This window comes from Martes martes (assembly GCF_963455335.1).
Source record: "Martes martes genome assembly, chromosome: 2".
NCBI classification, from domain to species: Eukaryota; Metazoa; Chordata; class Mammalia; order Carnivora; family Mustelidae; genus Martes; species Martes martes.
The window spans coordinates 35,946,596-36,018,684 of NC_137889.1; the positions used below are offsets into that span (position 1 = coordinate 35,946,596).

At 41.4% G+C, this 72,089-nt stretch overlaps 1 protein-coding gene across 3 annotated transcripts; it reads left to right on the plus strand.

Annotated features, from left to right (window-relative positions):
- The first annotated feature begins 5,494 nt into the window (after nt 1-5,494).
- On the plus strand, nt 5,495-59,624 carry IDO2 (indoleamine 2,3-dioxygenase 2). Of its 3 annotated transcripts, XM_080796932.1 has the most exons (11): nt 5,585-5,723; nt 7,491-7,602; nt 19,588-19,683; nt 29,216-29,335; nt 31,654-31,772; nt 33,955-33,969; nt 35,212-35,311; nt 36,661-36,778; nt 50,482-50,533; nt 57,107-57,255; nt 58,455-59,624. In XM_080796932.1, the coding sequence occupies exons 3-11, from the start codon at nt 19,618-19,620 to the stop codon at nt 58,808-58,810; spliced, it is 1,095 nt and encodes a 364-aa protein (XP_080653058.1). In that variant the 5' UTR covers nt 5,585-5,723; nt 7,491-7,602; nt 19,588-19,617; the 3' UTR covers nt 58,811-59,624. The 3 variants fall into 3 exon arrangements, with proteins under 3 accessions (XP_080653056.1, XP_080653057.1, XP_080653058.1); XM_080796930.1 differs by lacking the exon at nt 7,491-7,602 and having other exon boundaries at nt 5,495-5,723; XM_080796931.1 differs by lacking the exons at nt 7,491-7,602; nt 19,588-19,683 and having other exon boundaries at nt 5,510-5,723.
- Nucleotides 59,625-72,089: the final 12,465 nt, after the last annotated feature.

Consider the following 72,089-nt stretch of genomic DNA (forward strand, 5'->3'; position numbering starts at 1 on the left):
TATTTGAGAACCGCTATTTTAGGCCATTTCCCAAACCCAAACCGAGCTGAAAAATTAACTTGTAGGGAAGTTTCTCTCAACTTTCTTCCCATAGAGTTTTAAAATTCTATTTTTGAACATGCCAGTTTTGCTCTTATATTGTGATTATGGCACTCTCTTTCTGTGGGGTGTGTGTGGGTGTGTATGATCTCAATTGCTAATTTACCAGTTTTCTATAGATAGGATCCATGGCTTTTTCACTCTTACATTATAGCACTTAGCAATGCATTTAAAATTTTGACTGCTAAGAGAAGAAATACACAAATGTGTACCGACTCAAGCATAATTTCATTAATGGTGTTAAATCTTATCCTATATACATCAGAACTTCTACCTAATTACTCATCTGTTCAGTAACTATTTAGTAGGCAAACATGGTTTGCTAGTCCCTAAGCTAGATAGTAGAGATGGAAAGATTAAGGACACTAACCTTACTTTAAGGAGCTCACTAGTGGGGAAAGGGACCAATGAATTAATTCAAAACAATGGGATGGAAGCTATGCAAATACAAACAGAGAGTGCCTTTGCCCCTGCCTTCACGAAAGTTAACTTAGGATATGTTCTATGCATTAAGATTTTCATAGGAAGCTTCCATGGGACAGTCAAGTGATGACATCTAATAGATGGCAGAAGAGATCCAACTAGAAACAAAATGTTGAGAATCATCAGTCTAGAGATGACAGCCAAAGTCTTTGAATGGATGAAATCGCCGAAGAGAGAACAAAGTAAGGAGAGGGAGGTTGGGATCTGAACTCTGGAGATCACCAACAGTAAACTGTAACTAGAATTAACAGGAGAGAATAACCAAAGCAGGGAGGCCCTGCCCCTAGTGGTGAGTAGTGGTGAGTTTATTTTATTTTATTTTTATTTATTTTTAATTTTTTTCTTCCCTCCGCCTCCCCTAGGAGAGGTGACTTTAAAGTCAGATTGTTTATGTCCCAGTCCTGACACCACTTATAAAACGTATCACCTTAGGCTTTTACTTAAGTTTTACAAGCTTCAGTTTCTTCAACTAAATTATGGGAATAAAAGGACCTAAGTCTCAGGGTGGTGGGAGGGTTAAATGAGATAATTCGTGGAAGAAGACTTGTCATAGGAGATAAATCACTGAGTATTAATTACTATTTTTTCCTTATTATTTTTAAGTACAATCAAACCAGAAAGAATAGATGTCCTAGAAAATGTCAAGAAGAGGAGAGTTAAAAAAAAAAAAAAAGGAGGGGGGATAAAGGGGGGAGAGAAGAAGAAAAGGCAAAATGCCAGATTCCCACATGGTTCATCAAAGAGGAATGAAAAGTCCCACTGAAATTACAAACAAAGAAGGGATTAATGAGCTATACAGGAATAGCCCCAGTGTACCAGCGCTATTTGGGTTGATTGTTTGCAACAAGTCAGATGAACTTAATCAATTTGAAACTGAGACTAAGTATATCTGAAATTGCCACAATTAAACATATAAATGATACCTTGGGGGTACCTGGGTGGCTCAGTCGGTTAAACCCACTCTTCATTTCAGCTCAGGTCATGATCTCAGGGTCGTGAGATTGAGTCCCACATCAAGCTCATGCTCAGCACAGTCTCTTTGTCCCTCTCCTCTGATCCTCCCCCTGCTTGTGGTCTCTCTCTCTCACTCAAATAAATAAATAAATAAATAAAATATCAAAAAATAAAATAAACATATAAATGATATCTTAAAAATTTCAGTTGTGAATGTTTTCCTTTTCTGAATTTCCCTCATTCCATTTCCAAAAGGCCCTAATACCCAGTGGAACAAAAGAACCCTTGTTGCACACAAATTCTCTTGTAATCTGTGGGAAAGCTAATTATAGAACCCAAGACTCTGAAATTCCAAAACTCTCTCTTAGGAGAGGAAGTTCCTGTTCTCAATTATATTTCACCAACTTCCTCTTAGTAAATAAGAAAGATGCCAGGCAGAGCTTCGTGGACTGTGTGGCCACTGTGTTCCTTAGGGCAGAGTAAGTCTCCAGGGCAGGGCCAGTACAAACTTCTACCTGGCATCAAGACACTGGTTCTAAAAATAAGGGGTCCACCATGAGACTTTGAGAGACCACTCACTTAACAAAGACTTCTTGAGCACCAGACATTGGACACATGCTGCTAAAGGAAGATGCAAAGTGGGTATGAATTCTTCAAGCAGCTTGCAGTCCTAACAGAAAAGATGAGATAAATGTGTTGGTAACTGTCAAACCAGGAAGAACTTGAATGGGATATGAAAGAAGTCCAAAGTGATTACTGAATTTTGCACAGCTAGAAAGATGATAAGGTGTCAGACAAGGAACATTATTGAATGCCAGATCAAGAAAACTTGAACTTTATTTAATTTACAGTGAGGAGCTCTTTTTAAAAAATTTTTATTTATTTATTTGAGAGAGACAGAGAGAGAGTGCACAGTGGAAGGGGCAGAGGGAGGGAGAATTTAGGCAGACTCCACACTGAGTGCAGAGTCCCATGTGGTGCTCGATCTCATGACCCTGCCCCTGAGATCAAAACCTGAGCTGAAACTAGGAGTTGGATGTTTAACCGAAGGCACCACCCAGGCCCCCCACAGGGAAGAACGCTTGAATGATTTTCTGGTAGGACCTGAGATGTTTACTGACCCACAAGTACCATAAGATCTAACTCTTGGGAGCCAGAAAGTTCAAGACTGAAAATGCAGAGTTAGGAAACTGGGCAGATAGAATTGATGGCTAAGATCAGATGGAAATGCATAAGCATACTGAAGTAGAAAATAGTTGTAATGAAACTACAAATATGTATACATTCAGGGCCAAAATTTAAAAAAAATAAAAGGAGTCAGTGATTGAAATAGAAGAGGATATAATTGGAATTTTTATAAGAGAGAAAACCAGAGAAACATATTAAAAAAGGATTTCCAGGATGAGATGAAAAGAAAATGAGGTAAACAGTATTTACTATAGTCTGATAAGTGCTTCACTGAATGGTTTCCCATTTATTTGTCCCAAAATGCCTCTGGGGTAAATATTACTGTTTCCTGCAGAGGTGGACAAGAAGGCTCTAGGCCACCTGTTGAAAAGCCTCATAGCAGTTAGGTGATAGAAATTCACACTCCTACTCACCAGGTAGGCCTCACTGAATCAACAGTAAGGAATTCTGGACTGAGAAGCAGCAGGTCAAAACCCCAGTCCAATTCTTATGTGCACTCCCAGGGTAACACGTGATAAGCCATTTCACGCCCATAAATTTCAGGCTTTTCATACATTTAGTGAGAGGTTGAACTAGATCATGTACTCTATAATGTTCCTTTTTAGTTCTGATATTTTATGATTCTACAGTTTTATCATTTTACAGTAAATTCTGGGGAGGATACAGAGGAAATGGATGCAAAATAACATGACTAGCATCAACAAAAACAACTGGGACTTCTTTTCATCTGAAAATGAGGGAGAGAACAAAATGAATAAACATATAAAGCTGGAGATATTGCACTTAGAAGGCATAGGAGACAATTTCAAGACTGGATGGATACTGGGCAGAGGGAAAGTAGACAACTAAAAACGGCTATCAGATGTTTGATGAACCATAAATCAATTGGGCTGCTTTTGACATACAACTTTTAAAGTTTAAACTTCCATGGGAACTGTTCAATGAATGATCAGAGAACTTTCGGCTTTTAGCATTTTTTAAAAAGATGCTATATACCTATTTATTTATTTGAGAGAGAGAGAGAGAGCATGTGTGATGGGTGGGGGGACCAACAGAGGGGGAGGGGGAGACTGGAGGAAAGAATCTCAAGCAGACTCCGCACTGGAGCCGGACTTGGGGCTCCATCCCACCACTCTGAGATCATGACCAGAGAAACCAAGAGTCCTGTGCTCAACCCTGTGCCACCCAGGCACACTTTAGCTTTTCTACTTCTCTTAGAGAAAGGGAAGAAGGGGAAGGTGTGTTTAGATAAATTAGCTTCCAAATAAACCTGTTTAAGGGGGGTGCACCTGGGTGGTTCAGTTGGTTAAGCGTCTGACATTGACTCAGGTCATATCTCTGCATGTTGGGTGTTGGGATCAAGTCCCATGTAGGGCTGCCTGCCTGGTGGGGAGTCTGCTTGTCCCTCTCCCTCTTCCTCCCCTCCTCCCTCAACTTCTGTACATGTGCTCTCTCTAACTCTCTCTCTCTCTCTCAAATAAAAAAATAAAATCTTTTAAAATACATCAAATAAATTTGTTTACAACTTTATGAACCAAGTTCAGGGTCCATTTGGAAAAAGGCAGAATCTTCACAATTTCCATAGTGCAGATCTATGGCCTGGAACTTATAACTGGGCTGCATAGTTAAGTGAATTCAGACTCTGATAGCACTTTGGAAAGACAGCCTGGTACCCTGATCTGGTGAACACAGCAAAGGCTTGGAAGTCAAGATACCTCAGCTCTAGTCCTCACTCTGCCAATAATTAGTGGAGTGACAATAGATAGAGTTATTCATATGTGTGTGCCCCAATTTATTAACCTGTAAAATCGTAAAATTAGTAGGTACTTCATAGGTAAAATCACCTATCTTAGTGGTAGGTTCTCAAAAGATGGTGGATAAAGGGAGCTGGTTAAGTCAAATCATCTGTTCAGGCTCTTAAGTTTGTTAATATCCACTACCTATTCATTCAACTTAAAAATATATATGCCTTGGGGCACCTGGGTGGCTCAATGGGTTAAGCCGCTGCCTTTGGCTCAGGTCATGATCTCCGGGTCCTGGGATCGAGCTCCTCATCGGGCTCCTTGCTCAGCGGGGAGCCTGCTTCCTCCTCTCTCTCTGCCTGCATCTCTGCCTGCTTGTGCTCTCTGTCTCTCTCTCTGTCAAATAAATAAATAAAAAAAATCTTAACAAATATATATATATATATATATATATATATATATGCCTTCCTTATTGTGCTTAATGATTTTGAAAAATGATTAAACATTATTTCTCAAAGAAAATCAAAGCAATTGTATGTTAGAGTATGTTGTTCAGTGTGTTGGAGTATGTTGTTCAGTGTTTTAGAGTATGTTGTTTGGAACCCTCGGAGGTTCTGACATGCATTTAGAGTCTTCCTCTCCTCGCCAGTCATCACCAGCCACTGAATTTATCTGTCTAAATGGAACTAACATCCAGTTTTAACAGTTTACTCCTTGGAGATAAAGACCCAGTGTGTCAAAAGTCTATACAGATAAGGTTACTGTCAGGGTGTGTGGGATCAGTCACAACCAAAGTTCTAGTTTAGTTTTCCTTTTCCAAAGGAAAACATACTTATGTCTGGATTCAAAACCAATCTTCTCATATACTACACCTTGGAGGAAAAAAAGAATAATTTTTTTTTCTGTTGTGGTTTTGTTTGCCTGTTTGTTTTTAATCAGCAGTCTCTAATTGTTTACTCAGGCTTGTGTCAGAGAAAGTTCACGGCCGTCTGGAATTCAACCTCAGACCAAGGTCCTTCTCCGTTGCTGAGGCACTTGCACAACTAACCTCAGAGGGAGGATGCTATTCTGAAGGCCACTTACCCCAGATCTTTGATATATGTGGGGGAGAGGGCACTCAGGAACTTAGGTTTTAATGTAGATACTTCAAACAAAATTATGGAGCCTCCAAGTCAGAATGTGAAGACAACACCATTATTATCTTTAGGAAGATTTCACATTTCTGAAGACTATGGCTTCCTTCTTCCAAATCCTCTGGTAAGTATAGAGCCTTGGACCAGGGCAGAATAGGTTTCTCAAGATGCCGACTTGTTCCTTCTTTTGTTTGCTTAATTTATGTGGTCATTGGGAGACAGGTGATCTAAATACCTGGACAAGATGCGACAACTCAACGTATAATTATAAACAAAAGAAAAGTGACAGTCCCGGCTCAGCATAGCACAGCTCAAACAGAATGTCTTAAGGCCAGCCGCTTTTAATAGATTGTCAGTCAGTCCAATAAATTTATGAGCAAATCTGTAGTTACCAAGGAAAAGTCGGAACTTATAGATCAATTAAAAGAACAAATCAGTTTTTCTTTGCTTGCTAGTGGGAGAGCAAAAAGAACTCTGGAGGTCGGGGTACTTTGGGCATTGGTGGGAGGAATCAGATATACACAGACGTTGCTGAGAAGAGGAAGTAACCCTTGAGAACTAACAATACTTATTTCTTAACTGTACTGAATTACAGTGTAATGCAATTCTTTCATTACTTAACTTTTAACAGCACTGCTTACTCTCTAGAATGTTAAGCTGTAAGAGTGCTTAGAAACCATCCTGTCCCAACTTCCTGCTTTTACATTTGGGCTACCTAAAGTTCAGAGGAAGTGACTTGCCAAAGTCATATAGTGTCAAAAGCAGAACTAGTACTCAGGGCTCTTAACACTTTTTTTTTCCTACTACATCATAGATAAGGTCCAAACTACTTGGTTGAGAACGAGGGGCCCAATATTGCAGTTATTGCAATAACTTAATAGATCCAACCCCCCCATAAGCCTAATTTGTCATTTAACTACGATTAAAGAATGGTCTAGAATTAATGAGCTTTTATTGAATACCTACTCTAATGCTCATTTACTTTCAACTGTTATTTGAGGAATACCGATAAAGATATCATCTATTCATTGGTCTCAAAAGCTGTCTGTAGAGCCGTTAGTTGAGAGAACAAGTCATAGAGCTACAAGTAACTTGAACATCAGAACTAATGACTTCAGCATGTTATGGAGAGTAGGGCTGTAGCCCAGAGTACAGATTGTATTCTCTGACTGCCACTGGGGTGACCAAGAATTTGCTTTTGCCAGGGACTTAAAGGAGTCCCAAGATGTGGGTCTTTCAGGGCTAAAGCAGGAAAATCCCAGGCAAACTAGAAGGGGTCAGTTGCCCTGACTTGTACTTACTAACTCTTGTAACCCTGTGTTTATCACAAGAATTGCCTGACCCTGTTTTCACATGGAGTGGATGGAGATCTAGTGCCCCTCCCACTAGACTGCTGTGGAATGAAACATTTTAAATAAATCCAGTGAAAGACTAGAAGCAGTCCTTCTGGCTTTCAGTCCAATGCTCATTACAAACTCCATTCTGTGTGTAAAACTTGATTCGGGAATATTCTCATCATCCCTGGTTCACAAGGAAGAAAAGGCCAATAGGCTAACACACTCTTATTGGGATTAAATGTGTACACTAAGCTGAGGAAAAATAATCTTATAAAGTATGTAACTTCATAACACCACAATGATTGAGCTCCATTATGTGTTTCCTTTTTGACAAATAAGAAAACTAGATAAGAAACAATAACTGGTATCCAGTGTTGTGATATCCGGAGCCAGATCATGTTTATCTTGTGACTTGGTTAATGGATAACCCCTTAGAAAAAATTTCCATTTCTGAGTTTACATATATATATAAAAAAAAAAAAATCCCTGGAAAACTGGGACTTCTTTAGGGTAGTCATATGTCAGATTTCTGAAAATGTGATTTTGTGTTTCAGTTTTAGTTTCCTTTGATTTGTGTGAAAATTTTAAACATCTCTGTTTCTGGGAAGAGGTTTGAGGAAGAAGTTCTAATCAGAATCTGACCCAGGTTGCTCCATCCATCAGAAGGTATTTTTGTCATCAGTGGTATCAGGCAGCTGGTGTCGAGAGAGGTGTTGAAATTGATCACAAATTAGGAAATGTCTCACATTGACTTTGCTAAGGGCACAAACAGGTCTTGCTTTCCTTTAGTTTAAAGGCAAGTGATGGGAGAGCTTTTCTGTCATGTCGACTAGCCCAAAGATACTCTTTTGGCAAGCTTGGATGCTTACTATGAAGATTTACTTCAATACTCTCTGAAGAAAACAGTCAAGCTAATGAATAAGCAAATATTGTGGCTTTAGGGAAGGAGGGCTGGCTCCAAGAGTATTAAATACTCTACCCCACTGTTTCTGTCCACTCTCAAATATTTCCTGGGGCTAATGTTTCAGTGTGGAAAATGTACACCTGTCAGGCTCCTATCCATAAATATGCTGCAAAAATCCTTTGCCAGATCATGTGTCCTGTGCCTCTGTATGTGTATTTGGGTGGAAGGAGGTGGGAAGTAATTTTTCTTTAGACAGAAAGAATACAAGGAAACCAGTCTGGCAGGAAAGGAGAGGCCTACAGTAGATTACAGCCATAGATTAGATGAGTACGGAACAGAGATCTCCAATGTTAGGCTCAGGAATCTGTATTTCACGCATCTGGCAACTCACATAACCCAGCTGGCGTTTGAATATTTTCCCAGCAGGATGTTAAGTGCAGGGTGAATTAGAGCAGCAGTTCCTGGACTGCACACCAAAATCATTTGGGGGGCTTTAAAAAATACTGATGCCAGAGCCCCACCCCAACAGTTAATTCAGAATCTCCAGGCTAAATGGCTTCGTGCTTGAAAGCTATGAAATGCCTTGAGGACAGTGCAGGTCCCGGTTGGAGACGAAGGCTGTAGAAATAAAGTTGTCATGGCTACAAGAAGCACTGAGTAGAGCTCAGAAGTAATTTCAATACAAAACCAAAGGATGCTTCTATGAACATAAACTTCTTGTCAACTATTATCTTTGATCTACTATTCTTACAAGGGCAGGAAAAACACTTGATTCTTTCCTTCCTTCCTTTCTTTTTTTTAAACAGTTCCAAGCTAAAGAGTTAGTTCCCAGGCATCATCCAGAAGTAACTCATAAGTGAAGAAGAAATGATGGAATTAGAATATCACTGTCTCTCCAAATGTACCAAATGTAGGCATAACTGTCACCAAAAAAAAAAAAAAAAAAAAAAAAGGCCACAGACAGCCCCGTTCTTCACTACACACTCCTGCTCCAAGTAACTTTTGAGTACTGTGGTGGGTGCTGGTGGGTGTGGGAGAAGTCCAGTCCTGCTCCTGCAGTTCTGGTCTGCCGGGGGTGTTTCTCTAATGGGGAGGACAGGATGGTCAGTGGAATCACAGACTATGCAGGAGGATTGACATTAGGGGAACCTCCTGAGAAAAGCTTTGCTGAGGAGTGAGTTAGGGGAAATTGGGTGGGGAGACAAACCATGAGAGACTGTGGACTCTGAGAAACAAATTGAGGGTTTTGGAAAGGAGGGGGGTGGGGGGTTGGGTGAGCCTGGAGGTTGGTATTAGGGAGGGCACTGTGTGGTGCATAAACAATGAATTCTGGAACACTGAAAAGAAATAAAATGAAAAAAAAATTTTTACTGAGCCCAGCCTGAAGGAGAAAGGCAGCTCTGGGTACCGGGAGGGGGGCGGTGGTTAAGAGTGGGAAGAAGACAAGAAATTCAGTTGTAAATCAGGTGTTGTCCCTGCTTCTAATCCTCTTTGGAATGCGGGCTGTGCTGTAGGTATCCGAGGAGGAAAAAGGTGTGATCTGACCAGCTCTTACTAAGAAGGTTCTGAAGGGGGGTGGTGGGGGTGGTGGGGGTGTTGGGGGGGAGGCACATCTGGAGGACAACGTCTGGCAGGTGTCAGGTACTGGAGAAGCAGCGACAGCCTGGAGGTAAAGGCACCAGCAGCAAAGGAAAGGAGGCAGGAGCATGAGGTCTTCCATCTGGAATGGCTGGGAGGGTGCTTTCTGTCAAAAAGATTCTAGTGCTGAATGGGACTTTAGCTGAAGGAGGAGGACTATAATGCTAAAGGGTCTACAGGATGACAATGGTAGAAAGGATTAAAGCTGCTCTGGTGAAGAGAAGCTTTAAGGAGTTCAGAGGTGATCCTGGTGCATACCAGAAGTGACGGGGAAAGCTTCCTGGAGAAGACAGAACTTGAAGCAAGTTTGCAAGGTTAACTGGCCGGTTTGGATAGACAGAGGGGACTCCCGCACATCATCTTACCTAGACATAGTTTTAATGTTCTTTCTATTGGTTTGTCATATTTTGTTTTCTTCTGGATTGCTTCGGTAGCATTACTAACCGTTTATTTGGGGTTTTTTTCTTAGTTTAATTTTGATCAAAATATTTATTAAATATATTTTATGTGGGAAAAAAAAGGAATATCACCATCTTACTAAACCCAGTGAAATAATGGATGGAGGAAAGAATCGTCAATGGCGGCTCAGAACCAGACACAATGCATCTCCTAAGAGAAGTGCACATTCCTCACTGTCTGTGAACTATTCTTGACAAAAATTCTGATGAGGATGGCGGTGCTTCTGATGGCTCAGCATTCTCAAAGATGATCTTTGTCCAGGGCTCAGAAGTTCTCACTGTTTGGCAATAAACCCATAACTGATCCTTTAGCACACACACACATACACACACACACAAAGGAAACAAACTGAGGATTGTTGGAGGGGACATGGGTGGGGAGTTGGGGTAACCGGGTGATGGGCATTAAGGAGGGCAGTTGATGTGATAAGTACTGGGTGTTATATGCAACTGATGAATCACTAAATTCTACCCCTAAAACTAATAATACACTATGTGTTAACTAAATTGAATTTAAATTTAAAAATTTTTTTAAAAAAAGGAAAAGGGGAATTTTAAGTGTGCCATGGAGCAGGAGAAAAGGACTGGTGCCAATAGTCTTAGGGATGTTGGGAACTTTATTCTTTTTTTGGACTTTTTTTTTCATTTTTTAATTTAAAATTTAGGTAATTAACATACAGTGCAATATTGGTTTCTGGAATAGAATTCAGTGATTCATCACTTACAAAGGACACCCAGTGCTCATCATAACAAGTGCCCTCCTTAATGCCCATCACCCATCTAGACCATTCCCCTGCCCACCTCCCTCCATCTCCCCTCAGTTTGTTCGCTATCATTAAGAGCCTCTTATGGCTTGTTTCCCTCTCTCCCTTTTCTCTTTTCCCCCATACCTGCGTTCATCTGCTTTCCTTCTTAAATTCCAGAAATGAGTGAAATCATATGATATTTGTCTTTCTCTGACTGACCTATTTCATTTAGCTTAATAAATCCTAGCTCCCTCCATGTCATTTCAAATGGCAAGATTTCATTTTTTGATGGAAGAGTAATATTCCATTGTATTTATATACCACATCTTCTTTATCCATTCATTAGTTGATGGACATTTGGGCTCTCTCCATAGTTCGTCTCTTGTTGACAATATTGCTATAAACATCTGGGCACTTTTCATTTCAAAAACTGCCTTTAGGTTTTGTTGTTTCCATCACTGTGAAGTCCCATTAGTTCACTGAACTTTATTCTTTTATACTGATCAAATAACTATTCGGGAAAAAGAGACACATATATACTGTCCTGTAGAAATTCACAATCCTTGATGGAACCCCAGATGCTTAGAAGGAGAAATAGAAAAATAATTACTGGGACGCCTGGGTGGCTCAGTTGGTTAGGCGACTGCCTTCGGCTCAGATCATGATCCCAGAGTCCTGGGATCGAGTCCCGCATCTGGCTCCTTGCTCAGTGGGGAGCCTGCTTCTCCCTCTGCCTCTGCCTGCCACTCTGTCTGCCTGTGCTCACTCTCTCTGACAAATAAATAAATAAAATCTTAAAAAAAAAATTGCTTCAGTACTATTTTGTAGCATTAGAGGCTATAGTTTTCAGAAAGAAGTTGTAGGTAGGAAATATTCAAATATTTTCTTGAGAAATTATTGCCAGCTCCCCTAGTTTCTGGGGCATGCCTGATCATGTTGAAGGGGGATTTGAGGTAGTGATGGCAATAAAGTAAAGGCAGAGCCCAAGAGATCAGATTTCATAATAGGTAATGCAGATCAATACGGAAAAAATGTGTTTGTGGGGAAGGGAGGTTGGATGGCGTATGGATTTCTGTACCAAAATTAAGGAATCAAGAAAGTTCGGGGCAGAAGTGTGGCTGGGTGGCTCAGTCAGTTAAGCAGCTGCCTTCAGCTCAGGTTACAATCCCGGAATCCTGGGATTGAGCCCCACATCAGGCTCCCTGCTCAGCAGGGAGTCTGCTTCTCTCTCTGCCCATCACTCCACTCTTATGCTTTCTCTCTCTCTCTCTCTCAAATAAATAAATAAAATCTCAAAAAATAAAAGATAAAAAAATAAAGGAACCAAGAAAGGTAAGTCAAGCCAAAGGGGAAATTGGCAGACAGAGATAAGCAAGTAGAAGCAGGGGTAGCTAAGACAGTCCTCTGAAAACTGGAATTTTAAACACTGATACCACTTAAAAGTTTTCTGGTGCAGGAAATCTCAGCTGCAGAGAAACATGTGATGGTAAGGGGAGGCAAACTGACCGATGCTAAGAAAGAATGAAAAAATTGGCCATAGGAAAATACAAATATGCTCTTTTCATTCAAAAGGAGGCTCAGGGCATTTATTTGTTGCCCTGGACTGCTGCGACAAAGTTATCACAGTTTGGTGGCTTAAAACAACAGAAATGTATGCTCACAGAATGCTGGAGAGCAAGTCTGAACTCAGGGTGTTGGCCAGACTAGTTTCCCTCCAGAAGCTCTGCAGGAGAATCCCTACTGGCCTCCTCTGTCTTCCCGGGGCTCCGGGTTTTCCACTTTCATGGCAGAAGAGCTCCATTCTCTGTGTCGATCTCCATGTGGCCTTCTTTGTGTCTCTATCTTCTTCCTCTTCACTGTCACTCTTCTGAGGACACTTGTCCTTGGAGCCACCTTAATCCAAGATGATCTCATCTTGCAATCATTAACTAAACTACACCTTTTCCCAGATAAGGTCACGTTCGCAGTTTCCAGGTGGGTCTAACTTTCTCTCTCTTTCTCTCTTATTTACTCTCTCTTTTCTCTCTCTTTCTCTCCTTCCTACCTTCCTCCTTTTGTGGAGGCACACATTCAATCCACCATGGGAGTGAGGTGAAAAGATAAAAGCATTCCAGGGAGAGAGGGGCCTGAGCAACCAGAACTACGATTGTCCTAAGATCTCGACCATACATGCCTGGGATGGTGAAGACAATGAAGCAGGTTCATGGCCAAGCAGAGAGGCAAATACGGGGCTGGATCCTAGGTCCCGGGGATCACGACCTGAGTCAAAGGCAGATACCTAACAACTGAGCCACCCAGGCATCCCTGGATCATTGTTATTATCAAGCCTAGTAATTTGATTTCAACATTCTTTTTTTAAAACTCTATAAATACCCAGTTTAACAAGTGCTTTTGAACCAACTTTTCCAACCTGCTAATTTCCTCATTAAGGAACCAAATGTATTTTGGACATACATTCTCTATTTGTGTCAGCAATTTTTTTAACTTTTTGGAAAAATTATACTTTGACAGAAGTGTAATAGGAAATCAGTTTTTATAAAGGAAAGAAAGCCAAAAATTGTATTATCTTTGCCCATCCCACCCCTGGATCTTCCAGTTATTGGAATGAGAGTAAGAAAAACACACAAGTTTCAGTTTCCTACCCAGTTACACCCATCTTCTATCCCCCTACATCCTCCATTCTCCCTGTGTTTACTCCGAGGTGGTCGGTATTAGTGCGCTGAACTCTTGAGTCAGAGTAGCTTGGGTAACCTCAGGAAAGCAGAAAGTCATCCAACATCCCTGGGCTCTATTTCAAGATGGAAATGAGGTAATATGTTCTTTTTTTATTATTTTATTTATTTGAAAGAGAGAAAGACAATGAGAGAGCATAAGTGAAGAGGGGAGGGAAAAGCAGGCTCCCCAAGGAGCAGGGAGCCCTATGTGGGGCTCCATCCCAGGACCCTGGGATCATGACCTGAGCCGAAGGCAGACACTTTGACAAAACCACCCAGGCGTCCTGAGATAATACGTCTAACCCATAACATGTTCAACACAAATGTAGACAGATTACAGACATAAGCATCAACAATTAAACTAGAAATAGCCTAAAAGAAATATTGTTGGGATGGGAAGAAGTTTCTAAAGCATAATGTAAAAACCCAATGGCATAAATGAAAATATTGGTTCATTTGACTATCCTGTTGTGAACAGCTGTTTCACGCACTATACAATATGTAATGATCAAAGCATATGAAAAGATATTCAATCTTGTTAATAACAACTGAATTATAAATGTATACGATAATATGATAGCATGTACAATTTCTGGAAAATTACACAAGAAACTTGCAAGTGTTGTTATTACTAGATGGGAGGATGAGAATTAGGGTACTTTTACTTTTCCGTTTTATAAATTTTGTGCTTTTGAAATGTTTTGCTATAAACATTGATTGCATTATTTTTAATTATCATTTCCAAAAGACATATATTTCTTGTGAAGTTATTTTAATAAGTTTATTAAACATTAAAATAATTATAGAACCTTAATGCATATGCTATCTTAAAAGCATAACAAAATGAAAAAAACGTTTGGTAATGCTCATGTCTAGAATCATTGCTAAGCGGCACTCCCATTATATATCACATACTATAACTACAATTACAAATTTATGTAATTTTTCTGTTAAAAAATCAAGAAGTGGTTTTCAACCTTTCCATGTGAAGAATCTTTAATCCGGCAAATCCACTTTCAGAAATTTGTCCTAATAATAAGAAAATATCCAGAAATATATGTATAAGGATGACTGTTTCAGATTTGTTAATAGTGAAAAATTAAAAACAATTGGTAATATTCATTAATAGAATACTGGAATACCACACAAGTTTTTAAAACAGATGTGATAGATATGTGTGAACTGACAGAAAAAAGGTGCTAGCTCATGAAAAACTCATTGGCTAATCCTGTCTCCTACCTTGTAATTAAAAATAAATCTGGCAATCAAAAAATAATGAACAATTCAATACTTTCTTCTGTCTCTAGAGGAAAAGCTAGAAAGAGACGCTACATTCTTAACAGATGATGAAATACCTTCAAAATCCTTTCTCCCCTTCTTGATCATTTTCAAGGTCCCCACATCAGTGGTTTTCAAACTTTGGAGCACATCAGCTTCACCTGCAGAGTGTGTTTTAGCAAACCCTGGGCCCCATCCCAGAGTCTGATTCAGTAGGCCTGGGGTGAGGCCTGAGAACATGCATTTCTAACAAGTTCCCATGCTGTTGGACTAGGGAACCACAATTTGAAAGCCCAGATGATCATGAAAGCATGGTTTTCTTGTGTTTGTGTGATGTGTGAAACACAAACATCAGAACTTTCCATTTTTTCTTTTTTTCTGATTTTTATTGAAATTCTATTTAGTTAACACACCGTGCACTGTTGGTTTCAGGAGCAGAATTCAATGATTCATCACTTGCGTATGACACTCAGGGCTCATCACACCAGTGCCCTCCTTGATATTCGTCACTGCCTAGTCTCTCCCCCACCCACCTCCCTCCATCACCCCTTGGCTTCGTCTATGTTTTTAAGGATCTCTCATGGTACGTTTCCCTCTTCCTAAAGAGGGGAGAGGAAAAATCAGGAGGAAGGCAGAGATTCCTCTAGGAATCTAAGGGGAAAAAGAAACATAAATACTCCACCTCAGCCTAGCTGAAGGCAGAAGGCAGTATGTATGGATTTCCATGCAGGTGAGAAAAGCAGAAATCCAGGATGCCTCCATTTAATTTTCAGAATAGGATCGCTAGCCTAGGGATCAAAGAAGGAAGGCCGAAGGTGATGATTTGGTTACAAGTTTCCTTCTTAAAACCTACTGTATTTTATTTTAAAGATTTTATTTATTTATTTGAGAGAGAGAGAGAGTGTGTGTGGTGGGGGGGAGGCAGGAACAGAGGGAGAGGGACAAGTAGACTCTGTGCAGAGCATGGAGCCCCACATGGGGCTCAATCCCCTGACCCTGAGATCAAGACCTGAGCCAGAATCAAGAGTCAAGACAGTCAACCAACTGAGCAATCCAAGTGCCCCTTAAAATCCACTTTAAAAGGACCCTCTGAATATTGTAACTCTGCATCTGTTTCTTTTATGCAGATTATATTCCATTGTCTCTGTAAAATTGCATTCAGTTTTTGTTCATAAAACATACGTGTTATACAAATGAGATGACAAACAAGTTGCCAGTTCAGAGTCTGTTTACCATAAATGTCTCTGCCTTTATTCCTGCTAATAGTCAACTCTGCGTCCTCTCTGTAATTCCCCAAACTTGTGTCAATGTAATGATCAGCCCGCTTCGACTCTGCACCCATCGCTGAGCATTGCTGGGGAAGAGTATACTACCATCCTTATAAACTTTTTCTCCCAGGGAGAAGAGCACAGAGCAAGGTAGACTCCTTCCCAGAAGCAGGGGTATTGTGTGAAGAACGTGTGAGGATGGGATTCCTGGGTGGCTCAGTTGGTTAAGCGTCTGCCTATAGCTCAGCTCATGATCCCAGAGTTGTGGGATTAAGTCTCAGATCTGGCTCCAGCAGGGAGCCTGCTTCTCACTCTGCCTCCCACTCCCTCAGATTGTGCTCTCTCCCTCTCTTTCTGACAAATAAATTAATAAAATTTTAAAGGAAAAAAAGACACTCTCCACCTGCGGAGGAGAGTGTGATGGAATTTTCTTTCCATGACATCTGAATCTACAGTAAAAATAAAACTAATATGATGCACCAGGGGTGCCTGGGTGGCTCAGTTGTTAAGCCTCTGCCTTCAGCTCAGGTCATGATCTCAGGGGCCCCGGATTGAGCCCTGTATCAAGCTCCCAGCTGAGTAGGACGCCTGCCTCTCCCTCTCCCACCCAGCCTGTTTGTGTCCCCCCACTCCCACCTCTCTCTCTCTATGTCAAATAAATAAATAAAATCTTTAAATAATAACAACATTATGATGATGACGGTATAATCTAATTTGTTGTGAAAACTAGTAGGGGATTCTCAGTTTGTCCTGAACTGATTCAGTTTTAAAGATAGCAAAGACAGGATTAAATAAAGTCTAATTTTCAGAGATCGTGGATTAGACGTTAGATTCGCCTAGGTTATGAATTAATTAGAAGTTTGAACCCAAATTTGTCTCACATTCTGAGAGACAGAAGACCACCTCCAACAAGTAATTTAGGGGTAGCTTATAGTTCCATACCTCTTCAAACTGTGCTGGGTCTTATATAGTACTATAATACAGTGTAATGCACATAATATAAGACGGTGTACTCTTTGTATTTCTATGTTTAATTTCCTGTTCCTTCTCCCATCTATAATTAATTTAACAGCGACCCCTTTCTTCAAGTCATAGAACCTGGGCTTCAGTCCCCTTTGGTGAGAAACTGAGTTCATAAAGAGCAAATTCCCTCAAACTCCAGACTTTCACCTTCTGTCACTTCAAAGCCAGGGGCTTCATGTGACTTTTTACTCCCCTGTCCCCCTGCTTCCCTGACACTTTGCATGTGATTACTCTTGTCTGTCCTTTATCTTCAAAATCGTCCTCTTTCAAGACTAAACTGCTCAATGTTCTCATTTTAAAACTGAGATAGCTCTCAAACCCACATGACATCTTGCTAAGGCCCAAGGCTCTCCGAAACATAGTAATTTACTCTTTCGGTCTCTGTGGTCTCACTTCCTCAACACACTAAAATTGAACCCTGCTCCCACGACCCTGACCTAAATGTGTATATAGAGAAAGACTGATACACACATGGGTACCTTCTTAATTTTTTTTTTTTCAAAGTGGACAGTCTTCCTTTAACTTTCCACGGGAACACCTGACCTTCTGATAAGTCCCTTCTTTGATGTCTTCTAATGTCTTCTAGCATCTTGACTTCCATAGGGTGATTCTCTCCTGGCCCACTGAACCTCTGTTTGATCTGTGCTGCTGGATTCACTTCCTCCACCTGCTTTGTCACTGTTCCCCAGTGTGTGCTGATCTGGGCCTTCTCCTTTCGCTTGGGAACTTCTCCTGAATGACTTCATACACTTTTGTGGTTTTAGCTCCAGGTGAAGTTTCTACCACAGGTATGCCTCCCAACCGTGCATTTCTAATACCAATTTTTTTCCTGAACCTCAAACTGCAAATGCACTTGTCCGGTATGTGGCCATATCCTGACATTCTAGGCTATAAATATTGAACAATAAACTCACTATTTTTATGCCTTCTCTTTGACTCTCCCTGCATTTCTGTCTCAATCTGTGTTCCCATCGATACATTCAGTAACCTATTTCCTAAACAGGGAAATCATCTGTACATGGCCTCTCCTTCTTACCTCACAGACACAACTTTCAATTGCAGTTTATACTCTGAAAAAAGGAGGTCCAGACCATAGGGATAGATCAGGAGTTGGCAAACTTTTTCTATAAAGGGTCAAATAGTAAATACCTGAAGTTTTGCATACCATATAGCTTTCTTGTTGCAACTCCCTGACTCTGGGGCTGTAATGTGAAAGCAGCCGCAGACAATATGTAAACACACGAGCGTAACTGTGTTCCAATATAAGTTTATTTACAGCAAAAGGTATAGTGTGCCATTTCCTGGGATGGAGCTAGGATTGCTGAAATTCCGCCTATGTTCTACTTGGCTAAACCTTGGGTCCAGCATAGTCAATGTTATTAGACTAGGAGTCATCTTGCCCTTAGTCCCTTTCTCTAAATTTAATCACTCATCATTTTAATTTTACTTTCCAAATATATCTTTTTTTAAATTTTATTTATTTATTTATTTATTTATTTGAAAGGGAGAGTGCAAGCTGGGAGAGGGGTGGAGGGAGAGAAACACAAGTATTCTTCCCCTAGCCTGAGATCATGACCCTGAGATCACCCTGAGCTTAAATCAAGAGTTGGACACTTAACCGACTGAGCCACCTAGGTGCCCCTTTCCAAATATTTCTTGAATATTTCCTTTCGAAATTCATTGTCATTGTCCAAATTTAGTCCTCAAGTAGTACTTCAAAGCTTTCCCAATCTGATTTTATATCTTCAAATCTTATCAACAAAATTATCATTCTAAAATTCAGATCGAACCATGTCACCAACCACATGAAAAGAAAATTCTTAGGCACTTTATAAAAAGCACATTTGATCTGATTTTCTGGTCTCATCATCGATCACCTTTTCTCTTGAGCTTCGTATTGCAGTAACACTGGGTCTCTTGAAGTCCCAGGAAGCACAGCTCTCTCCCATATCCACTAACTCTCCTGTTTTACTTCCTTCCCATTTTCAAATTTCCCCCAGCAAAGTCACTTTCAGACTCTAACACTGGCCCCCATTGTCATATTCCTACAAATACTTCCCTTTTATTTCCCACAACTTTTGACAGAATTAACAACTTCCTCTTCTTTGCAAGTTCTTAAGCTTGCCCACGTGTCAGTAACTGAAAATATTACACTGCACTGGGATATATCTGGCTACATTTTTTTCTGACTTACTAGACTGCCTGCTCCTTAAACCCAAGGACTGTATTTCAATCATCTGTGTGTTTGTAATGCTTAGCACAGGGCCCAGCATGGAGTGAATTTTCAATACTTGTTGAACTGAACGGACCTGAATTCTAATTTAAAACTGAAATATGAAAGCAGTTACTCCCCCAAAGCTGCTTCCCAGAAAGGTCTAAAATACTGAGATGGGGGCGCCTGGGTGGCTCAGTGGGTTGAAGCCTCTGCCTTTGGCTCAGGTCATGATCCCAGGGTCCTGGGATCGAGCCCCACATCGGGCTCTCTGCTCTGCGAGGAGCATGCTTCCTCCTCTCTCTCTGCCTGCCTCTCTGCCTACTTGTGATCTCTCTCTGTCAAATAAATGAATAAAATCTTAAAAAAAAAAAAAATAAAATACTGAGATGTTTCCATTTTGAATGCAGAAAGAACTTCCAGATCATTTTAGGCCTTGGATGGAAATTGCCAACGAACTCCCTCATTTGATTGAGAGTCAGCAGCTTCAAGCTCGAGTAAATAAGGTATATCTTTTTCATTCTTCTCTTTAAGTTCTTTTTTCTCTTTAAGTTTTCTCATCATCGTATTTTCATCCCCACACCACATTTCTTTCTCAGAATTATGAAAGTGGGTCAATGGACCCAGGGACACCAATGATTGCCATTGAGATTACCAAGAAAGCTATCTCACCTTTTCTAAAGAGTGGAATGAGTTGTTCCTCATATTAGACATGAATTTCCTTAAAATTTCCACAGCCTGCACAAAATCATTTCTGAAACACATTAGGCACTGAACAAATATTTGTTTACAGAATGAAGGCCATCTGGTTGGGAATTATAGGTAAGCTGATGGTTAAGATCTAGCTGGAGAAGGGTAAGCATTGAAATTCTCAGTGTCCTCCTTGTATGTCACATGTCACATGTCCTCTCCCCTGATTTTACCATCAGGGTCTTATAGAATAGTTGAGTCAAGAGAATTGCTGATTTATAAAGTCAGGTTGGTAGGTTCTGCAGAAACAGTTGATAAGAGGAGCATTATTTCCCAAGAATGAGTAAGAATCAGTGAAACTTCTTGGTCCCTGGAGCAGTGACAGTATCCCACAGTAATAAATAAGACGATGTAACAAGAAAACATGACTTTGATTCAGGAAGACCTGAGTTTGAATCTTGGCTTTATTATATAGTAGCTATCCAACTTGAAAACAAATTATTTCACCCCTGTAGTTCTACCTCCTTTTTTACAGAAGGGGAGAAGTTCTGGTCTCATGGAATTGTTATAGGGACTAAATCACTTCTTCTGTCCCTGCCATTCAGCAGCATTGAGTATATATTTATACTTCCCTCTGGTCTCTTCTCCAATTTGGAGCGCCATGAGATTTCAGAGATACAAGAAAGCTTTCCCATGCTCCCAAATTCTCCATCACTGACTTAAACGTATTTAATATCTATAAATACTAATGGATTTAAAAGTACTTACTAGATGCCTGCTAAGTGCAGGCACAAGATTGGAAATCCTGTAAGAGATGTAAGAGACTGACTTCGGTGTTTATGAAGATAGCAAACTAAGCCTAAGAATTTATTTTCCTCCTGCATAAAGTCTCATTAATAAGACCAAAGAAATAAAAGAAGAAGAAGAAAAATAAGAAAATATCTTTAAGTGCAGGGAACAAGAGAAAGTACCAAAGACGGATGAAACTTTAAGAATGTTTGTTTCATATTAAGCAAATTATATCAGAGTGTATTGTACCCACACAAAGCATACAACCGAAGCAAACTGAACCTCTGTAGCCTCCTTCTCCCAGTCCAGAGTAGCAAGACATAAAAGCAAGGTGGAGCCAAGAACGATTTGTAGAAGGACAGATTAAGGTTCTATTTGTGAACTACACAGTTCTCTGCACCAGGCTTTCCTTAGGCTTTATTTGATTACACTGTTAAGAGTGAAGTGAAGGATTCATTGAACTGGTGCTCCTCATATGTGAAATATCAGTGAGAAAAGGCCAGGAGTGTACAGCTAACTTCTGGCTACTGAAAACATGGAAGTTGGCAAAAGAGTTTAGCACAGCTGTAAAAATAATCCCCTGACACTTCTACTGGGTTGAATAGTGTCTCTCCAGAAATTGTCCACTTGGAACCTAGGACTGTGACCTTATTTGGAAATAGGATCTTTGCAGATGTAATCAAGGTAACTGAGGTCATATTGTATTAGGGTGCACTCTAATCCAGTGTGACTGGAGTCCTTATAAGAAGAAGGGAATGTGGACACAGACCCACATATACACAGGGAAGAAGACCATGTCAAGGTAGAGGCGAGAAAGAGAAGAGATGCATCATCTACGAGCCAAAGTGTGCCAAGAGTTGCTGGTAATCACCAGACACTGGGAAGGGAAGAGGGAACGGATGGTCTGTCCTTTAGAAATTCCAGAAGGAACGAACCTTATAAATATCTTAATTTCAGACATCTATTGCCCAGAATTGTGAGAGAATACAGTTCTACTGTTTTTAGCTTCTGAGTTGGTGTTTATTTGTTGAGGTGGCCCTAGGAAACTACTACAACACTTGTGGCCAGTCTCTACATTTCTAATTACGTATAAAACATCTAATTACATGAATCCACTTTTAAGACTTCACTGGGGTCCCTGGCAGGCTCATTCAGTACAGCATGCAACTCTTCATCTTGAGGACATAGGTTCAGGCCCCAAGTTAGGTGCTGCAATTATTTAAAAATTTAAAAAAAAAAAAATCTTAAAAAAAAAAAAAAGACATCACCAGCACAGGCTGAGACTGAATCATTTGGAAATCAGTCATGAAAAGCAAATATTATGGCTTCCAGGACCATACATGGAGCTTCAGACTAAAAAATTGTTCTCTTGAGCCTTTTAGTTGGCACAGACAACACAATAACTGGATTTACATTTTTGATCTTAAAGTACCTTCAGACCAGCCACCTTGCTCTTAGAAAGCCCCAGGAAACCTATCCATATTTGGTAAAAAACCAACCAACAAACAAAACTTGTTTATTTGTTTAGATACATCCATCTTATTCCAGAAAGAGTCCCCTTTCTCCACTCCACTGTCACAAAACACTACAGGCAAATGACTTGCTTCCAGAAGCTACACAAGAGGAGACTCAGCAGCATTCTGGAAACATGATTAAGGGATGCTTTAAAAGCTACTAGTTATGATAGAACTGACCACAGTCCCTGAACATGAATCAATAATAACAAATTACCATGTCATATGAAAAGAAGAAATAAGTCAAAACACAGTAGGAAGGGATTGGACATTCACAACTAATGGCTCTGATGAGATCAATGTTTTTGAAATTCGAATTAATCTCTCCAGTTTATTTACTTTGTAAAAATAAGTGAAGTTGTACATAAAAGTAACTATTGGGGAACAAAGAAATAAACAAGCAAAAAACTCAATATAAACTCAAATAAATCAGAGAAGCACTGGTTATAGAAAAAGGACACACTTTTCATAAAGTATAGAGCAAAAATTAAAGAAACATCAACTCTCAAAAAAATAAAGTATAGAAAAGGAGAAATGGATGACCCAAATTCTACAAAGTAGAGTTCCCCAAAGCAGAGTGGTATAGGTGGAGGAAAAGCAAAGCTTCAAGCACATAAGAAAAAGTTTTCAGATCTTAGAAAAGATTTGAGTATTTTATCAGAAGGATATTGGGGTTGGGGGGACACATATAGATATCCCCGTGAAATTTCAAATTTTTTAGAATAAGAAGAAAAATTTTCAAGTTTTATTCAAGAAACAATAAAAAACAAAAATGGTTTACTTATGGAGTAACAGGATTATTTATACTAATACGTGTTAAGAGGCAACTTAACACCTCTTTGAATAACTAAAATTAAAAAGGAAAATTCAGCATTATCAAGTGCTGATGAGGATATATACCAAAAGAGACACTCTTTCATGCTGCTGGTGGGAATGCAAAAAAAATAGTACAAGTACTTTGGAAGACGGTTTGGCAGATTCTCAGGAAGTTGAATATAGACTTTCCATATGACCCAGCAGTCACATTCCTAAGTATGTGAAAATTAATGTGCGTAGAGAAGCTTGCATGTGACTGTTTATAGCAGTTTGATTCATAATGCCCCAAACTGGAAATAACCAGCCTGTCTCTGAACAGGAGAATAGTCAAATTCTCAGAGTACATGGACTGAATGTAGATTTTCAACTCCTAGTCCCCAATATGATGGTATTAGAGGGTGGGGCTTTGAGGAGATGAATTAGTCAGGGTTCTCCAGAGAAACAGAAGCAAGAGGATATAGACATAGAGAAGAAGATTTATTCGGAGGGACAGGCCCACATGGCTATGGAGACTGCGACCTGCAAATCAGGGACCTAGGGAAGCTGAAGGCCAAGGAAGCCAAGAGTGTTAAGTCCCAGCCCGAGTCTGAAGGTCCGAGCACGGAGAGCACCGATGTTCCAAGCCAGGAGAAGATGGCTGTCTCAGCGCAAGCAGACGGAAAATTCATGCTTCGTCCACTTTTTTATCTTATCTGAGCTCTGATGGGATGAATGAAGCCCACCCGCATCGCTGAGCGTGATGTTCTTTACTCAGCCTACAGTTTAAATGCTACTCTCTTCCAAAAACACCCCCTCGAAGACACACCCAGAAATAACGTTTTACCAGTTACCTGGGCATCCCTTAGCCTGGTCAAGTCAGCACATTAAACTGACCGGCACAGAATGTAGCTAAAGTGGTTCCTGAGTGCTCTCTGGCCCTCCTCAGCTACAATGTGAAGATACACCAGAAAGACAGCAGCGCACAACCCAGAAGAGGACCCTCCCCAGAACCCAGTCACGCTGGGCCCCCAGCCTGATCTTGGGCTTCTAGCTTCAAAAATTGTAAGAATTAAACGAACAATGGTTATAAGCCACCTAGTCTGTGCTACTTTGTTATAGCTGTCCTGACTGGATGAGACACTGAATTAGAGCCACATAACAGAATGCTACTAGGTGTCAAATGTATCTTGCTAAATGAAACATGTCAGACCCAAAAGACTGTATGTATATTGTATGATCCCTTTCAAATGACTTTCTGGAAAAGACAAAACTGTAAGGACAGAAAACAGATCAGTGATTACCAAGGACTGAGGCGGAAGAAGTGGGTGGTTGGCTACTGCAGGAGGAGTTTTTGTTCCGTGGGGTATTCAGGCGTGGCAAAACCCATAGAATTGTATATCACGAAGAGTGAATTGTATGCAAATTTAAAAAGCCAATTAACCAGAACTGGGGGGAATCTTGGGGTGGAATGTAGACTACAACAAACGAGTATAACTGTGTTCCAGATGCATGACATCATTTCATGGGGGGGAGTTGGGGAGAAAGGAGCTGACCTAAGCCACAGTGGGAAATGATGCTGTGGCTAGAATCTGTATGGCCAGACTGAAGAGGAACTGCACAGTATCACTATACTCCAGTTGGGAAATTGGTTTTCCTGTGGGGGTATGGTTTAACAATTCTGAAACTGCTTTATATGTATATTAGGTTGAGCAGATAAACGGAGGGTGGATGATACTTTGCTGTCAGAGATAAAAGTTACAAATTGGCCAAAGGGGAATTTGAATCAACCTGCAGCACTGGATTAGAGTTGGAGACGAGTATAAAGTCATGTTTAGCTTACGTATGTGGGTAAATAGATAAATGTATGCGGATAAATCAACATTATATGGATATGGATATATATAATATGTGTGCACACCCACACATGTCCTAGCTTTGTCCCGTGAGGACGTAGGAACAGTGGGCACCCAGGAGGAATGGGCAAGCCCCGTGTGGGGACACTGTTCTCCAAAAAAGGAACAAGGGCTCCTTGGAGAAAGGGCTGATTATAAACTTGGGACAGGGCAAATACAAGGTGAACAATGTTACACTGCCAGGAAGTAAAGCAATGCTAACAAAGGGAATACCTGGGGCATGTCAAACAGGACACAAAAGCCAACCTGAAAGAGCCCCCAGTGGCCAATATGGAACAACATCGCATGCAAGTAAACAAAGTAGCATTGGGTTATAATCCAAAGTGTAAAATAAATATGTATCTGTCTATACTGATATTTTTTAAAGATACTGTATGAATATTAATAAGATTTTAGGAAAAGGTATTTAGAACCCAGATTTTATTAATCATCCATGAGAACGAAAAAAAATAAATTATCAATCAAATCAAGAAATAAGAAAATACACTATCCAAACACTTTGTCTCAAATGTTCAGAAATTATTCTAGCATCATGACTCCAAATCAGAATAAAGGACTCAGGAAAGACAAAAAAAAAAAAAAAAAGAGTATTTAAGAAAGACTGCCAAACAATGAAATTAATGAAATATATGGTCAATTTTCTTGGGGGCGGGTAATAGTTACTTCTTAGTAGTCGCTGCTAATGTGTCTGTGAAATAAGAAGGAATTTCTAAAATAGTTTGTGCGTGCATGTGTGTGTGTATGGACATAGTCTTTTGGCCAAAGTGCATTAATATGATGATGAAGTTAAAATTATATATTTATTTTTAACAAGATGTTAAAAAAACGTGGAAGTTGTGAAAGTAAAATAATGCTTAGTTCATCATGCATGTTACATAATAAATGAACAAATATATATGTATTTAACAACAACAAGGTGAGAAGATTTGCCTTATCAATTATCATGACATAATATAAAACTACAAAAATTAAGATCAGATGATATGGGGGGCATCAATAAACAGAGAGGACCACTGGATTGGCTATTTTTATCATAAAAATAAATTCATTCCAGATGTTAAGAATTTATATGTAAAAGACAAAAATTTAAATGTTATAGAAGAAAATTTAAAAGAATATATACTTGGACTAAGGAAGATTTCCTAATGACTAAAACTGGGATGTTTTTATGATAGACTTAATTTCATTAAAATAGAGCCTCCAGGGGCACCTGGGTGGCTCAGTGGGTTAAGCCTCTGCCTTCGGCTCAGGTCATGATCTCAGGGTCCTGGGATCGAGCCCCGCATCAGGCTCTCTGCTCAGCAGGGAGCCTGCTTCCCCCTCTCTCTGCCTGCCTCTCTGCCTACTTGTGATCTCTCTCTGTGTGTGAAATAAATTTTAAAAATCTTAAAAAAAAAAAAATAGAGCCTCCATTCATCAAAATAGACCATAAAGAAAATGAGAAGCCAAGCCATAAACTGAAAGATGATGTTATCACATATATAGCTAAGAAAAAGACTTGTATCCTGGATATACAAAGTCTTGGAAATAAAATAGAAAGACAAACAACTAAGTTAAAAAACTGTGCTGTAAACATGAACATTTTACAAAATAGCAAACATGAATGACCAAGTAACATATGGAAGATGCAAACATTTATTAACAATCAGGAAAATGAAAATTAGAACTGTAATGAGATTGCAATTTACAACTTCTGTATTTACATTCCATCTTATAATAAAACACAAATATGAAATCAAGTTCATTACTTTAAATTCAGGAAAACATAGTTTATGACTCATTCTCTCCCTAACCATTTCATTGTTTTTTTGTAGAAAAAAACTTCTGTTACAAAGAGTATTTGTTGTTGCTGTTTATTTTTTTCTAAATCATTTTTAAAAATTATTTGTGTTTGATTGGAAAGAAGAGCCCAGGGACTCTGGAATGTGCAAGAAATTTCCAAAAAGTCTCTAACCGAGAGCCACATTCCCAAATCAGATTTTGTTCCTTTACCCTAAGATGGCACTATAGGTTACCAACAGGGGCTTATGGCTATTGAACATCTGAAATGTGTTTAAGACAAACTGATATGTAAGCTATTCACTGGATTTTGAAGATTTACTACAAAAAGAGCAAAGTATTTCAATATTTTATACTGACCATGTGTTGATAATATTATACTGATGTAGAAAAATATTATACTGATGTAGAAAAATACATTATTAAAATAAATTTCATGTTTCTTTTTAGTATTCTTTTTAATGTCCCTGCCAGAAAATTTGAAATTACACATGTGGCTCTCATTTCTACCAGGCAGGGCTAACTTGAGAAAGTGGGACAGTGGATGGAGCTGAAGTAGTACCCTGGCTCAGTCCCTCCTGACTCTGTGACCTGTGCTTACCCTCTCTGATTCAGTTTTGGCCTGTGCATTTGAGGGGAAAGCAGAACATGACCTGGCCTGGGAAGTTTTTAGCATCCTGCTTCAGGGACACTTTAGTTAAGAGGCTTATAACAAATACTCAATAAATAACTATTGTTAGTATTTTCTGGCTGCTTCCTGTTGAAATGCAACGTCTCAGCAGCCACCCCCCCCCCATACACGCAGGCAAGCACGCGAACCTGGAGCACGTTGCCTTTGGGACTCTTTCAGAGCCAATTTTTAGAAAGAATAAACACGCAGCTGAGTGGGGAGGACAGACACGGAAAGGCTGCCCTCTAGCAGAGAGCAGAGGAAGGATCCCATGAGCTGCTGGTAGGGAGCCTGGGCGGGAGGAGCAGTGGGTCAGAGGCTGCTCTGCGGTGCCAGGAGCTTAAAAGGATACAAGAGGGGCGCCTGGGTGGCTCAGTGGGTTAAAGCCTCTGCCTTTGGCTCAGGTCATGATCTCAGGGTCCTGGGATGGAGCCCCACATCGGGCTCTCTGCTCAGCAGGGAGCCTGCTTCCCCCTTCTCTCTGCCTGCTTCTCTCCTTACTTGTGATCTCTCTCTCTGTCAAATAAATAAATAAAAAATCTTAAAAAAAAAAAAAAGGATACAAGATGCCCTTCAGCCGATGAATGGATAAAGAAGATATGGTCCATATATACAATGGAATATTATGACTCCATCAGAAAGGATGAATACCCAGCTTTTGTATCAGCATGGATGGGACTGAAGGAGATTTATGCTGAGTGAAATAAGTCAAGCAGAGAACGTCAATTATCATATGGTTTCACTTACTTGTGAAGCATAAGGAATAACATGGAGAACATTAGGAAAAGGAAAGGAAAAGTGAATTGCGGGAAATCAGAGGGGGAGACGAAACATGAGAGACTGTGGACTCTGAGAACCAAACTGAGGGTTTCGGAAGGGAGGGGGGTGGGGGGATGGGTCAGCCTGGTGGTAGGTATTTAGGGCAGCGAGTATTGCATAGAACACTGGGTGTGGCACATAAACAATGAATCTTGGAACAGTGAAAAAATAAAATTAAAAAAAAAAAAAAGGATACACAAGACATTCGCCACCACCTTTTGTGGCACTTAAGGACCCCAGAGACAGGAAGAGCTGGATCAGGCTGTTTCTAGAGCTGGGGCAGCCGTGGGAGGAACGGAGGAGAGCAGAGGTGGGGGGGGGGGTGGGTAGGTCGTGCCGGGAACCTGCAGCTCCTTGTTGGTTGGTGTCAACCAGGCCAGGCAAAGCTATTCCAAGCAAAAGTGAGAAACTGGTCCTTGTTTAGGCAGGGTAACTTGTGGGCAGGGTGTGACTTTCATGAGGACACCATCTGTAAACTTCCAAGTGACCCATTTCCACTGGGTAAAGGGCATGGAGAAGAGAAAACACCCCTCCAGGGTCACTGGAAGGGTTCCAACAAGGACTGCCCAATTCTTTGGACCAGCTCAGCTAATGCCCTCTAGGGATTTGGTAAAATCCCCAAGTCCACTGGGCCTCCTTTTAGGAGGGAATGAAGCTGAGAGAGTAACGCCTGCAGGGCAGGTCTGTTGTCTGCCTCTCATGATGCCAAGGGAGCTGCCACGGTGACACTCCAGGAAGGAAACAATCCTGGTCTGGGGAATTCGTTATGCAAGAACACTCTGACCAATCTGTCAGCTCCTTGGTGGATGTGACCAGGGGCTGGCACAACCATGGGGGTCATTTGGGAGCTTGGATGGAGTGGTTCGGTACTTCCCAAACAATGTTGCCTGGAATCCCTCCATACTGCGGTGTCCTCAGATCAGGGGGAGAATGGGAGTGCACGGAGGCTCTTTCTCCCTCCACAAAAATATAAGCTGTTCCCTATATGCGAAGAACGCTTTAAGTCAGAGATGCCCTGTGCCCAGCCTCAGCCCTGCAGCTGATAACGTGTGGGTATTGCCTTGAACAGATGCCCCTCTTGAACTGCCAGTTCCTCCAGAGTTACCGGGAACAGCGCCTGGCCCACTTGGTTCTGAGCTTAATGACTATGGGCTACGTCTGGCAAAGAGGAGAGACACAGCCCCAAGAGGTAAGGGACAACCAGATGCCCACCTTGTCTTCCGCCTGTTCTGCTGCTCCTGGAATACACTCCCTGTTTGGCCCCACACTGTTTTTCGGAAGACGGGTCCCTTCTTGTTCTTTTATCTGGCTATCCTTTGGAGGAAGGACAAGTGGCCCACTTCAATGAAAGAATTTTTTTCCTTAAGAAACTAAATTTTTTCTTTTTTAGAACTTGTAGCCATTTCTCCCTTTCATGAGCTTTCACATCTATTTTCTTTCTGGCAATAATGCTTCCCAATGCATTTGAAGGCAACAACTGAGGTCTCAAAGTACTTAACGATAGCTTACCTCTTAGGGCATTTTGTCTGCCTCTGCACATACATTATCTCTTGATTTTCACAATCCCATAAGGTAAGTGAAATTCTACTGTGCCCATTTTATAGACAGCTGAGGACTACGGAAGATAAAGTCCTTGTCCAGGGTCAGAGAGCAAGTGAGTGTAAAATCCAAGTCCAAGCTCAGACCTTCTGATTCACCAGTGTAACCTTCTTTCCTTAGAGGCACTCATTGACATTAACAAGATTAATTTTAATTTTTAATACTCCTTTCTTTCTACTGATTATTGGTCTCTTAATAATTTCTTTAAATCTCTTCTGAATCTTGACTTATCATTTTATGGTTTCAACCTGAAGATTATAATGTGAAGTCTCTGAGTTCCACGAAGCAGTAGAAAAGACTACTCCCTTTCATTTTGCAGAAGTGTCCCTTTTCCACTGTTCTAGTACTTCATGTTCACTGAGCAGCCCTGGCCTATTTGGCTTGCTTGATTGATCTTGTCTCTTTTCTTCCAAGTAAACATGAGACACTCCCCATGAGAAAAGCAAGGGAGGCTGAGAAAGGAGAGAGGAAGGTATAGAGTTGCTTCAGAGTTTTTAAATGTCAAGACATCTTATTTTTTTAAAAAAAATTGTGTCTGATAGAAGAAAGTTTGAAATCTAGGCACACTACCAACCATTCTACTAGGCTCCCCTCCCACCTTGTGTTCTCCAAACCATAATCATATTAAAGAATTGGAAGAAACGGGGCCCTCTCATCTCTCTAAGTAGCTCTGAGCCCTGGGAGGAGAAGGAGTCTCTAACTTCAAGGTCTGTTCTTGTACTTGCAGATGAACAGGGATCCCCTGTCCACAGTCTCAGATCATCTCTTTCTCTGCATCTCATCTTTTAACTTTTCACTGAAATAGACACCTCCCTTCTGCACTGCCCTCCTCATTCCCTGATTCCCAAGGGGCTCTTTAAAGTTCTTTATTGTTTTCTACCTAAAAAACAGTTCTGCCCCAAGTCTAATCTAAAAATCCAAGGGAAAGCAAAGGCAGAAGAGGGACTCCTTTAATTGAAACTTTTATCTTAGGGGGAAATAAAAATGGAAGTGGGAAATAGGAAGCATGAGAACGTTCTTTTGAATCTAAACTAATTTAGCCTTGTCTGCAGTTAAAAACAAAAAAAAAAAAAAAAAAAAAAACACAGGTCCCCCATAGCTTCTGGACTTGTGGGCAGATAAGTCTCCTTGGAGCGGTCCTCAGACAACTTAGGGGTTGAAAGGGAACTGTCTTGAGGTGACTTACTTACTTGAAGTTATTATTGGGTTTGACTTACGAAATGATGGACAGTGCTCGCTTCGGCAGCACATATACGAAATTATGGACAGAGTTGGCTGCCACACAGGATGAAATTTTCTATCCTCCCCATAACTCTTCCTGATTGACACATAAACACACACATGTGCGTGTGTGTGTTCATACATGCATGTGTATATGTGCTTGAGGTCTTATACACATAAACAGATACATCAACATATTTATGTAGTTGTCTGTGTCTATAGATAAGTAGATAGATACAGAGATTTTTGTCCTACTATTGATCGACTCAGTCCTCAGTTCATGTTCAAAACATTTAGTAGTGCCCTTCTTTGCAGTCAACTTTCAGAGATTATTTTATACTGTATCTGTATGTATGTGCTTCAGCTTTGTAATATTCATATAAATTTCAGCTTGTACTTATAAACAATAGATCCACTAGAGTGTAAACAGGAAAAATATGAGAGCAAGGTGTGCATTTACAGATCACTCAGATAATACCAGTTTTATTGCCCAGGTCCTTTCTCTGCCACAGGATTGCTGAAATAGAGGGCAACCATGACTACCTCCTCTACTGCATTTTTCCTAGAATATACTAACTGTATATTCTGTCATATAATATCATAGTCATATGTATCTGGATTTATCTATAGGCCATATATTCTGTCTATCATAACATAACCGTATATATCTGGATTCGTATCTAAAAGGTTCTGCCAAGAAATCTTGCCCTTCCCCTTGTTGAAGTCTCCAGAAACTTGGGGCTCCCTCCGATCCTGGTCCACTCAGATCTGGTACTGACAAACTGGACCCCTAGGAATCCAGAAAGGTAAGACGTGGAGTGAGTGCTTTGGATGTGAACAGACTGAAACTGAGTAAAGGGCAGTCCTGTGACTTTTACTCTCCCTGAAGTAAAGTCCCTGGCTTTTTCAGCCACTTGCAATTAGAGATGTTCATATTCATTGTCTGATTTATGGCTGTAAAGAAGGATGAACCTGAACTCAAGTTCAAAAATCACACGTCCCAGCAGTTTCACTCTGAATACATTGGTACAGGCTACATTTTTCTTGTTTGTTTCCATATCCAATCTGAATTTCTCAACTTGACCTTCAAGCTCCTACATAATTAGACTTTGCTCATACTTTCTCACCAAATTATCTCCTGTTTTCTAAGATGCCCTCCAGTCCTGTCAAATTAGGACCAGTGCCTTCAGTAAGTGATCATGTTGTAGTTATCATAAATGAATGACTATGGGTGAATTAGGGTGAATTAGGGCTCTAGATAAACTGGATTGAGAATTTGACGGCTGATGCTACCTCTTCTACCTAGCCGGCATCAGCCTTCTGAAAGTTGGGCTGAGAATGTAGGTAGGCATTAGTCTAGAGAAGAAGTAGCATGGGTTTTTAACAATCAATAGAGTGGGTGGAAGAGAGAAAGCATTTAATTTCCCTTTCAACTTTATTATCACAGCCAAGTTTATTTCAGGCTGTAGATGCAAGAGATAGTGCTTTGTGACTTAATAAAATAGCTAAAGGGACATTTAGGTCAAATGTGGGGAGGTACTTCCTCAGCATAAGGTTTGTGGGTAACTACAGGATTTCAGAGGAGATGATGGGAATCTGTTCTAGAGGATTAAACACTTAACAAACAATGTAACTTTCTGTGTGCCCCTTGGAAGAAACGAGGCCATCTCATCTCTCTAAGTAGCTCCGAGCCCTGGGAGGATACATTTTCCATGAGTATTAATAATGAACTTTGACCAATTCTGCTTTCATAATGAAATTGATGACCAATATTCTCATTAAAGCTGCTGAATCTGGCTCAGAGTTTTGACAGAAAAAAAAAGTAATAAATATATGTGTAGAAATGATTCTGACCAGGGTGCCTGGGTGGCTTAGTTGGTTAAGTGTCTGCCTTTGGCTCAGGTCGTGATCCCAGGGTCTTGGGATCAAGACTTGCACCAGATTCCCTGCTCAGTGGGGAGCCTGCTTCTGCCTCTCCCTCCGCTTGTGTACTCTCTTTCTCTCTCTGACAAATAAATAAAAAAAATCTTTAAAATTAAAAAAAAAATCTCATAAAAAAACAAGTGAACTACCCCATTAAGAGAAACTAAGTTCAGACTTATAAAAAAAAAAAAAAAATCAGGAGCACCTAGGTGAGGGGGGTGAAATTCATCTAAGGTACGTGCTAAAGTTGAGTAAGAGTAGAAGAGTTATAACAGAAATGTGGGTTTGTGGTAATTACAAACATAAAAGGAAGGAGATAATTTACTATGCTGGCCACTGGCTAAGCATTCTGGGGCTCCTGTAGGAGCTGAGATTTGGCTCCTTCTTTGTCACACAGTGGCTTGTGGGAGAGGAAAACTTCTCCCTTCTTCCCTTCTAGGTTCTTTGGCTGATCTGATCATTAAATTGACATAAGAGAGATTAATAAGAGAAAAACGAATTTAGTTTTGTACATACGGAAGCCTCTAAAAATATGAGACTCAAACAAGTGACCCAAACAAGCAGCTTCTATACCTTTTAGACAAGAAAGCAATACACTTGGGAAGACTTGACAAGATGAAGGGGTTTGGACTTGGGGCAGCAAATTAGTGAAGGAGTAACGAGGTGTATTTCCTCAGGCTTCTCAGCCCTGAATTCCCTACTGCAGGTGATAAGGACACTTTCTATTCTCCTGGTACAGGAAGGTACCTTTCGTGTAGCAGATTTATTTCCTGCTCTCAGGGGAACAAAGGAGGTCAGAGTGTCCTTCTTGGACCAGCTCTTTCTGAAGTAATGTTAGTTCAAATAAATAATGTGCCTAAGGGGGCGTTTTGGGGTGGCATGTTCTGCTCACAGTGTAGTCACTTCCTGTGACATCCGAAGTGTGCATGCGTGTGTGTGTGCTGTGAGTGCATTTGCACACAGACGTGCATGCCTGTGTATAGGTAACTGTAAAAGGCATATCCAGTTTATAAACTGATTTGTCCTTTTATCTTCTTTTTCTCTTTGTGGTTGCCAATACTGAAGACCCATGGAAATTGGGTAAGTTCTCAGAAGTCCTTCACTCACTTTTGAATCCATAGGAACTCATAGCTTACAAATAAACAAAAAAGAAAGCATACCAGTTTTTAGGTAGGGTATGTAATCTAAATATGCCTGAAAAAAAGACTGGGAGGACATGTACCAAAAATTAACAGTCCAAAAGTTAATGGTGGTGCCTCAGCTTTGTAAGGATTAGGGGATTAATTTTCTTTGCTATGTTTTCCAATCTGTGTATAATGAAACAAGTAAAGTGCAATGCAAAAAAAGAAAAAAAAGAAAGAAAGAAAGAACAACAACAAAAAAACTTTACCAGTTTTCTAATTCCCTGTGATTCTTTGAAGTTTGAGGATCTGAAAAAGATCTCTGGTCTCACCATAAAGTCTGTGAATGGCCAAACCACAGGCCGTTCAGAAGAATGCCTTTGAAATGTCTTGTTTTGCATGGACTGGTGCTCGTGGGCCAGACATCCTCAGTCTCCTCTCTCCCCAAAGAGCAAAATCAGCCTCTGAATGAGCCAAACCTCAGCTCATGAGGGGGTTCAGTATAAAAGCTGTAACTCAGAAGAGGGAGGGTGGAAGGGCAAAGATGTCACTTTCCACGCTAGTGACCCTGATGGCACAGTGGAGTTCCTAACTTATTTTTCTTTAGTGTTTGTTTTTCATCTCTTGTCGTGCATAAGATGTTAGAGGTAGATGTGATTGATGGATGAAGTTTTCAGTTTTATAGACTGGATCGACCTCTGGGATATTTGAATCTATATGATGACTGCTCATTTAAAACAGATCCCTGTATAACAGTCTTTCTGTCATTTTACTATAATACAGCACTTGGGGGCGGGGAGGGGAAGAATCACTCATGAGAAAGAGCTCTAGTCTGAATTAGGAGATCTTCCTGCCCTGGTCCAGTGACTCATCAGCGACATGACTCTGGGGAAACCATCATGCTTCTCTGGGCCTTAGTTTCAGGTTTAAAACAGGCACAGGGAATTAGCTCTGGCCTGTGGTCACTACAGCTCTGGGACTCTCTGCTTCTGATGGGAATGATGTGATGAGCCCCAGGTTGGCCCAGTGGATAATCAGCAGTTGGAGGTGGATGCTCCTCCCTAGGGCTGTCCTGTGGAGCTCTGAGGATTTCTCTCAGAGTCCACTTGCTCTCACGGTTGTCTGACTCTGAGGTGACCTGGGGGCTCTGCACCTCGCTGTCTCCAAGCCTCGCTAACCTCATGGTTATTTCCTTCCCAAGGAACTTGGACATCATTGTCTCATTTCCTGGGGGAGAGAGCCTACGTGGCTTTATACTGGTGACTGTTTTGGTGGAGAAAGCAGCAGTACCTGGGATTAAGGTATTTTTTCCACAGAACTTTTTTTTTTTTCTTCTAAATGAGAAATTAGTGAGAGCTTTACTTCCTACCAAGTCCCTTTCCCTGTGGTGAACCAATCAATATAGATGAGCACAGACTTTGTCCTAGTTGGTTTATGTCTAAGAAAAGAGGTCTGAGTTCTAGCCCACAAAGAAACCTGCCGTTCATCAACAAAGGTAAAACTTGGAATGACCATTTGTCCATTCAGCAGACAAGCCTAGTTCTAAGCAATGAATGTCTCACGGAATCAGACAAACACTGTTCTGGTGCCCATAGAAGCTCACCATCCAGGGGAGGAAGATGGACCGATGCACAGGGTAAAAAGGGAAAAAAAAAAGTCAGTGTTTCATGAAAAGACATCTAAAACCTAACCCAGACTTGCAGTGTCAGGCACAGGGAAATGAGAGCTGGAGTTAAAACTCAAGTGCTGTACAGGATTAAGCAGGGGGTGGGAATAGGGGGTTCCTCCTGGCCTAGAAAATGGTTATACAAAGCCTCAGAGGTCAATGAATCACCACTGAGATCTCCTCACCCCAGGGGGTTGCAAACTTGAACTCCTTCAGAGGTCAGGCAGGTACAGAAAGGTCAGGTGTAAAACAAAAGAAGGTGAAGTGGCTGGTGACCAGCAGCTGTTTTGTGCCTTACCTAAAGACACTTAAGTGAGATTTGTGTCCTTCCTCTCAATTGCTTGCTGCCTTCCCTGGTGAGCACGCTCTGAGTGCTTGCTGTGTCCTCAGCAGAGTGAGCAGGTTGTGGTACAGTTCTTTTGACACCTCTCTTGCCCTCTCAAAAGTGAAACTGTGTGGTTACTCTACTTCTCATTCCCGTGTTTTGTTCACTAAAAGACACGGAGTGAATGAAGTATTGGTGGAGACTGCTGGAGACAAGGAAGGCTTCCTGGTGGAGGCGACTCCGAAGCTGAGGGACCTATAGACTCTGATTTTAAGTACAAAAGAGGTCAAGAGTGAAGGTGCCTCAGTCCAAGATCACAGAAGGAGCAAGCAGAAGTAGAAATGATCATAATGTGAGATAAATCCAGAAGAAGGAACGAAATTGATGGGGTTATGTCCTTCGGAGTTACAAGAAGTAGCAGCCAATGGGAAAGGTCCAGAAGGATTTAACTAGGGATCTATCTGGGAGGTGCCCAGAAAGATTCTGGCTCTCAGGAAGACCTCACAGCACATTTAGTTCAGGAATGGCCCCCAGGGAGCCCTGTCAAAGAGCCCAGCAGTTGGAGGGGTGCCCTTCCTCTGGATTCCCACAGCTCTGCAGTGCACTCCCTCTCAATGGACTGAGTGATAATGAATTAAGAGAATGAATCTCCTCTTCAGGCGCTCGTTCAGGGAGTGAATGCCATCTTGCAGCGCAGCCGTAACTCCCTGCTCCAAGCCCTGCAGCAACTGAGACTCTCCATTCAGGATATCACCAGAACCTTAGGACAAATGCATGGTATGAGGCTCCTGAAGAGAGAGGGCTCCACTTGGGTCAAAAGGGCCTGGAGGTTTGGCAACGTCTACGAGACGGTGCCGGTGCATTAGCTTTGTTTTAAGGCAACCAATTGTTCGTGCTCCTGGAAAACAATCTCTGTGGTTTCTTCTTCTAATTGACCACATATTTCTTTGCATGTCAAGGTCTTGTATGAAACTGGGGAGGGAGGGGTGGAGCACACAACATTGGTTATACACGCCTCTACTCAACAACCTTTGGTTGGTCCAAGGGAGTTGGTGCCTAGTCTCTAAAGCCTCTTTGATTCTTTGTTCTGATGTGGGATCTGAGATGACCGACCTTGGCTTTGGGCCTTATCTGAGGGCCCTTGCAGTGTTCCTCCTCTGTGGCTAGCTTAGGGATGAGTTACCCTGGGTGTGGCCAGTTAAGTGGCCCACCCTTCCTGTGATTGATTATATCTTATTCTGAAGTCAGCAGCTCTTCAACTTCCTCTAAAAGAAGAATCGAGAAAATGTAACTAGTGTGTGTTAAGGAAGGTATGGGAGAGGGGTGTGAGCCGTTTACCAAGGGAGGAGGGTCTAAGTATCGGTTTCCCCAAGTCCCGCTTCACTGACAGATAGAGGGAATCCAGGAAAGAAGAGGTTTATGGGAAACAGGACAGGCGGGAGGGAGGGAGGACATAGGGTGGTGCCCAGCTTTATTGCCTTCTATTAAAGGGGTAAATTTATTTGCCATCTCAGGCTCACGGCACAAGTGGAAATTCATCTGAAATCACCGTGTGACGTATTATGGAAACGATACATTAATTTCAACTTTCTTGTTTTATATATCAGATTCACATTTCCTCCGTTTCCTTGAATTTTAATTTCAAAGCCTTCCTGATCACATCAAGAGGTCTCCTGCCAAACAAGCTCTCCAAACTGAGTGACGTGGCTTTTAGCCTTGCCAAGGGACCCTGACTTTGTTACTCAGGACACAAAGACCAGGGGAGGCATTTTGCAGGTGCACTCAGATCGTATGAATGAGTCAAAGTGAGCAGTCTGGAAGCTCCCGCAAGGCCCTCCACACCATCACAGTGCCCGCGGTGAGATGGCACAGCCCTGTCCGTCACGGGCTTTCCTGGGGCCCCTTGTCAGAGGCACATACTTCTCCAGCCCGGGCTAGCCCCACTGCTCTCTTGACTATCGTCTGTAGGAGGTTTGATGGCCCTTGGAGGTACCAGAGCCACTTCCCTTGTTTCCCCGAAAAGGCAACTTTTCCCACACAGACAATTTCTTTTAAAGGTTTTACCTGTGGTCACTGTGGTGAAATAGATGAAGGCATGAGACTGCATTTTCCAACGCGATTCTGACATGCCTGTGGTCTGTGTCCTCGCATGTGATGTGGGCCAGCTTGGGACATGCCTGTAATCAACAGCATGTACCAGAAATGACCCCATGTGAGCTGAGAACAGGCTAGAGGAGGGGCTGTGACTGCCACATGGTAGCCAACACGCCAAAATGCCACCCACTCTGGGCCCACGGTGCTGTGAATGAGAGTGTCAGAACACACAGGGAGGCTATGTGTAGATAACCCCCTTGGCCCCTGACCCGGAAACGAGTGAGCCCTTGGCATGATTCTAGGTTCCCACCTTCATATCATCCTCAGTCTTCAAGTCTTCCCACCCGAGGACCCAAATACCGTGAAGCCGAGGAAAGCCATTCCCTGTGTCCTGTCCAAATTTCCAACCCACAGAATCCATGAGCTTCATATACTGGCTGTTTAATGCCACTGGTTTCAGAGCGGTTTCTGAAGCAGCCATAGTAAACAGAGAAATGAAATTATAAAAATAAATACTAGAAACTGCAAGGTCGACGGAATCACACAGATGTGTTAGTCACTGTGTCTGGTTTATGGTTAATGACTTTCTTCCTGCATGATCAACAGAGCTCAGCCGCCCTTCTTCCCTCTGCTTTCTCCCCACAAATGGAGCTCTCCCAGAAATTCTTTCTTTCTGAGCTCAACTTTAGCAAGAGCGGTGGGCTCTACTCCCTTCCTCTATACGGACCTCACTGCCAGGGAGGACAGCCTGAAAACACGCCCAAGGCAGAGGAGAAGGTACGCTTTAAGGCCGCAGTTTTCTTTGCTGAGAACCCTTTGTCCAGCCCACACATGACTTCTACCTCACAGCCTTATGTAATCCTCAGTCTGTTTTCACAGCCTGACTCTTTTTAAGGCAAAAGTCTGTACCGGCACCACACTGATAGCCTGTGCCTACCCCACGGCGTTGTTTGTGCTGCCAGTTGACCCTGGAAGCCTGGGGCATCCGGGCCTAGCGCCGCTTTACTTGGTGATTTGCAGAAATCTCAGCCGGTCTGAGTGCTGTGCTCTGTTGGAAGGCTAAAATATGTTCAGATTTCCAAGCATCCAGATTACACTGGCGTGTCTTTTGGCATGTTTCTCAGTAGCTCTTGTTTTTAAGAACTAATTTCCTTCTTGGAACAGCTGAGGGATAAATTGCGTTCCAAAAAGCCATGGAAATTTTTACCTTGTATTTCCTTCTGCACCAACACAATTTCTAGTCTCCCTGACCGACTGGTAGCTGTTAAGAATTTTTTCTTTAATACTAGAGCAAGGAGTCAAACGTTTCCTTCTAACAGTTTGGTATGTGTTTAAATCAGGTCCCTAAATCAGTGAATTGGTGCAAAATGGTAGTGTCAACTTCAGCGACTGTCCCCATCTGATTGGTCCATTTAATTTGGTCTAGGGCTTTTTTTTTTTTCCCCTAATTTGATAACTCAATTTGTCTAAAACCAATTGGAAACAAAATTCTTGTTTCTGGTTTTATTTTAAATTGAAGCTTAAAAGTGGCATGTAATTAGGACACTCTTAGATTTGTTGAAAGCATTTTTGATATTTATATAAAACAATTTGTGATAAAGTTGCATATCCAGGTGCTCACCAAAGAACCGCATAACAACTAAGTTTTGTTTTGTTTTGTTTTGTTTTGTTTGTAACTGATCTGTTTTCACACATTTACAGTCAATAGGAAAGACTGTCTGGATGTTGGGGTAGCTCTGTGTTTTGGGTCTGTAATCTGTAATCACTAAATTCAGTATCCTAGATTTACATTTAGGTCTTAGGACTTTCTTGATGAAAGTTACTCCCCTTCCCTTTGCAGCCTACTGGTATTTCTCTTAACTGACTTCTGGAGCCAGAGCTCCCTGTGCTGTCTGCAGAAGGCTTTACAGTCAGAACCATGTACTGGTGAGACAAGCCTCTGCTGGCAATAAAAGCTGTCCAGGTTAAGGACAGCTTATTCGAAAAAATTAAAAAATAAAAATAAATAAACCAATTGGAAAATAAATAATTAACCCAGAATTCTTCCTCTAGTAAATACCACGGGATAATAAAACCACTTGCATATTTCTAAAGTTGTCTTCTCTCGTGGATTATTTACACATGGTAATCTGGGTATACCCTGGTCACCTGGGCCACCGTATTTTATCTTAAATCCAATTTTAGTATGTCACTGCATCAAATCTGGAAGCACGCCGACACAAAAACAGTTCTCCAAATACTGAAGAGTACCATAAGTATTCACAGAAGACTTACAAGGAAGAATGTACATTGCATGTCACACATCAAAAATATCCAGAAATATACAATGATGATTATTGTTGCATATGGTTAAGATTCACTCAGATTTGCTTATCTATTTATCATCTTTTTTTTTTTTTTTTGCTTCTCCCTCTGACTCTCTCCTACCTGGCTTGCGCTTGCCTTTTCTCTCTAAAATAAATGAATGAAATCTTAAAAAAAAAACAAAAAACAAAAAACTTTACACTCCATTACACACATTTCTTTTGCCACTAGGATTTCCTCTAGCGAGGGCCTGCTGCTGGCAAACTCTCTCGTCTACCAGTTGCTGGATTCACTCCCATTCCTGAAGAGTATTTTTGCTAGCAGCTGTATTCTTTCAGATGTTGAGTAGATCACTATAATTTTGGTTTCCACTGTCACTATTGAGAAGTTAGATGTCAGTCTGTTACTTGTTTGGGGCAACCAATCTTTGCCCCAACTGCTTGTGAGTTTCTCTTTCTGGGTCTGTTTTTCCCATTGTTCCATTTATCATGTGTGGGCTTCACTGTGCTTCTTTAACTGATAGGACTTGTCATTCTGGAAAGTCCTCTTCGGGGCGCCTGGGTGGGTCTGTGGGTTAAGCCTCTGCCTCCGGGTCAGGTCATGATCTCAGCGTCCTCGGATCAAGCCCTGCATCGGGCTCTCTGTTCAGCAAGGAGCCTGCTTCCTCCCCTCTGCTCTGCCTGCCTCTCTGCCTGCTTGCGAGCTCTCTGTCTCTCAGATAAATAAATAAGTAAATAAATAAATAAATAAAATTTAAAAAAATAAAATAAAACCGGAAAGTCGTCTTGGACTAGCTCCTTGCGGTTGTGCCTCGCTGTCCTCTGTCTTCCTACCGCAGCTGTGACTCAGGAGGTTGGATCCTGCTCCGCCGTCCTCCACTCCCTTCAAGCCTAGCTGTTTTATCCCATCTCTTCATTTCTCTGCGCTGCATTCTGGATTAATTCTTCTGATCTAATTAATTCTCAGCTGCTTCCAACTTCAACTGTATCTTCAACCTGCTGCTGAATACACACATCCAATAGGTGATTGTCTCATGTCCCAAAGTTGTATTTTATTATTTTCTAACCCATTCTTATTTTATAGTGTTCTGTTCTTTGTAGACATTTTCAAGCTTGCTTCTGGTTTTCTTCGGCACACTATGTATGTGTGGCTGTTTTATATTTATATGTGATGATTCTAATATTGGAAACTTGATTCTTGTTTCTTCCTTGTTATTTCTTCTTTCCTACTGGTTCTCATTGCTGGTTGTCCTGTTTTCTTATGCTTGCTTTTTTGGCTTTTCTTCCCCCCCCCCCCCCCCACTCTCCCAAGTATTGCTCATCGTCCTTGACACCTTGTTTGTAGGCAGTCTTTTGGGACTGGGGTAAAGAAATCCAGTTCTTCCTGGTTCTTGGGGACATTAAAATTCTGGACTATCTTGAATCAAGTTCAGCAAGTGAGGGCCCAAGTACCAATCAGGCAATTAAATTTAGGCTGAAAATGTGCCAAAAAAAAAAAAAATCACAGCTTTGCAGGGACAAGTTTTGTTTGTTTGTTTGTTGTCGTCCTGTTTTGCTCAATGCCAAGGTAGCTCTGATTTTATCTCCTAGGGCAAGCAGTGGTAGGGTGGGAGCGCTCACACACACTGACATTGAGATATAGGCCGTTGGGACCCCGAGATTAATATGAGCAGGGTATCCTGTAAAATGTTTCACCATGGCCGGGACCAGGGTCTTCCTTATGGCACGTACCGTTCGAAGCCCCCAAAACCAAGCCCTGGTGTACCTGGATTGGCACATGCCTTCAGGGAAAAGTGGTTTGGCCACTCTAGTTTTCTGTCTCCCTTTCTGGGGGTTCCCACTTTCCCTTAATTTTTTGCTTGTTTGTTCCTTGCTATTTCTTCAGCTCCTTGATGCCTTTAAGATGTTTGCATCTCTTATCCCTCTTTTTGGGTTGTTTTTAGTGGAAGGAGCAGTCTGAGTGACGTAGCACTCCATTACCCCAAATGGAAGTCCTTTCTGGAGAATCCTTTGCGTCCCTTCCTTTCTCTGTTCCCATCACTTGCTTTGGACCTGGGTCTCCTCACCACTTGCCAGGACCCTGCAGCGACCTTCCACAACTCTCCTCTCATCTGCACTTTTCCTAGTTTAATTCATTCTCTACACACAAGCTGGAAGTGCAGGTTCCACCACTCTTACTCCGAAAACTCTTCAGTTTCTCTCCTGGAACGGTGCAGGAAGGTAGCCTCCAGCCATACGTGGCTACTGAACATTTGGAATGTGACCAGTGTGACTGGGGAACTGAATTTTAATTGTATTTTATTTCTTTTAAACAACTGAAGTTGACATTTAAAAACGGAATCAATGTAAAATAGTTTTTTGTTAAACACAGCTCTATTACTGAATGGTCATATTTCACTTAATTGTTGAAAATTAAGCATCCAAGTTGAAATGGAGTATAAGTTTAAAATACTTTTTTTTTAAGATTTCATTAATTTAACTATTTGAGAGAGAGAGAGAGAGAGCAGGGGGAGGAGCAAAGGGAGATGGGACAAGCAGACTCTGCACTAAGCAGGGAGCCTGAGATCATGACCTGAGGTGAAATCAAGAGTCGTTGGCTTACATGTGGGGTCCAGCCACCCCATGTGTAAAATAAATTTTAAGTCTGTAATCATATACAGAAAATTTTATGTATATCATAAAATTTTAAAAACTTATTACAAAAAACACATTGATAATTTTTATATTGATTATCTTTTGAAATTAAAATATTTTGGGTATTGTGGGTTAACTAAAATATAGTATTAGTATTAATTTTGCCAGCTTTTTTTAACTTTTGAAATATGAATACTAGAAAATTTTAAACTACATATGCCTGTCACATTACATTCCTATTGCCGGCACTACTTTATCCATTATTGTAAGAATAAGACCAAAATCCTTAATCTGTTCTGCATGACTCAGAATGATCTGACCCCAGAATATTTTAATTTCAATTTATCTTTATTTGACACCACATTTCCTTTCACTTGTTCTGACACTGGCTTTTAGTTCCTGAAAAGTACTTTTTTTTTTTAAAGAATTTATTTATTTATTTGACAGAGAGAGGCACAGTGAGAGAGGGAACACAAGCAGGGAGAATAGGAGAGGGAAAGCTGGCTTCCCGGGGAGCAGAGTCCAATGCGGGGCTTGATTCCACAACACCGGGATCATGACCTGAGCCGAAGGCAGACGCTTAACGAATGAGCCACCCAGGCATCCCTTGAAAAGCACTTTTCTCATGAGCATGCTATGAAGACACACGGACGAGTTGTGTCTTTCCACAGCGTCAGGTTTTTCCAGTCCTAAAGCAAAGTTAATCACGGTTGTAAAGCAGATTCAGGATTCCAAACTCAGTGACAGTTCACCAAGTGATTAAACCTGGCTTCTTACTCAGCTCCCAGCGCAGGAGAGAAGACAAGTCACACAACGAACAAGGTAACAGAAGGGCACAGGCAGTGAGGGTACCAAACTCGAAGTCAGTCTGTGGGCGTGTGGTTGGGATAAAGCCTCAGTCTTATCCGGGTCAGCACTCTGCATTTAACTGCTCCTCAGGTCCAAGCAGTATTCGCAGGAACAGGGTATCTCCAGGAGATAAGGATCTTGGTTCTGTTCCAAGATCACTGAGATCAATGGGGCAGAACCTTTGGGGGCAGTTACCTTCTTAAGTGGTCGGACAGAACGGGGTCACATCTGAGGAGTCTGATGGTTTGCTGCCAAAATCCTTACCTTTTGAAAGGAATTTCATCAGTCTGGGGTCTCTGCAGACCTCCTCTGGTTCTTTGTGATCAGTTCTGGGGATCAGCTGACGCGGGTGCCCTCGCTATCTCCTAGCTGCAGTACCTGAATTGCTCTTGTCATCGCTTGACGCGAGACTCCATTCTGCTCTCTACAACTTTCTCCAACTTCAAGGCTAGTTTACACAGTATTCCTTCTGCTTCATACATTCTTTCCTATTTGCCCTCTGCCTGGTTCACCGCTGCTCCCATAAACATCAGGGTTAAGCCCTGGAGTCATCCAGGCATATGTAGCCACTTACCCTCTGCCAAAAATGCTACCAAGTCTGGGAAAAGGGGAATGGGCTAGAGCAGTCACAGCCACAGAAGAGATGAACCACAGACATCAAGGAAAAGGACGAAGGATTGGCAGAGTGTAGGTATGATCAGAGACAGAAAGAGGCATCCAGGAAGTAAATATGATTTCAAAACTGTTTAAAAAAAAATCACAATGCCTCTGGCAAAGATTTGTCACTAGGAAGATTGAACCAAGTTCCGCTTGATGGGTTGGTTGGTTTTTTTTTTTTTTTTTTTTAAAGATTTTATTTATTTATTTGAGAGTGAGAGAGTTGAGAGAGAACATGAGAGGGAAGAAGGTCAGAGGGAGAAGGTAACTTCCCATGGAGCTGGGAGCAGATGTGGGACTCGATCCCGGGACTCCGGGATCATGACCTGAGCCGAAGGCAGTCGCTTAACCAACTGAGCCACCCAGGCGCCCCGGTTGGTTGGTTTTCAAAGTAACTAGGGACACAGAGGAAGGATGATGACCTTGCTTTGAGACAGGTCATGCTTAAGGTGACGACAAGACATCCAGCAGAAATATGTGGCTTTGACAGTTGGAATTACATGAAAAACTTACAGTTTGGTGGTCGTGAGCATCAGATGCATCTAAAATGCTTTATCGTAGGGGGCAGAGCACCTGTTGTGTTACTTCCCTGAGTGGACCAGATGAATGTTACTAAAGTAATGTGAAAACACTAGTAATTCCATGTCTGTGGTTTTCCAGCACTGACCCAAAGCAAGGGTTTTCTAGCTTTGCTTTGTGTAAAGACTACTTCTCAGTATAAAATCTAAATCTCTACCCCTGAAAACTTTAACAGCAAGTCTCCTTAGGTTTTCCAAACAAATCAAAAATAATGCTTATGACACAAAATTATTATCAGTGTAAATGAATCAAAAGCAGACATTATATTTCTCTAGAGATTCACTTGGATTTAAAAGAGAAGGATGCTTGACCCGTAGGTTTTGCATTTGGCTGAACGCAACCAAGGAAACACTGGAAGATGCCTGGCCAGGCACTAAATGGACCTGCAATTGGCCATCTGGGCAGAAGTTGTAGTCCTTGGTGCCTTTTTCCCACTTTACTGGCAAGCCACGTGGAAGAAAAGGAGGAGGCATAACTCAGGTGTGTTCTTAGATCCTCTGTGACACTGGCTTTTAAGAACCATCCTTCTTAGCACACATTAGACCCAGAAGCCAAAGTGCTTACGTGGTTCTCCTACCTTACATGTTAATAAAGCAGGAAGTTTTCTACTTGGTATTTTCTGAACAGTGTTCAGAGTCTGTCACCAAAATACATTTCCTAGTTGTCTGTTCTTTTTTACGATTTTTATCTTTCTGTTGAAGTTCTCATTTTGTTCATGTGTGGTTCTCTTGATTTCGTTGAATTGCCTTTCTGTGTTTTCTTTTTTAAAATTTAAATTCAGTTAATTAACATAAAGTATTATTGGTTTCTGAGGTACAGGTCTGTGTTATGTAATGCCCAGTACTCATTACAACACATACCCTTCCCAAAGTCCATCACCCAGTTACCCCATCCCTCCATCCCCCTCCCCTCTAGCAACCCTCAGTCTTCTTATAGTTCACCTAGCTTCCTTAAAACCAATACTTTGAATTAATTTTATCAGGCAAATCACAGGTCTGCGTTTCTTTTGGGTCAGTTACTGGAAAGTTATTTTGTTCCTTTGGTGGTGTCATGTTTCCTTGCTTTTTTTTAATGTTCCACGAAGCTCTGCATTTCCTCAAGAAATATCTGAAGAATTATTCACCTCCTCCAGGATTTACCCACGGGTTTCAGGAGAGAAACACCTTCCATCAGCCCTGGTAAGGGATTCCAAGGCTTTCTCAGACCTTCTATGGCGATCCCTGCTCCATACTTCTTGCTCCCTCTTGTGGCAAAACTTTTTACTGTGTGTGCCTTTTGATCCTGCAAAGACAGGCCAGGTGCTGACTGCTTTCCATCTGCCTTCCCTAGGGCAGTGTTCAAGGCTCAAGTTTGTGTGCTTTCTCCCAGTCCCACAGAATCAGCCAGCTTGCTACAGGAGCTCACTAATCTCCACAAAGGCTCACTCCTTCTGCCTTCGGGAGCGCACACAAGGAGCTGGCCACAGGCTGGGTGAGACACCTGAGCACTAAGGGTGTTGGGGTGATCTGTCCGTGAAGCTTTCTTAGCATCTCATGGGGGCGTCTCTGAATGGAACCTGTGAGGTGAGCAGTATGATCTGCGTCCCTTTAATGCCCCCAGAGCGCTATGTGGCATTCTCCTAGCTCCTCCCCACGCCGTCTCCGCATCGGTGCAGCACACCTCGTGCTCTGGATGCCGTGAGAAGGACCTGGGTCTGCTTGCCAGGATTCCCTGCAGCTGGGGGACCCGGGCACTCACTCACGGGCTCCCACTTACCCTTCCGGGAAGAACCACAACCCTGGAAGGTCTCTGTTAGCACCGAGCCGTGCTGCCTTGCAGACACGGTGGTGTGATCCAAGTACAGTGTTCTTACCCCCGTCGCGACGTCCAGTTCCGGATCGTTCTGCTCAGCGGCGCGCCGGACAGTGTGCATGACTTCCCGGACCGTCACAAAGGCTCTCTGGTCGACGTGCGATTGTCTAAACAGTGTTCTTTGTGGGGCAGACAGTGCAAACTCCTACTCTACCATGATGATGACGTCAGTCCAGCGGTCTCTGATTTAACGCGCGTGCGCGTGCGCCTGTGTGCGTGCGCGTGCTGGTGGGTCCCACCACTCAAGTCTCTCTTTTGTGAATGCACGTGTTTCCTTAGGTTTCTAACGGCCTTTTATCTTTTATCCCTTTGTAAGTTTTTTTGTACATCCTGGTGGTCTGCTCTTTTAGTTATATGTGTTGCAAATATTGCGGTTTGTCTCATGACTTTTGAAAACAGAACTTTCTAATTTAAATATAGTCAAGGTATCTGTCGTTTCTTTTGCAGAAGTCTGTCTTTTAGAAGGTCTTGCCTAAGATATTGTTTCATGATCGTAGATCATAAGTATATTTTCCTGCATTTTCAAACTGTTGTCTTTCACATTTTGTCCTTAACTCACATAATTATTATCTTTATGTAACATGACATAGAAATGAATTCAATTTCCTTTTTTTTTTAATAGTCCCTAATCTGCAATATTGGCACTGTTTTATATCAGATTTTCTGAAATGACTGGCTCTGTTTCCAGGTTGCCTATTTTTTTTTTCATTGTCTGTCTTTCCCAGCAGGAATATCATTTGTTTTAAGAACTATAGCTTCATAGTATTTCTCATTTTCATCTTGCCCTTCTTTTCCAGAGGTAACTGTGCTATTTTTGACCCTTTACCTTTCATGTAAAATGCTATGATCAGCTTTTCAAGTTGATTGGGAAAAAAATCTGTTAAAAATTTTGCTCACACTGCATTAAATCCATACATTAATTTGGAGAAAAATGACATGATTCTAATATTATGTCCTGTCTTTCTGTCTTATGATCAAGAAAGAGGAAAGTCAGAGAATAGCACCAGCTAGGGTTGTTGGACAAGCCACTTCAAATCTTGCCTTCGTATTGTTGGCTACTGGCTAAAATTTATCCAGACAGAGAACTCTTCTTTAGATATATTTCTTCTCCTTGATGTTGATACTGAGTTTTCTTCTCTATTAACATAGACTTCTTCTTTAATTTCTTGAATTTTCTTTAAATATCATTCAAAATTAGAGACTTAGATATCTTCTAGGTTTTTTCTTAAAATTACCTTATATTTTTGTGTCTAGTGAATATGGTGTCTTTTTTTTTTAAGATTTTATTTATTTATTTGACAGAAAGAGAGGGAACACAAGTAGGTAGAGAGGCAGGCGGAGAGAAAGTGGGATGCAGGTACCACCTGTGCAGAGAGCCCGCTGTGGGACTCCATCTCAGGACCCCGAGATCATGACCTGGGCCAAAGTCAGAGGCTTAACCCACTGAGCCACCCAGGGGCCCCAAATATGGTGTCTTTTGACTTAACTAACTCCTAACTATTTGTTGGTGGTTTATAAAATGAAATTGATATTTGACTATTAACCTTGAACCTAGTACCTTGATAAACACTCTTATTAATTCTAATCATTATTTGCAGATTACTTGGGTTTCCAATGTTAAAATGATGTTATTTGAGAATCGTGTTTTGTTCCTTCATTTATAATACTTATAACTTTTATTTCTTTAAATATTTTTTTTCATACTCTTCTGGCTAGGATTCCTAACACTGTGTTGAATGGAAGTGATGATACTTGTTTTGTTCCACATTTTAAAGCACTTATTTTTAATCTTTCAGTATCAAGTACAAAATGTACAATAGGCTGTGAATTTCTTTTATCAGTTCAATAAGGTTCCCCCTATTCTTAATTGGCTAATTTTTCTGTTTGTTATAATCATAAATGGATTTTTTCTATCTATTGACAATTTTTTACATTAAAATTATTTTATATCTATTGACTAACCATTTTACTTTTATGACTATAACAGTCACTGTTGGTGGTCATTGTTGCTTCAGCAAAAATTTGTACGTAATAGTTAGCATTTTTGTGGGAACAGAGCACCAGATGGGGAAGACATAGAAACAGGGCCCGCATAAAAGTCCAGCACATGGGACATTGTCACAGAAGAGCAGAGAGTTTATGAAATCACTCAGGAGCACCAGGAAACACTGAGGTTAAAGGAAGATATGAGTGACCTCAGCCCATGGGGTTTTAGAGAACAGAGATGGAGGAACAGAGAGTAGGTATGATGGTAGAAAAGGGAATTGATGGTATAGAGATGAAATTATTTGGGTCTCAAAAAAAAAAAAGATTTTTTTGGGGTGTTTTGTTTGTTTAAACTTTTGTTTATTTATTTGACAGAGCAAGATAGAACAAGCAGGGGTAGTGGCAGAGGGAGAAGCAGACTCCCCACTGAGCAGGGAGCCCAAAGTGGGGCTTGATCCCCGGACCCCGGGATAATGACCTGAGGCAAAGGCAGCCGCTTGAGCCACCCAAGCACCCTGTTTTGGTTTTTTGGGGTTTTGTTTTGTTTGTTTTTGTTTTGTTTTGTTTTGTTTTTCTTTCTTTTTTTTTCCCCTCAAAGAGAAATGAGGGAACATAGGAATCCAGGTGAGAGAAATATGCCAGCTCACAAAGGGGCCCTATTATGCAGAGAATAAGGAACAGTCTTCAAAAGTTAATGAAAAGAAATGTAGTACAGAGGCACCTGGGTGGCTCAGTGGGTTAAAGCCTCTGCCTTTGGCTCGGGTCATGATCCCAGGGTCCTGGGATTGAACCCCGCATCAGGCTCTCTGCTGAGCAGGGAACCTGTTTCCTCCTCTCTTTCTGCCTGCCTCTCTGCCTACTTGAGATCTCTGTCTGTCAAATAAATAAATAAAATCTTAAAAAAAAAATGTAGTACAAATGCGAGGACATGTTTCTTTAAACCCAAGTTAGTAAACTAGTGGAATCAGTTAACCCCACGCACTGGCTTAGAGGCAAACTAGCTGCACAGACTAAGGAATGCAGCTCCAGGAACCTATACCAGACCTGGGGTAGCAGCCTCCCAGCCAGACACTCTCCACTCTGTCCTTTGTTGCCTGCCTGTGCAGAACATCGCTTGAGCACTGATGACTTTAGTTTTCCTCTATTGTGAAAGCCTTGGGAGAGATGACTCTTTTTTTCTGCTTTTCTTCTTTCTACTTCCTACGTTCTCTCAAATATCATGTCTGTTTAAAAATATTAATTTTTTAAAGATGGCCTTGACCTCTCCTTTTGTTGTTATGAAGTTCAGAAAAGGGAAGTGCCACAAATAGAAAGGGGCAGCATTTGGAACAGTTTAAAAGTTCTGTAAGTGCCTAGGAGGGGCCACAGAAGAGAACATTCCATCCCCCTCCTGCTGCTGTCTTCCTTCCAGGTTTCCATGAAGATCAGATAGAGGAGGCGACCCCAGGAGAGCAGCAGGACCCAGGCACATGTAACCAATTGCTTTTTTTGCCTGTAGTAAAGTTCACATTTTGATTGCTTCTCCAGATTATGTTGATCCAGACATATTTTATGCAGTCATCCGGATCTTTCTCTCTGGGTAAGTACAGTTCAACCGCTTTCCTGCACGAGTCCTCTGTAACATATTCCAAATTTATGAAAGGAGACAGAAGCTTCCTAGAGCAAGAAACACACCAAGAAACCCTTGCTGGCAAAGTGATCATTTGGATCCACTCCTGGGTAAAAGAGGTATAGATGGGTACCATCTACATGACAAATGACTCTGGAGTTGAACATTTAAGCTTAGAATAGTTTTCCTCAGCCCACCATGTTAGATTCATTTGTATTCACTTAGAATCCCATCTCAATGGCAGAAAAAAAAGCCCAGTATGCAACCACAAAGCTCTATCATTTATATCCATTCTCTTCCCCTCCTTACTAAGGCAGATGGGAGCATAGAAAGTGGCCTAAAATCTTTCTTCTAAAGTTCCTGGAAGAGCTACCCCAAGTCATTTGTTCATATTTGCAGGTCTCTTTTGTCACGTGGCCTGTTAATTGCTCCAGATAGAGAACTCTACCCTTAGATACATTTCTTCCTTTAAATACACTAGTTATACCTTGACATGTTTTAATCAAATTGCTTTCCTACCCACATTAACTGAGACAATTAAGTTTGTTTGTTTTTTTTTTAATGGTGAGAAGTGGAAAGTAGAGGTAGTGAATGGATGAGATGAAAAATGTGAAATAGAACTCATCTAGTGTTCCGTCTTGATAACTAGGAGATGCCAGAATGCTACGGACAGAAAGACTCTGAAGCTGTGCCTAGAAGTAGTCAGAAAACAAGTCCAACATCCAAATCAACAGATTTATTGATTTATCAGTAGATGGAGTGGTATATTACACTGGTGCAGGAAGGGGGTGACAGCGCGAACTCAGTATTTCCTCTCAATCGAGTAGGTCTGGGGTGCGAGACAGCCTAAGGGGAGGCCAGCCTGGGTAGGCATTCCTCACTGCAGGGCTCAGAGAGTGGAAGCAGGAAGGTTTCTAGAGAATAACGTCAAAGAAACAGGTACCTGATTGATGAGGAAACAAGAAAAAGGGGGGGAAGATACAGAATGAAATTGGAAGTGTTTCTCAGAATTCAGACTTTTGCTGTATACACATTCAGTCCCAAAATCCTCCTCTAAGGAGATCATACATCCTTAGCACTCTCCTTGTTCTCTGTGCATTTTGCACGTGTTCAGGGTTCAGACAAAGATCTGATTGTACAATAGTGATCCTAGCAACAAATGTTAAGCAAAACTTGCAGATAGGTTTTGGTAGAATTAGAGAATAAAAGGTTGTTTTTTAAAAAACATTTTAAATAGACAGGGATTTAGGAAGCACTTAGATCTGGGAAATCTCTTTGTGCTTCGCTTTGCTGTCTAAGTTTGCATTAGTCTTCCACTATTGCATAACAACACACACATAGAACAACACACATTCATTAACTCACATTTCTGTACGTCAGAAAGGCCAGGCAAACTCAGCTTCGTTTTCTGTTAGGGTCACCAAGCACTGAGGTCAAAGCTATCTGCTGGGCTGAGCTGTTATCAGGAGAATCTGGGGAATCATTTGCTTCCAGACTCCTTCAGGTTTGTGGTAGAATCCAGTTCTTTGTGGTTTTGGAACTGAGGTCTGTTTCCTTGCTGGCTGTTAGATAGGATCTGTTCTCTGTTTAGAGAGGCCTCCTGCTTTCCTTGTCACATGGTATCCTTCAACACAGTCATGGTGCTTCCAATTCTTCTAGTACTTAAATCCCTCTGATTTCTCCTTCTGCCACTAGCCAGAGAAAATCTCTGCTTTTAAGGCCTTACGTGCTTAGATTGAGCTCACAGAAACAATGCAGAAAACTCCCTATGTTAAGGTCAAATGATTAGTAACCTTAATAACATTTATGAAGTCTCTTTGGTCTTGTATAATATACCATATTGACAGGCATGATAGGTTATAATACAAGGAGTTCTAAGAATTAGGATGGAAATCTTGGGGCAATATTTTTAAAATTCTACCCATCATGATGATATGGTGACTTGCAGGGTGATACTGTTTTCATTAAAATAAATTCAGGGTCAGTGATGCATCTTATCTGTGATCTACATAAATGCCTCCCCTCTGTCTGATCCTCAAAGATATTTTCCATGTAGCACAACCAAGTGCCCAACACCAAATCTTAAATGTATTGACAAGTGTTGATGGCTAAAATCATCTGGATTGTTAGGAAATCTCCAGAGAGTTGTCTTGAAAAATTGAAATCTACTCCTATATTTTTGGTTTGTCCTATGTTTGATTTACTGTTTTTACCTTTTAACAACATTTTTATTTAGGAGAGTTTCATCATCTGTAGATTAAACATATTCTTTTTATTTCCTAATCACATTAAATTTCACAGGGAAGTCATCAGGCACTGTGGAAAAATGTCATCTCATTTCTTTCTTTTTTTTTTTCTTTCTGTTTACACTTCCTCTTGGGTTTCCTAGAAATATGCTATGAGAAAGACCAAAAATAACCTTGTCTACAGAGATTTGGAAGGAAACTAATTCCTTTGCTTTACAAACAATAGTTTGGGCCTAAGAGTGCATGGGAGCAATCCTTGAGCTAGTCAGAGAAACCCCATTTCCCTTCTTCAGACTAATCTCATCACAGGGGAGAGAAAATGGGTTTTGAAAGTAGATCCCCTTATTTTACCTTTTTTGACTTACATGCTGGTATTTTCTCTATCACCTTCAATGTGGCTTTAATACATCCTCTTCATGTTGGGGCATCAAAAAGAGATTGATCAATGTCTCTTGGCCATTTGAGTATCTGACGGCTCTTTAAAGCTGGTTACGTCCTTTCCAGACAAACATTTGGATCCACATATTCTAGATATATAATATGGAATTATAGAATGATATTTTTTTCATTCATTCATTCATTCATTCATTCACTATTTAGTGAGTGCTTACCATATGCCAGGCATAGTTCCTGGTTCTGGGAATGGTGCAATAAAACAAAACAGCAACTTCATTCCTATGGAGCCTACATTTTATTTATTCATCAATTTATTTATCTATCTATCTATTTATTTGTTTATTTATTTTTATATTTTATTTATTTATTTGACAGAGAAAGAAAAAGAGTGAGCGTAAGCAGGGGGAGTGGCAGGCAGAGGGAGAAGCAGGCTCCGCACTGAACAAGGAGCCTGGCACCCCTGGGATCATGACCTGAGCTTAAAGCAGATGCTTAACTAACTGAACTAGCCAGGCATCCTGGAGCTTACATTTTAATCATGGGAGACAGATAATGCATAAACAAATATAATTAAAGAAAGTATCATAAAATATATGTTACAACAGTAAGTAATATTGGGAAATATAAAGTAAGACACAGGGTATCAAGGGAGAGGGAGGGGTGGTAGCTGATGTTTCTTATTTATTTATTATTATCTGGGAAAGCCACACTTCTAAGTGACGATTGTGCAGATACCTGAAGGAAGTGAGACCTAAACCATCCAGATACCTGTTCCAAGCAAAAGAAACAAAAACTGCGAGGACTCTGAGGTTGGAGCATGTTTGTCATGGAGGAATTGTTGTAGTGACAGTGTCACTGGAATGGAATATGCATGGGGAAGAACGAGAAAGATACAAGTGATAATGGAAGACCAGATCGTGTTGGGGCTTGTTGGCTCCTTTCTAAAAGAGAAGAGCAGCCGTAGCAAGTCTGGAGACAAATGACAGGATCTGTCTTAAGTTTCAAATCATTGCTCTATCTTCTAAAGGGAAAATAGATGATTTGAGAACAAGAATGGAACAGGGAAGCATTTAAGAACCTATCCCACAATCGAGCATGGTGCTTGGACTAGCGTAGAAGCGGCAGAGGTGCCGAGAAATGTTCATTTGGGGCATGACTGATGGCATAGTTGACGGGATGTGCTATCGGATTGCTTACGGAAGGAGAACAGGATCGGTTGAAGATAAGTCTAAGGTTTTGGCCTGATCCACTGAAAAAATGGAGCTGCCATTTTCTCTGATGAGGAAGGCTGTCAGAGGGACAAATTTGGCAAAAGGAAGGGAAATTAGGAGCTCAGTTTGGGACATGTTCATTTCCGGTAGAGATATCTGTAAGTAGGCAGTTGAGTACATGAGTCTGGACCATAAGGGAGAAGCCCAGGTATGCGTGTTTCCCTTTCAGTAGTCCTAATACAGTTGCTTTCTAAATCAGGGGAGTTAAATAAGACTGCTTGGGAAGTGAAAGTAGCAGAAGTCCAAGGACTGAGCCCTGAGAAAGTCCAACACACGGAAGTGGTCATGATGAGGAGGGACTGTTGAAAGAGACCAAAATGACCATCTAAGATCATCCACAGGATGACAAAGACAACTCTGAACCCGCGTGGCTGCTGTCTTTGCTCATAAAACGTCCTTCCCCATAAAATGTTCTGTAGAAATTTTATTGAAGCGGTGTCCTGAACTATGACAAGTCATAAAACTTCTCTAGAACCCATTTAATTATGCAGCAGCTTTAGGAAGTAGGTGCAAATTAGGACCAAGACTCACGAAGGTGCGTGCAAAGTTACAACATAATGAATGAAGGGAGCAGGGATTCCAACTTGCTCTGAATACTATAAAATGGCTAATATTTAGCAAATGCTTAGTATGTTCCAGGCCCTGAGCAGGTAGTATTTTAATTAGGTCCCACAACAACCCAGTAAGGTAGATCCTAATATCACTTGGATAGGGAACCTGGGGCTCAGAGATGTTTAACTAAGCCAAGGGTCACGGTTAATAAATATCAAAGCTGAGATTACATTGTCTATCTGCCTGAAAAAGAGCCCTTTCCCCCAACAGCTACAACGTGCTCTAATCTTACAATCAGAAACCTTCCTTTGCTGTCCTCTGGCTCTGCTTTCTGTGCCTCATCTGTTTCCAGAGTGATATCGTCCCCACTGCAAAGACCACTCTGACATTCATGCAGTGGCAAACCATACAACAGCTGACCAAACCAGCCTCCAAAGAAAACAGCCCAACTCCTTGTAGCATTTCCTATCTCAAGGAAGTATTGGAAAAAGTCATGAACAGCAAGCTGAGCAGGTTGGCTATGGCTTTTCTATGTGTGTGATGTGGTTCCCTTCTCTTGAACAAAATAATTTTAGAATTACAGGAAGAAGATGAGACATCAACTTAAGCCTGTTATTTAAACTGTTCACAACAGGGACTGTGGGTCATTTCTGGCAATCAGAGGAAAAAAAGACTATTTCTTAGTAAGAGTGCAAATGGTCATGCGGGCGTCTCGAGAAAATGAAAATGGAAAATTATAAGTTTGGGGTGCCTGAGTGGCTCAGTCTGTTAAGCATCTGCCTTTGGCTGGACTTGATCCCAGGGTTCTGGGATCAAGCCCTGAGTCAGGCTCCCTGTTCAGCTGGGAGCCTGCTTCTCCCTCTCCCACTGTAGCTTCTCCTGCTTCTGCTCTCTTCTCTCTCTCTCTCTCACTCATTCTCTGTCAAATAAAGAAATAAAATCTTAAAAAAAAAATGGATATTACAAGTTTGGGATTTCCGTTCTGGTTTCCCCATTTTCTAACAATGTGGCCCTGGAGCATTAATGGCTTTGAGTCTTTGTTTGCTTATCTGTAAAGGAGGTTTAAAAAACCTGCCAACATCTACTCAAAAGAGGTCAAATGAGAACATGAATGTGCAGGGGGTTTATAGGCTAACCCCTTGGAAGAAATGGAATCAGGGAGACAGAAGAGAGGAAGGAAAGAAAACCCATTTCGTGAGAGCAAGACTCAGAGCCTCGATTCCAGTCCATCTCCACATCCGTCTGGTAACCTGCAGGGTTGTACTGTGTTCCCTTTATTGCTGCCCTTGTTATCAATACCTGCTGTCAAGAACATATTTGACAAAGGTGTTCCCACAAAGTCAGGTAGTATTTAAAACTGATAGTTCAGGATGACAGCTGTTAAAGCTATGTCAGGGAAGGGCAAATGGGTGTGTGTGTGAGTGTGTGTGTGTGTTTGCTCTCAAAACTCTATTTGCAGAGTTAAAGGTATCAGGCCATCAAGGTTGAGATTATGTAAAGATTTTTCTAGAACCCCTAAATGGCTCCTATTCATCAGCACTGATATCATCTTTATAAATGAAATTTTCTAATAAATATGTCATAGGACCGGGGCGCCTGGGTGGCTCAGTGGGTTAAAACCTCTGCCTTCAGCTCAGGTCATGATCCCAGGGTCCTGGGATCAAGCGCCGCATTGGGCTCTCTGCTCAGCGGGGAGCCTGCTTCCTCCTCTCTCTCTCTGCCTACGAATGATGTCTGTCAAATAAATAAGTAAAAAAAAAAAAAAAATCTTAAAAAAAAAGTAGGCAGTCAATATATTAAAAAAAAATATGTTATAAGACTGGTGCTAAGGATTCCTCTCTAAATACCCTTCACTTCTCTGCAATAATCCTTCAACTGAGGAAAGGAACAGCTGTATTCCTTGGCCTGTTATGAAATCGAAGTATGCTTAATTACGTATCCTACAAAAATATCCAGCCTTGTGCTCTAGAATTACCACTGGGATTGTGTTTGCTTTCTTACTTGCTGTTTCCCTATCAGAAAACACGCTCCTAACTCCTAGCACCCCCGCCTTCTCTTTGACTCTTCCTCTGGCTTAGATGGAAGGATAACCCAGCAATGCCGGTGGGGCTGATCTATGAAGGAGTCTCCACAGAGCCCCTGCAGTACTCCGGGGGGAGTGCAGCTCAGAGCACAGTGCTTCACGCCTTCGATGAGTTCTTAGGCATTCGCCATAGCAAGGAAAGTGGTAAGTCAGACCCTTCCTTTCTCTTTCTGTTCCTTAACAGGGAGGAAGAACAGAGATGTTTTTACCAATTGATAAGACCAAGTGTAAGTTAAAATGCCCTGACGTCTGTACTCCTCCAAGTCAACCAGGAGGCTGTGCGCCTGCCAGATGTTATTGTGTCAAGTCAATGAATATTTGATCTCAGCAGGAGATTGGGTTTTATGTCCAAATCTTAAAACACTGCTGTGTGTCTGGCTGTTCTCTGTAGTTTCATCTGGATCCTTAGGTAGTACCCTCTCTCCTCTAAAATGGGTTTGAGATCTGGAGTTTGAAGGCTGTGACATTAAGTTACTAAGTCTGGATACAGCTGGGGATGGGTCTGAGCTCCTCCACCAAAGCTTTGCTCCGTAAAAATGCTGTACCGCAGGCCAAGTCTATTTAGACTAGAAGAGGGGTCTACCAGTTTAGAAGCTTGAAATTGCTCATTTCCTTACCCGCCAGCAGCAAGTCACTATTTAATAGTTGCAAAAGGGCACTGCAGACTACAGAGTTTTCAAGTTATATCAGGAAAAGAAATGACTAGAACTTTGTGTCATAGGATCCAGTCTCGTCCACAAAAGTCAGTGGACAAGAACCATGGCAGTATTAACGGATATCCTATATCCTAATGGATATCTTATAAATGATCTCTCTTTCCACATTTCCTATAAATATCTATTGATTCTATTTTTAAACACCTTGACTTCAAGGGGCGATTACAAAAAACGGTTAGTCATTCTTCATTTTCTTGCCCTTATAAACTCTGTTACTTTCTTCCTCCTTAGCACTCCCTCCAAACAAAAGCACGCAGGAAGCAAAATTTGGCAGAGTGTTTAGCAAATAAGTTGAAGGGTTTTATGTCTTATATTTGTAGATACCTCTCGTGATGATTAGCAAGATACTTTGCCCCACCTTGTGAATGGGATAAATATTTATACATGGGATGATAGATCTAGTTCCAACTCAGCGATCAGGGGTGTATTTGTTTCTTTTTTCCTTCTCCATCTCCTATCAGTGGTCAAGAATATAGCATTTGACGTGTGTGAGCAAAAGATCCAGCAACGTAGATTGGACAGTTAGGATGAAAGCGAGTTTTTGCTGTGCTGATGTCTGGACGGGCTGACAAGCTCTCTTATCTTTCCATGTGGAGCTGTGATATTGTTCTGGTTTGTTTCTTTCAGCTGACTTTCTGCATAGGATGAGGGAGTACATGCCTCCTTCCCATAAAGCCTTTATAGAAGAAATCCACTCAAGCCCGTCCCTGAGAGACCACATCTTGTCCTCTGCAAATGTCCAGCTTCTGACAGCCTATAACCAGTGTGTGGAAGCCCTGGCAGACCTGCGCAGCTACCACATAGCTGTGGTGACCAAATACCTCATCACAGCAGCCACCAAGGCAAAGGGCAGGAGGCCAAACCGTCTCCCTGAGCCATCTCAAGCCTTAGAAGAGAGGGGCACAGGTGGGACTATAGTCCTGAGTTTCCTGAAGAGTGTCAGGGACAAGACCTTAGAGGCAGTTCTCCACCAAAGTGACTAAGAAACTGCCTTCTGCCCAACAAGGCAAAACCAGCAAACATGGGTCTTCCTTTACCCCCTGCCCCACTGGAGGGCACGGGAGCCCGGCGAATAAGAATGTCTGGAATAATCTGAAAGGGACCTCAGCCTTAGTTATGCTTCTGCCCTACAGAACACCATCTCCTCCTTTGCTGAGAGCTGTTAGTCTTTCCAGAGAAGAATTTTCATGGCCAGAAACTTCCCTTTCCCTCCCTGATTACCGGTTAATAGCGAAAGCTTTGGGCACTTCCTCATTCAGAACTCCACGGAGGAGCGAGCGTAGCCCCTGTTCTGTTTGCAAAGTGATAGAAAAATCAGTCTGAATTTCAAAAACCAAATAAAATTGCCTGTAGACAGATCCCCTTGTTGATTTCTTTAGAAAGCAAGTTAAATATTCATGCATTCATTCATTCAGTTAACAACTTATTATGTTCCTACTGAGCACTGGTTTAGGGATTAGAGCAGAGATTTTTTTTTGTGGCCCCAGTCCAGCCTTCGTCTCCCTGTGTGTGCTGTGTTTGTGGCAGGAGGTTGGACATGCTCCAGTGGTGAAGTGGAGGAAAGAGCAGGCTCACATAAGTCTTGGAAGTCACCAGTATAACAATGAATAGTTAATGATGTGGGAACGGATGAGTCTCTTCCACATGGTTCATCAATTTGCAAATTCTATTCTAGTTTCCTTCTTTATTTTTAGAAGAATGATTCTTTCTTCTTATACTGAAATTCGTGTTTGTAAAATGAATTAATTGACCCGTTAGAAGTCAATGATCAAAATGGGAATAAATATTAAATCCACATGTTTAGTGTACAAACAGATGTAACTTTTTATTGATTTATTTTCTATCTCAAGATCTCATTTCATCCAACAGCAGAAAGCTAGAACACTTTAGTCTTGCCGATTTAGGGTAAACTTCAGTAATTTAGGCTTGCCTCCTACTATGTGCACATACATGTGTCTGGGATAGTATCTACATTCCAGAGGGCCAATCTAGTATCGGGGCCTCAAGGATGATCCCTGATGACTAGGGGCAGCCTCTGCCCAAGTTAGCACCTGCTGAGCAGGGCCCCCCCACCAACCAGGATGGATACTGGTCAAATGGAGCTTGCAGCTTGTCTCATCCTTTCCACAAGGCCTTTCAGATTACTCAGCCCTCAAAGTCCTGTCATGCCAGTTGGAAAAATATCTCACTACTTTCCACATCCCCTAGGCCCTTAATCCCCACTCTGACTATACATATATAATATGTACTATACATATACCATAGTATACTATATAGATGATAGATGATAGATAGATAGATAGATGATAGATACCGATTTTAAGAAATTGGCTTATGTGATTATAGAGGCCAGAAATTCTAAAATCCACAAGGTAGACCAGCAGACTAGAGACCTGGGAAGCACCAAGTTGAAAGGCTAACTGCCTTTTCATTTGTGTGTTCATCTCATCCAAACAAAACACCCTCATAAAAACATCCAGAATCATGTTTGACCAACTATCTGGGCACCATGGCCCAGCCAAGGTGACATAGAATCAGTCATTACAAGCCTCCTTGAGAAGAACCTAAATTAGGATACAGTTATGGTATCTGACACACATGCTCCCCATATCTCTGTCAGAGATGCATCATCCTTTGTAATGATGGAGAGGAGGTACAAAAATGGTGTAGAGTTTAGCTACGCCCTAAGAGATGCTGGGAAGGCATGCAGCGGTGCATTGGAGGGAAACCCCAAGAGAAAAGCACGGGATACTGCCCAGAAGAATCTGACTATGTTGCCAACTAAGCTCCCATGCTGGGTGATCCATGTAGAATGAAACCATTTTCTTGTTAATAAAAATAATAACTTGCTGTTTTGAGGTTGATACCATAGGGCTAATGTTCACCTGGGAAAGGGAACAGGCCTTAAAGTCTTAAACCTCGTATACAAGGGTCACCTTCACCTATATGTTCCCCCTTGATCTAGTCCTGCTTGGGACTTCATACTGTGCTCACGTACAGCTAGGATTAGTTTAGTAATTTTTAGAAGACTTTAGTAAAGACTCAGGGATGATTTCAAAAGGAAACAAACAAAAACCATAAAGGAATGCCAGTCAGATGGCATGGGTAACATTCAACGTTCATTCTGTGGGGCACACGGACCCTATACTTTCCTCATTCCTAGGCTGCATGCAGGTGAAAGGGATCCCCCAAACTCTCAGCTTACAGAGCGTCAAGCCAAGACGTGAGGCTCAGAGACTGAGTTTCTCCTCCCTCATTGTTAGTCTGAAATTTGTTTTCTAATACAATCTATATAGGCTTAAAATCAAAATAAAACTAAACACCAAGGGTAAGAAATGCTTGAAACCTGTGAGATCCTATCTGATTTAAGATCTGGGATATAAAACTTGCGGTCCGTACAAGCCAATTATTCCTTCCACAACAATGAATTTCGCCCACCAAATTCTGTCTTGCATTTTCTTATGCAACAGATGTACTATTTGCTTTGCTAATGGAAGAAAGGCTCTTCTCTTTTTTCACGTAACGGTAAACTTAATAAAGAAGTCGGATATCATTGCTTTCTGAAATGCAATCGCTAGTTAATTTTGCAGTTTAGCATCTGCTTCCCCGTAACATTAAAAAACGAGTTCTTGAATGTAAGCATCATCAAAAATAAATGATTTTTTTTTGCAAAGTAATTTCCTTCGTAAACTCACAAATCTATTCGTCCACATGGTTCTATGGCAGCTGTATAGAATTCAAACTAAACTCTATTATGGTATTTGCCTTTAATTACCCACAAATAGTGTTTTTTTTTAAAGTATCAATCAGAATTTGGCCTCCCTGTACATGAGGATACATTTGTAGTGGGGCTTAAACCCCACTCTGACCCGTCACAGGCCATATCTTTCTTCACAAGACAAGGAGTCCTCGGGCAAGTAGAACTTGCCTTAAGGATGATCAGCTTTTTAAAGAACCAGCCAAGGGCACAGCCATGGTAGACAAAATAGCAATAATAATAATAATTAATAATAAAACATAATTATGGGCATACGTGTTATTAATGTGTCACTAAAATATGAAAAGTAAACATCCATTTAAAATTATATTACTACGTTTGGCATTATTTACTTCTCTTTTGCATAAATGCTATTATTTAAACAAAACAATTGGCTAGTTAACAGTGGCAGTAAATAGTACTTAGTAAGACTAAACATACTTTGTAATTGCTTTCATTTTAATTATCTAAACTTTTCAAAAGAGTTCTGGAAACATGATGACAATACTCACAATGTGAAAAATCACACTCATACTCTCTCAATACAAGACACAAGAGTTAATCCACAGGCAGAGCTGCTGCCTCCTGTTCCTACTAAGAATGAGGTCACATCATTCAGAGGGAGCAGCCAGGAGCCATCCGTCTTTGTGGACCACAAACTGTCTTTGCCAACAGAAATGATCAGGGGACAACCCACTTATAAGGACAATGGGAGACGGATGATTTGCACCACATTTATTTCACACTAAAACAGGGTTGCCGTCATATGGATTTTTCACTCTTAATCTTCTGACACAAGATTGAAAAGTGGGGCTTTTAACATCCCAGTGAAGGGTTTCACAGGACATGGGACTTCCTGTGCTAAAAGCAAGTCAGATTCAGGTAACCCAGTGTGGTCACCAGGCCTGCCCTCTAAGAGTCCACACCACCTCCATAACCACCATTTTCCAGATCATGCTTTGGGGATCTGGAGCTCCAGATTACCTTGCACAAATGGCCTCAAGAATGCTTCTGGAACCTGCACAGTCTTGTCTTCTGGGTTTGCTCCTCACGGTGCCATTGGTAATCATGTACCTCACAGGGAAGTCAGGGCTCTTTGCAGGTGTGTTGGTGGAGCTCAGGCAGGAGGCTGGGGTGTCTACAAGCATGATGGAGTGGTCTCTGGAAATTACAGCAGAGCAGATCTGGAGTGAGGCTAGATCTGAGACTGTCCTCATGTCTCCATGTTTGATACAAAATTCTAAAGAGTGAGAGACTTTTACCTGAATGGGCTTCCAGGTTATTCTGAAAGCATGTTTTTCAGTTAAAGATAGAATTTCAGTTAAAGATAGAACTACCCTTTGACCCAGCAATTGCACTACTAGGTATTTACACGAAAGATTCAAAAATACTGATTCAAAGGGGCACATGTACCAGGACATTTATAGCAGCATTATCAACAATAGCTAAATTATGGAAAGAGCTCAAATGCCCATCCCTGCAATGAATGGATAAAGAAGATGTGGATGTATATGTACATGGGATACTACTCGGCCATCAAAAATATGAAATCTTGCCATATGCAACAACATGGATGGAGCTAGACTGTGTTATGCCAAGAGAAATCGGTCAAGAGAAAGTCAAATACCATATGATTTCACTCGTATGTGGAATTTAAGAAATGAAACAGATGAACATAGGGGAAGGGAGAACAAAGAAAAAGGGAAACAAACCATAAGAGATTCTTCACGATAGACAATAAACTAAGGGTTGTTGGAGGGAGGTGGACAGGAGGATGGGCTAAATGGGTGGTGGGTATTAAGGAGGATACTTGCTGTGTTGACCACCAGGTGTGATATCACTAAATTCTACTCCTGAAACCAATATTATACACTATATGTTAAGTAACTAGAATTTAAATAAAAATTTGAAAATATAAAAAAATAAATTTAAAAAAGTTTATTTTTCTAGGTAGAATAATAGAACACCTTTTATTTATTTGCTGGCCTGATTTATGACTATTACATATGTGTAGAGCAGAAATGGTACGTGGATGTCCTTTGTCCCTAGCAAGCATTAGGGATGAGGATTGCCTGGTGCAGGATGAAGCTTGTCAAATTTAAACTTTGCTTGTAAGTCTGGCCTAAGACCACCAGAGGGCAATCTTGACCTGCAATGCTCAGACCCAAAGCTCCAGCAAAGTATGGATTCCCAGCTGATAGAAGCCAAAGGTTTGTCCTTTTTTTTTTTTTTTTTTTTTTTTTTTCTTAATATCTCTTTCTGCACAGCAGGACTCGGTCCAGGAATCTGGAGAGGTTATCACCCAGAACCCTGCCTCCAGACAGAACCACGCTAAATCAATCCAGATAGATGTCTGTGTCCAAAAGCAAATGATATTCTATTCCTTTATAAATTTTAATAGGGATATTCTGGGTGCTAGAACTGTGGATAACTTGCATTTCTCTTGTTATATTTTTCTTTGTTAAAAAGAAAAACATTCAATCTTTTTTTCTTTCTTTCTTTTAAAGCTGGAGAGGAATTCTTTGTCTTACCTCAGTGACTAGTGTTATCTGAGAATCTTTACTGTCGGGGCAGCTTAAATGCTGCCAAATTGTGAAGAGAAGATTAGTAATAGGACTGAACACTGAAGAGAAAGATCACATAAACACAGGAAACAGGAAAAGCCAAATAACTGCCTTAGGCTTAGAAAACGGTTAGTCGGGGTTTTGTCTATAAGAAAAGAAAACTATCGTAATTCATTAAATATTCCTCTCCTCATGGCCCCCTCACACCCATCCCAACTCCGTGGCATTTAGCCCTGCGTGACTGGTGGGGAACACCTCCTATCATAATAGCTCGCTGACGAAATCTGCACCTGCAAGCAGGCCGTTCACTTAAAGATGTCCTATTAGAGCAGGCACAGGAGTGATATGCAAACTCTGGAGAGGGAAATGCAGATGGCCTGAGGCACCAGAGGGAACAGGCAATGTGGCCTCTAGCTGATCTGCTCCCAGTTACCAAGCCCAATCCGCTTTCAAAAAACAAGAGGCAGAAAAGAAACCAAACTCCGAATGTCCTTATTTATCATCTTCCTTGTCCATTAACTCCCAATGACCAATAACACCACTGAGCAGAGAACTTGAAAGTCTCATATGAAACTAATGAAAACAACAAATCTACACTATGTACGACTCAATCCCCTGTAGCCACATAATAAACACAAATTTGAGTTTAGGGATCTCCATGCAGCGTAAGAAGCCCACACAAATCTACTCATAACAGCCTTCCTTTCTACGGCACCTGCCTGGGTACAAATTCTAGTTCCTCCATTTAATATAATTGTAACATCTTCATGTGTCCATTTTAGGGTAATAACCACACTTACAGGGTACGATAATTATACGAGTTATTACATGTAAAGCACTTAGACCAGTGTCTGTGTAGAGCGAACACGATCTGACTACTTGCTTCTATTACTATTATTATTATTAATTGCCAGGGACTATTAGACACACCGTTGAATTGTGTGGCAGAAAGCCTGCTTTCATAAACCCGACAGAGTCATAGAAGAGTTCCATTTATTTCTGTCCTCTCAGGCTCCACCTGAAAGGAGAAATTTATGATCTAAGAACCCCAGAGGAGAGCCTTTGGAAAAATTGAGAAATTTCTATTAGATTGCTTTCTCATCTTTTTTAGGGAAATATTTTTCTGAGACTCTTTGATTGCTGTCATGTTCACCATACAAAAACTTCTCCAACACTCCTTCTAAATTCTAAGTAATATAAAATATTTAGTTTAAAATCAAGCTAAAATCATGTCGGTGTTGTGGGAGAAGGGGAGATAGGGAAAGTTTAAAAAAAAACAACTAGGGGCACCTGGGTGGCTCAGTGGGTTAAAGCCTCTGCCTTCGGCTCTGGTCATGATCCTAGGGTCCTGGGATCGAGCCCCACATAGGGATCTCTGCTCAGCAGGGAGCCTGCTTCCTCCTCTCTCTGCCTGCCTCTCTGCCTACTTGTGATCTCTATCTGTCAAAGAAATAAATAAAATATTAAAAAAAAAAACTAGAACTAAGATCAGAGCTAAAGACTCATAAGCATATTGACAAGAAGGAGTTAATTTTCTGGGAGAAGGAATGCTGTATCCTACTACCTGATGAGATTGGCTAAGTTGTAAAATATGGGAAGTTTTTCCTCCACGCTTATAACTTCCCCTCTCTGTGCTGCCTACATCTTGGTGACATCTCCTCTCTCAGGACAATGTTGTATTTTATGTAATCAAAAATATCTCAAGGATAAGTTTGTTGTTCTCTCATGTTTTAAAATATCTACGGATAGGGGCGCCTGGGTGGCTCAGTGAGTTAAAGCCTCTGCCTTCGGCTCAGGTCATGATCCCAGGGTCCTGGGATCGAGCCCCGCATCGGGCTCTCTGCTTGGCGGGGAGCCTACTTCCTCCTCTCTCTCTGCCTGCCTCTCTGCCTACTTCTGATCTCTGTCTGTTAAATAAATAAAATCTTTAAAAAAAAATATCTAGGGATAGAATGGTGGCTCCATAGGGTCCTAAATGACTCAAGGTGCTTTCTCTTGTGTCTTGATGTCTTCAGGAGGTTTCGTCCACCTTTTGGTTCACGATGGCTGCTGGAGCTCTATCCATTCTATCTTCTCTATAGGTCACAAAAAGAAAGGGAAAAGAAGAATAATTTTATGGGTTTTTTTTTTTTTTTTGGAAACTTCCAAGAAATCCCCTCTTTTTTTTTTTTTTTCCTTTTCTACAGAAAAAGAAAGTCTTAGTCTCATAGCCTTCCTAGCTACAGTAGAGACTGGCAAACACAGTCCTTAAGCAGAACAACCACACACCTTGGCAAAAAAATAGTGTTCTGTTAAAAAAGGAAGAAAGGAATGAATGCATGTTGAGGCGGGCAACCAAACCCATTTGTATTCTCTCTTCCTTAGTCAAATTTTCTCAGGGCCCTTCATGTTTCTCAAAACTTTTCTTCAGAAGAGAATCTCAAATTCACTCTTGTAGGAGAGATGGATAAAGAATGAAAAGTATTAACCTTGCCCAAGGAATTTGAATGACCATAGGATGAAACCCTCAAGTAAGGTTATTAAATATAGCTAGTAAATTTTCAAGGCAGGGAGAAGGAGAATAAGGGGGGTAGAGGTGATGTTGACAGAAAAGAATTTGAACTCCCTGCACATAGACAACCCCACTTCACCTGAGGCCAGGCACCTGACACCAAAAATCCCGACATGATCTTCAACTTGCAGGTAGCTACACCGATACAGAAGAAGTCCTGCCTGTGTAAACAGCTGCTCTCAGGTTGGAAGAAATTCTACCTGTTCTCCAGGTCAGGAGTAAATGGTTTCAGTGAGTTGCATTCCATAAGTTTACAGCAGTCTACACCTGAAAGGTTAACCCTACCTCAGAGCTGGAAAGTGTTTAATAGAGATCAGGATGCAAATGGATACCCTTGTGTAGCTAAATGATTGGATTCCTTCTGTCGGCTGCCCAGCTTAGGTAGAGCGCCTTGTCTCACTGAATCTCGGTCTCTCGGATTATGAAGCAAGCTGGCTGCAAAGCATGATCTCTGAGGTCTCTTTTAACCGTCAGTGATGCTCTGCTGGGAGTGCAAGAGGTGGTTCCAGGCTCTGTGCACAGGGAATTAGTTCGGTCTGTGATCTTAATTGGGAATTATTCTAAGCCCTAGTTGGTTCATTGGCATTTAGGCTGGACTCTGCTTGTTTGCATTAAACATAAGCAACATTCATGACAAACAGAGCGGTAAATAATAGACTGATTAATCATAGTTTAACAACGACATTCACCAGAGAAACTCGTCTTCTCCCTTACCCGAAACATTCACCCTACAACCACCAGCTCCACTGAACAAGCCCTCCCTATGCCGTGGCCATCTGCTCCTCCCAAACAATATCACAACACATTTGAGTGACCATTGCTATTTGAAATAAATGAAATAGCATGTTATCATAACTCCTCGTCATTTATGATAGCTAACTAAGTCATTCAATTCCATATACGGCAAGCCCGGAGTTACTCAGCACCTTCCCCTTCTATCTCTTCATGATCAACTCCCAGGTATCCCTGAAGACTCAGTTCAGGCATCAGCTCCAGGGCCCCTTCCTGTAACAACCACCCCTCCCCCCCTGCCTGCAGCCTGTCTGCTGCTGAAAACCTGAACCTGCCTCTAGTTCCAGATTTGTTTAATAGGGTGGTCCTAATCACCTGTTCTATAACTGCTTCCTCCATGCAACTATAAATTCCATGAAATCACTGCTGTTTGTCTTACGCCAGCGTAGGAGTATTTAGTAAATAACCTCTCAATGAGTGAAGGAATGAGTAAGCTCAGAGAGTGCGTGGTGAGAACCCATTTGCGGTAGAGCCAACAATGCAAACCCAGAACTTCTGGTAAAAGGGGAATAAACTGCCTTACCAGGAAACAAGAGTCTACTTATCCCTGTAGAGTCTGCAGCCTGGGGCAAATTACCTCGCAGGCGTAAGTCAGACAGAAGCATTCAGGGCATACAATAGTAGTAATAACAGTAATAATAAAAATATGTGTATAATTTCTGAAGTGCTTTCACAGAGATTATTCCATTTGATTTTTACCATGGCCGGGTCAGAGCAGGTACTTACCATGGTCCTGCTTCAGATAGAAAAGAAAATGCAGCTCGAAGGAGTTAGGTATCTCCCCAAGCTCAAGAGCATGGTAAGTGGTGGAACTTGAACCCAACCCAGATTGTTTGGCTCCAAATGCAGTGGCTTTGTACTGTTCTTTCATGACACGGTTGTCAAAAGAGAAGCGATTTTAAACACTGGGGTGCATGTTGTCCTGGGGGCAGTGGGAGGAGAATGTCAGTCAGCCCGTCTTCGTCCCTCTCATGTTTCTCCACAGAGGACTCGGTTTTCTTGCCTCAGCATGTAGTCACTTGGAGTCCTGTCCCAGGGTTGCGACTCCGAGCTTCTGTCACTCTGGCAGCAGTACCCCAGAGATACAGGATCCTAATGTGATGGCCCTAATCGTCGAGTCTACATTTAATGGCTTTGGGCAGAGATTTCCCCTACGGTGAATCACCCTTCAATCACCAGTGAGTCAGGCCATTTAACTCTAATCTTAAATTCCTACTTCATAAACACTTCCATTTACTTCAGACGTCTTTAATTTGAGAGCTAAGGGCAATGGGGACAGCGATTGCCAGAAGTTCCCTCCCAGGGAGAAGAGCGTGGAAAATGAAATCAGATGTCCCTTTTCCTTCTCAACAGAAATACCCACTAATACAGCATCTCCTCCTCCCTCCCCCTCTGTGTGGTCACCTCCTGGATTCCTCAGTGGTGAAAGAGGGAACAATCCAAAGTGCATTTGCAATCTGGCCTCCGAGTTGTGGGATTAATCCAGACACGGGGATCACCGCTTATGACAGCAGTGATGGAGGAACTCCACAGGTGTGACTTGAAATATCCTCTCCAGCTTGCCACAGAGCTTCCCTGGGTGGAGAAAAGTGGAACAACTTTGGTCTGGTGCTTCATTAGTGCTCATCTCTGAAACCCAAATGATACCATAAAGCGACAGCCTGGGATTGTTCTCTCCAAAGAGGAAAGAAAGGCTTGATTTACTACCCCAGGCATAATAAAAAAGATCCTAGACTGAAATTCTCAGCAATACTGTCAAAGAGCTGTCTGATGGGGACACTTCTTATGGTTAAGGGGCCAAATCATGGTCGGCATATAAGCATTTATATACAGCACAATAAAATAACAAAACTAAAACAATTTAGTGATCTTAGAAAGGGATGAAAATATCAGGGAATGGATTGTATGCGTTCAAAACAAGGACATACTTCAAAGGACTGATCTTCAGAGCATTTATTTCTAGACCATCCAATAAATGATATTTTTTGGAGCACACTTTACATTATACATGCCAGGCAAGAGAAATATATAAATAATATACATATAGAATGGTCTCAAGACATGTCCTCAAAGAGCTGCTAGTCTATCCAAAAACTCAGATGAAGGGTAAGGTTCACGCCACCAGTGTTATGCAGTACTTTGTAAACCACCAGAATGACTCTGCTCCTTGGCTCATACTGAGATTCTTGGGCAGAAAATAGTTCATTAACATTCAGTGTTTATATCAGGCAAAAAGCTCCAAAACACCTATCACTCCATGAGTGTTACCCATTTTAATAGCACTTGCTCTATGAGCTCTGTTCCTGGTCTACTCCCATGATGTTTCACTCATAGTTTTAAGGGCAGCTGCAGACTATTCCAGAGTGCAGGATTTCAGTTTCCTTCATTGCTGAGCTGAGGAAGAGAGATAACATAAGCTTGGTGATCACACTCTGTTTTTCATTTCTTTCTGAGACAGAAGACTTCTTAGTCCGTGTAAGCACACACTGAGGGTAACTGTCATGTTCAGAGACAGCCCGGTGCAGTCACAGGGAAATTCAGATATCTTCTTTTTCCTCCTTTGACCTTCTGTGTGACTATCCTAATGTCATATCTCTATGTCAAAAGTGCTCCGTGTGTGGCCTCCTTCTATACACACCTATTCTGAAAAAAGGCTGAAGTAAATTTTTTTTGTCTACAGTGCCCTCCTTCACTTATGTTTCCTTTTATGTAATCTTCTCAAATGTTCTGGTGTGTTTATACCCAAGTTCTAATTTCCCACATGCCTGGATCTACCTTACCTGCAAGAGCAACTTCCCGCTCCTGTTAGTACTTTAGGATCAAAGTGAGGTTGGCTGTTTTCCATCTCATCTATTACCAGTGGGGCCAATTCCAGTCCTCCTGCCCAAAGATGTGGGTGGGTGACTTGATCCCATGTGAATGGGGTACTCAAGTACCCAGGCCAGCCGGGTTGGTTTGTGACTCAAACAGGGTCAGTCAGCCTCTTCTCTGACTTTGGACATCCGGGTGCTGAGAGAAGTTCATAAAAATGTAGGTAAAACCCTGTCTGAGCATAAAACCAACAGAAACAGGAAGTAGAGTCAAAACAGGGATGGGAGTGAGGAAGGTGGGGGATGGGGGTGGGGAGAAAGAGAGAGAGAGACAGAAGAAAGTTTAAAGACTGTCCCAAGCCACTGTAACTGAACCTGGCTGGCACTGTCCTTGGACTTTCCAGCTTCCTAAGTCAATACATTATATTTAAAAAAAAAAAAAAAAAAAAAGCTTGGACACAATGAACTACTGTCTGTGACTATTTGTCCTCACTGTGTACCTGTCCTGGAATCTGCACCTGGCTTCCTTGTTTAACTCCTCCAGAGGTGACCTCAGAGTTATCAGCAGAATTTAATGCTCACAGATGCCTGGATGAGATTTTATATTCTCCCTGGTGCTAAGTGGGTTTCTCATGCTGGCTGTGCCTCTGCCTCCATTTTTGCGTTAGGTAACTTTTAGTCTGGGTTCTGAACTTCCAGCTACATCAGCCCATTTAAGCACACCGTACTCCACCCGTCTTTTTCATCCCACCCTTGGTTTTCTCTTCCCACTTGGCCTGAAAGTACACACCAACATTACCAACCTACACAGCTGGTATTTGACACCCATTCAGAATATCAAGTAGTGCTTGAAAAGAAAATACCCAAAGTGTGGGAATATGTCTGCACTAGGACTGCAGCTCATACTTCCACATTTTGAAAACAGAGACGTTGTAAGTGAAAAGGAATAGACGTGTGATTTCAAGCAGCTGGACAGGTCAGGAGCTTTCCCAGCATTCTTCAAGCAGGGCCACACTTAAGATATGTGTTGTTTCCTGCTCTGCTCCTTCTCCCTTATAAGGAAATCTGCTCCATCTATAGTCCCTGCTACCTAGCCGGCCATGTTTTCTACTGTGTTAACCCTGTCCTCTTGGAATTCAGGTCAAGCAGCTGATAGCAGAATCGACAGAGAGAAACAACCACATTTCGAATATTTGACTCACACTGAAGGAGAAACACTGTAAGACTTCAAAGAAGGTCCATGAGTAACTACAAATATTGACTTAAAAAAAAAAAAGATTTCCCATACCATTATACATGAAAGAAATTAATGTTCCCCTTTTGAGCTCCTGGTGGTTATTTAGCTAGGTGACTCCCTGCCCTTGCAACAAACTGTATAAATCCAATAAATCTAATAAAAAGATAGTGTCTCCTTTACCAAATATAAGGATGGCTCTGATCATCCCAATAGATTGAGCCAAGGCAGAGTGCTTGGGGCAGGGACTCGGGGGTCAGGTTTTGTGTGTGAAATGCATAATTGTGTTCAGAAGAAAGGACAACACAAGTCAATTTTAACATAATCTCATTTTGACATAAGAGAAGAAAGGGACCATTCTAATCTCTGATCCCTTTTTCCATTATATACCTTCTAGAAGTCTTTTTCTTATTCACTTTCTGAGGATGAGATTATTTATATAAATGTTACCATAGATAATGTGGAATGGTTCTGTGTAATCTTCATCCAGTTTCCTTCAATGGTTACATCTTAGGTAATTAATAGTGCTACGTATTGGAACAGAAAATTGACAT

What these genes read in the sequence shown, in the direction of transcription:
- IDO2 (XM_080796930.1), top strand. Translation starts at nt 5,625, where the DNA reads ATGGAGCCTCCAAGTCAGAATGTGAAGACAACACCATTATTATCTTTA. An exon ending in TTCAAGCTCGAGTAAATAAG is followed by an intron (nt 19,684 to 29,215) that starts GTATATCTTTTT and finishes TGCCTTGAACAG; the next exon opens with ATGCCCCTCTTGAACTGCCA. An exon ending in GAGAGACACAGCCCCAAGAG is followed by an intron (nt 29,336 to 31,653) that starts GTAAGGGACAAC and finishes CGTATCTAAAAG; the next exon opens with GTTCTGCCAAGAAATCTTGC.